Source organism: Leuciscus leuciscus (genome assembly GCF_965113295.1).
Source record: "Leuciscus leuciscus genome assembly, chromosome: 7".
Taxonomy (NCBI): domain Eukaryota; kingdom Metazoa; phylum Chordata; class Actinopteri; order Cypriniformes; family Leuciscidae; genus Leuciscus; species Leuciscus leuciscus.
In genome coordinates, this window is record NC_138731.1 from 9167732 (window position 1) to 9239820 (window position 72089).

Below are 72089 nucleotides of genomic sequence, written 5' to 3' on the forward strand. Positions count from 1 at the left end.
AGGGTAGGAAATGGTTATTTGGTTTTTTGAAAAGGACTGGAGTAGATAGGCGGATTTAGTATGAGTGAAAGTAAAGGGTAGACAAAGCCTGAAAATGGCAGTAATGCAACTCAATGGATGCCAGCTGCCGTAAAAATCAAAGAAGAAGAAGAAGAACAGTCTGTGTCGGATCGTTGTCTTGTATACGTCTCCTGTTTTCCCGTTACCCTTTGGTATGTTTGGTTTTTAAGTTTTTGTTTTGTTTTATATGATGTTTTTCCCCCTTGTGGGTTTTTGTTTTACTTTGTTTCTTTTATTAAATAAGTCCTCACACAGTTTTCTTTAGTTATCACGTGACACATGTCTTCCTTGTTCAATTTTCCTGCTCCTCGTTTGTGTTATTGGTTTCAGCTGTGTGTAATTATTTAGTCTGGTTTGTGTTTGCTATATAAGTTGAACCTTCACATTCATTCTCTGTTCGGTCACGTTCTGTGTGTTTCTCTGCTCTTATTGGATTGTCTTGGATTATATTCTTCTTCTAGTCTTCATCCGTCTGTCTGCCTGCTACACACACACACACCCTCAGCCACACAGCCTCATACGCAACAGAGTTTGATGCATTGTTTGTGACACACTCCTCCAACTGTTGGTAAATCCTCATGACTTGCTGACCGGGAGCATCTCACGTGCCTCGCTGTTTCAGAGATACTCTCTGACCCACTCGCCTTGTCACTCTTTATCAATAAATCAGTATTATCTGTATTCCTGCCCTTTTCTCCTGCCTCCAACACAGTGATTACGAGAACTGATTGTTTGCTCACCATCTAATCTACCCAGACCTTAATGTGTGGCTTTGTTACGAGATGATGCCAAAGAAGAACCATTTTTCATTCCGAAAGAACCTTTCCGTAAACCGTTCTAAAAAGCATATATTGTTTTTCAATATATGAAAAACATTTTATACCCAATGGAAAGTTTCCATTGACGTTGAAGGAACGTTATGAAACCATCAATGGTAATAGAGTTTTTCTGAATTGCTAAAACACTAAACCCAATTCATTGAACCAAATTCTCAATAGCCTAAACCAATTTGTTGAATAAATCACTCTTTCTGTAAAACATGAAACAAGTTCAGGTATTTAAAACACTGTTTGCAAATCCTCATGCACATAAAACTCTAAACACATTCTCACTCACTAAAACACATTTCGCACTGAGATGCACTTATGTTTCAAAATGCTAAACACAGGCAGGCGAAAGTTGAACCCAACTACAACACAGTTGTCATCGTTTACACACGACTCAAAATAGTTCACACTTCTAATGTTGTGACCAAACCAACTGTACATCATACAAGTCAGTTCAGAGTGCCTAAATTGACTCAAAATGTTGCACTGAATGTTGATACCAACAATGAATGGAACAATATAAGAGGGAGAGGAGGAAGTGTGTAAAAGAGGTGGTGAACAAGGAGGAAGATGTGTAGTGTGGTCAAGGCTGGATCTGCTTCAGGGTTTTTCTCTTCTCCTGCAGAGATGACAGTGTCTGTGATGTGGACAAACTCCTCAGACTGACTCAACATGAAGACGTGATGCTGAAGCAGAATCAATCTCTCACTGACCTTGATTCTGCAGTTGCACAACTCTTCTGAGTGTACAGTAACATGCTTTTCATTTAGAGAACCTTTTTGGCTTTTGCAGTTGGGTCACTGTATTTTCACAGTGTGCAAGAGCTGAGTATACAGACATTCGATAGGCCTACTATTCAATATTCAGTGCAATACTACACTTGCAGTGGACACAGTATACCATTTATTCACCTTACTACTGTAAGTTGTCATTACTATTCTTTTTTACGTAATTGCAAAATTAGTTTACTTTGTTACAATATACTTTTTTTTCTGTAACTGCATACTTTGGATTCTGTATTCTGTAGTGTCTAATGAATGATCTGTAGTGTTTATAATATTGACTCTCTGTGTGTATGATCTGAGAGCATTGTTTGATTCTGAGCAGATCAAATAGTTTTGAGGCAATTGTTTGATTTTGCCCGAAGAGTCAGAGGTTCTGTGAATGTGGTTTGAGAATTTTGTTTTGTGTTTAAGGTTTTGAGAAAGTGAGTGATGGTTTCAAGAAATGCGTTTTAGCAATTCAGAAAAACTGTAAAAGAACCTTTATTTTTGAGAGTGAACACTTCATCACCAGTAGAGCAACACACTCCTCCAGTGGATTGTGCAATTGACTGTGAATTTGAAAAAGCATTGTGATGGAATTTTTTACATAACTAATATTTATTTTTCTTGCAGGATTAATATTTGCCCCATTTGTGTAAGACTTGATTATAAGACAAAAGCTGAGGTCAAACCCCCTGCAATAAAGTAATAAAACACACCCTGGGGAGAAGATCTCAGAGAAAGAGTGTGCAACATCGCCTTGCCCAAACTTCTCTCTCTCTACTAATACCACATATGATGTATCTTGTGAATCTGTTGTTTTTTCCTTTTCATGTGTGGAATCATTTTAAAAGTCTCAGTGTGATTGGTATAACGGTATCAATTTCAGTGCAGTCATTGGTATTATGAGAAAGACTGAAAACTTAGGAGAATTCTGTTCTGTAACACACTCACACACCACTGTGTGCCTCTGTCGAGTGTAACACACTCACACACCACTGTGTGCCTCTGTTGAGTGTAACACACTCACACACCACTGTGTGTCTCTGTCGAGTGTAACACACTCACATACCACTGTGTGCCTCTGTTGAGTGTAACACACTCACACACCACTGTGTGTCTCTGTCGAGTGTAACACACTCACACACCACTGTGTGTCTCTGTCGAGTGTAACACACTCACACACCGCAGTGTGCCTCTGTCGAGTGTAACACACACACACCACTGTGCCTCTGTCGAGTGTAACACACTCACACACCACTGTGTGCCTCTGTCGAGTGAAACACACTCACACACCACTGTGCCTCTGTCGAGTGTAACACACACACACCACTGTGTGTCTCTGTCGAGTGTAACACACTCACACACCACTGTGCCTCTGTCGAGTGTAACACACTCACACACCACTGTGTGTCTCTGTCGAGTGTAACACACTCACACACCACTGTGCCTCTGTCGAATGTAACACACTCTCACACCACTGTGTCTCTGTCGAGTGTAACACACTCACACACCACTGTGCCTCTGTCGAATGTAACACACTCACACACCCCTGTGTGCCTCTGCCGAGTGTAACACACTCACACACCACTGTGTGTCTCTGTCGAGTGTAACACACTCACACACCACTGTGCCTCTGTCGAGTGTAACACACTCACACACCACTGTGTGACTCTGTCGAGTGTAACACACTCACACACCACTGTGTGCCTCTGTTGAGTGTAACACACTCACACACCACTGTGTGCCTCTGTTGAGTGTAACACACTCACACACCACTGTGTGCCTCTGTCGAGTGAAACACACTCACACACCACTGTGCCTCTGTCGAGTGTAACACACACACACCACTGTGTGTCTCTGTCGAGTGTAACACACTCACACACCACTGTGTGCCTCTGTCGAGTGTAACACACACACACCACTGTGCCTCTGTCGAGTGTAACACACTCACACACCACTGTGTGTCTCTGTCGAGTGTAACACACTCACACACCACTGTGTGCCTCTGTCGAGTGAAACACACTCACACACCACTGTGCCTCTGTCGAGTGTAACACACACACACCACTGTGTGTCTCTGTCGAGTGTAACACACTCACACACCACTGTGTGTCTCTGTCGAGTGTAACACACTCACACACCACTGTGCCTCTGTCGAGTGTAACACACTCACACACCACTGTGTGTCTCTGTCGAGTGTAACATTACACTCACACACCACTGTGTGTCTCTGTCGAGTGTAACATTACACTCACACACCACTGTGTGTCTCTGTCGAGTGTAACATTACACTCACACACCACTGTGTGTCTCTGTCGAGTGTAACATTACACTCACACACCACTGTGTGTCTCTGTCGAGTGTAACACACTCACACACCACTGTGTGTCTCTGTCGAGTGTAACACACTCACACACCACTGTGTGTCTCTGTCGAGTGTAACTGTTACGTCCCTCAGCCCTGGTGTTTGTTCCTACACATGTGTGAGTGCAATGTTTCTTCCCCTTGTCTTAATTACAGTTGACGAGCCACACCTGAGCGAAGCCTACCTGCGCTATAAAAGGCTTCTCACTACGCTCCTGAGCGCGCACACAGAGATTGAGAACCGAGTCGATGCACAGCCGTGCTTTCTGTCTTCTGAGTGATTGTTGTCTAGTCGTCCACCCGGCAGTAGAAAACGTTCCGCCTTTGTGGTTGTTTCTTTATTGTTAACCAACGTATTATTTGATACCCATTCTGTTAAATAAACATACCCCTAATTTTTGACGAGCTGATCTGTGTGCGTCTCTCCTTTATGTTAAGGGCGGTGTCCGACTGCCCGTAACATAGTGGAGGCTCGTCCGAGATTAATAGTTTGATTAAATCGGACTTTAGTGTTAATTGCGGAACTTCTGATCGCTACAACATTTTGGTGAGTATTCTGGTGAGCAATTATGATTGTCTGTTCCTTTGTTTAGTCGACGTTTATTTTATTTTGGTGGATATCTCAGGAGGGGGCACGTAGGAGATGCTTCGAGCTGAGTAAGCCACTGAAGATTGCGTAGGTATTTAGGATTTGGTTTTGGTTTTTGTGTGTAGTTAGTTAGAGAAGTTGGACAACATTTTTGCCTATCAGAATACCTTTGAGTTGAGTTGTATAGCTTGTGATATTTTGGCATATCGCCTATTTAGTGAGCGCTGCTACTCTGATTGTACTAGCGTATTGGTTAAATTTGTGGGTGGAGATTAAAATTCGTGGTCGTTTGTAGCCTATATTGTGCTTTTCGTTTGACCACTTTAGATATTCGCTACTTCGTAGCTTTGTCGTAGTTAAACTGCTTGGGTAAGTGTTTATTTGTATTTAATTTTGTGTGCGCTTTAACCGTCTTTTCCTTTAAAATTAAACGTTAACAAGCGCTTTAAAATTACACGTTAAAATGGCAACAGAGGAAGCATTCGTTAAAGAACCCTCTATCGAGTTATTTTTGAAATTTTCGAAAGAGCAGTTACTGAATTTGGCTGCAACTTACGAGGTTGAGCTCACTTCTGCTGAAAAGCGCACCAAAGATACAATCAAGACCGTCTTACAAGCTGCTTTGGTTAGTAAGGGCATTCTGCCTGTAGAGAAACAATCCTCCGTGTCTACAGAAGCATTACAGCTGCAGATTCGGTTGAGAGAGTTAGGTATCAGAGAGAAGGAAATTGAGTTTGACCGTGAGCGCATGCAAGCACAGGCCCGTGAGCATGAACTTGAAAACCGACTCGCGTTGAGAAAGTTAGAAATCGCGGCTCAGAGGGAAGGTGTCGCTCCTTCTGACCCTAATTCATTTGATGTCACTCGCCACATCCGACTTGTGCCCCCTTTTGTGGAAAGAGATGTGGAAAAATATTTTCCCCACTTTGAGCGTGTCGCGACTAATTTAAATTGGCCGAAAACTGCATGGGCATTCCTCCTGCAATGCGTTTTAGTGGGACGGGCGCAGGAGGTTTACTCGTCGCTAACAGTGGAGCAGAGCGGTGACTATGATGTTGTGAAAGCGTCAGTTCTGAGGTGCTATCAGCTGATCCCTGAAGCATACCGGTTTAGGAACTTTAAAAAAACGGAGCGTCAAACTTTTGTTGAATTTGGTCGAGATAAAGCAGCCCTGTTTGATCGTTGGTGCTCATCACAGCGTGTTGATACTCAGGAGAAATTGCGTGAACTAATTCTTTTAGAAGAATTTAAGAACTGCCTGCCAACCGCTGTGGCAACCTATTTAGCTGAGCAGAAGGCCGAGTCTCTTTCTGAAGCTGCTATACTTGCGGACGAATATGTCTTAAAGCATAACATCGCCAGGGAACGTTTTCGCTTAAAAGTTAACCCCTCTACGACCACTGATGTAGATACGAAAAAGAATGCAGTAAAGCAAGAAGACAGACACTGTTTTTATTGTAAAAAGCCCGGGCATGTTGTGGCAGACTGTTTAATATAAAAAAAAAAAAACAGTCTACGAAGCCAATGGGTCTCGTTAGTTCTTCGAAGAAAATGTCACCTGTCCTTCGTGCAGAGTTAAAAACAGAAAAAACCCAGTCCATGTACGAGCCCTTCCTGACGAATGGGACCGTATCTGTGCCTGGTGAGGAGGCTGTCGCTGTGCGCATCTTGCGTGATACGGGAGCTGCGCAGTCTTTCCTCCTTCGCGGCTTGGTGCCGTTGTCTGAAAAGACTGCAACTGGTAGTAGTGTCCTTGTTCGAGGAATCGAGATGGGTTTTCTTGATGTGCCGTTACATTGCGTGCGTCTTGATTCAGATTTGGTGTGTGGTGAGGTGGTTGTTGGTGTTCAAGACTCTTTGCCAATCCCCGGTGTCACGTTTCTCCTTGGCAATGACCTAGCCGGTGGAAACGTGTGGAACCGTGGCGATGTTCCACCCGAGGTTGTGTCTGTGCTGCTCATTCAAAAGAGCCCCGATGAGTGCGCACAAAAATTCCCAGAGGTTTTTCCCGCTAGTGTCGTCACTAGGTCGCAGACTCAAAGGTTGAAGGATGCAGCACCTCCCAGTGACGTCAACCTGAGTGACAGTTTCGTCGCTCACCCTGCAGAGTGTGAGAGGCTTTTCGAACCCGCTTTCACTCAGTGCCGTAGTAGACCTGTACCTGTGGTGACCGAGGAGAAAAGAGAGAAAAAACAATCAGATGTCTCGTTGTCGTTAGAGAAACTTGTTGATGCTCAACAAAAAGACCCCTCTCTTGTTTCATGTTTTAATGCAGTTCAATCTGTTTCAGACCGTGCAAGCGAGAGTCCGACCTATTTCATCAGAGACGGCTTACTTATGCGGAGGTGGAGACCTCAGAAAAGTAATGAGTGGAATGACATTGAGCAAATCGTTATGCCGTCTGGAAACAGACGCGCTATTCTGAGTGTCGCGCATGATGGTGTTTCTGGTCATTTAGGTGTGACTAAAACATTCGGCCGCGTTCTTCGTCACTTTTTCTGGCCAGGGCTGAAGCGTGATGTGCGGCGGTATTGTAAAACGTGTCATGTCTGCCAGGTGAGTGGTAAACCAAACCAGGTAATTCCACCTGCACCGTTGTACCCCATACCTGCCATGGGTGAGCCTTTTGAGAAAGTAATCATTGATTGCGTCGGTCCTCTTCCACGGTCAAAAAGTGGATATCAGTATTTATTAACAATTATGTGTACTGCTACTCGCTTCCCAGAGGCGGTGCCTCTGAGGAAGATCACTGCTAAAATCGTGTCCAGGGCTTTATTAAAATTCTTTTCTTTTGTAGGGCTACCGAAAATCGTTCAAAGTGACCAAGGGACAAATTTTACTTCACGTGTCTTTTCCCAAGTCCTAAAGTCGCTCCAAATTAAGCACCGCATTTCAAGCGCGTTTCATCCAGAGAGTCAAGGCGCCCTCGAACGTTACCATCAGACGCTAAAATCGATGCTGGGTGCATATTGTTTGGAGGTGGGTACAGACTGGGAAGATGCGATTCCTTGGATGCTAATGGCCTCTAGAGAAGTCGTACAAGAGTCAATTGGTTTCAGCCCTGCTGAGCTAGTGTTTGCTCACGACGTTCGCACGCCTTTGAGCGTCATTAAAGATCAGTGGTTAAGCAAACCTACTTCTCGTAGCGCGTTACAGTTCATAAGCGACGTTCACACCCGACTACACAGAGCTCGTGAACTCGCTAGAGCAAATTTAGAAAAGACCCAATCTAGCATGAAAACTTGGTATGACCGAAAAGCAAGAGCCCGTTCGTTTAAGCCTGGAGACCAAGTGTTGGTTCTCTTACCCGTGCCCGGTTCTGTATTTCAGGCACGATTCAGAGGGCCATATACTGTTGAAAAGAAAATATCTGACCTGGATTATGTAATTTTAACTCCAGATAAGCGACGGCATTCTCGCGTCTGTCATATAAACATGCTCAAACCATATTATACGCGTGAATATGTTAAAACTGACTTGTGTAATTATAACTTACCCGATCCAGTCGAGTCCTCCGTGTTGCTCTCTTCACTGATAGAAGATGATGACGCGGTGACTCCGCCGTCGCGATGCGTGATTGAAGGTCGACTCAACAACTCTGCTATGCTGGCGGTCATTGCAAATCGTTTGCCACATTTAACTCCCTCTCAAACAACTGACATATTGTCTGTGATAGGTGATTTCCCTGAGTTATTCGGAGATGTTCCGACTGTAACTACAGTCCTGGAACATGACATAGACGTGGGTGATAAAGGGCCGATTAAACCGCACCCATATAGGGTAAATCCAGAAAAGCAAGCTATCCTGCAACGGGAGGTTGAGTACATGATAAAGAATAATATTGCTGAGCCTAGTTCTAGCCCTTGGAGCTCCCCGTGCCTTTTAGTTGGCAAACCTGATGGCACTTACAGATTTTGTACGGATTACAGGCGTGTTAATGCCATCACTTTGCCAGACTGTTATCCATTGCCACGAATGGATGACTGTGTGGACCGTGTTGGCTCGGCCACGTTTGTCACTAAAATCGACCTCCTAAAAGGTTACTGGCAAGTGCCCCTTACTCCAAGAGCTAGACAAATATCAGCTTTTGTGACACCAGATGCATTCATGCATTATAAGGTTATGGCTTTCGGAATGCGTAACGCGCCTGCCTCATTCCAGCGTTTGGTAAATATTGTTTTAGCTGGAATGTCAAATTGCGAGGCGTATTTGGACGACATAGTCCTATATAGTACACACTGGTCCGAACACATAACACAACTTCGAGAGCTTTTCCGTAGACTATCCAATGCAAATCTCACAATTAATCTAGCAAAATGTGAGTTCGGAAAAGCCACTGTCACTTACTTGGGGCGGGTAGTTGGCAGAGGACATGTTTTACCAGTAATGGCTAAGGTGGCTGCTATTCAAGTTTGTCCCCTCACTAACCTTTTGAGCCCCAACACTAAATTTGACTGGACGGAGTCCTGTAATAGAGCGTTTGAAAACGTCAAAGCTCTCTTGCTGACTGCTCCCGTGCTGGCTGCGCCAGACTTTAACAAACCGTTTCAGCTTGCTGTAGACGCCAGCAACGTAGGCACCGGCAGGGCCGGCCCGAGGCATAAGCGAACTAAGCGGCTGCTTGGGGCCCCCCGTTTTTTTATTTTTTATTATAATTTTTTTTTATTAAATAACTTAAACAAGTGATATAAATGAATGAATATGAATGAATGAATAAATAATTCAAGACAATAAAATTCTGATTTGACGACAACTGCTGCTGTGTCTGCCAGCGTTTGAGTCATGCGCATACACTAGACACCTCGCGACGGCTGTCACGGCTCGCGTGCGTGCAATGACAATTCGCGCAGGCGCGCACGTCACGATAATAAATAAGCTACGCCATGTCACAAAAAAGGACGTATCCCTCTGGTGCCGAAAAAAAAAAAAAGAAAAGGACCGAAGAGGAGAAAAAAAGAGCGAGATAAAGGTATGTTTGCATGATTATACAGTATGTTTTGTGCAGCAGCACAAATTGTGCTCACGTCACTTGAGGTAGCAGCTAGCTAGTCATGACTCATGATATTTATAAGCCATCACCAGAGCTAAATTCCCGCCATCAACAGTGAAATGTCTCCCATTATTAATATACATTATCTAGGTAACGTTAGGTGTGTATTCCACGTATTGATAGATATCGGTTTAAGTTCGAGAAAACGGCGATGCCAGCTTAGCTAGCATTGCTGTTTGTGTTGAAGTGAATGTTTCCAGCTTCATAGGAAAAGCACGTGCGCTCTCTGCTCTAAGATCTTTGGTGAGAGATGGTGTTGATCTTTATGATAAAATATACCAAAACCATGTTGGGTGGGGAGACTTCTGTGATGAAAATAGACTTCAATTTTATTAATATGGTGGTGAGTGATGTAGCAGTGCTATCCTCATATTTATAGGCTGCAGCAGTAGATCACCATGTTAAGTTTTCACCATACTGCAATTATGCCTCATTAGCCAATAGAATATGAATTGTGTTAGGTGTGGTGTGGAATTTCTTGTTGTGTAAGTAATGATGGCAAAATAAACTCATTCTGCTCGATCAACTATGCACTTATGCAATGCTTTTTTTTTTTTTTTTTTTAGGAACACTGTTGAAGTACTTTGGAGCACAACCAACTCTACCTGCCCCTAATGTTTCATCAAGTGTCAGTGCCTCCACAGCTGATGATACAGCAGGTGAGGTTTTTCTTGATGGCAAATGGTTACATAGCCTGTTAATATGACATGACACATTTAGCTTTTTATTTATTTATTTGTTTGTTTGTTTATTTTATCATTGCAGGTTCATCCACTGCAGAGTTACAAGCGACTGAAAGCGAGGAGCAGTTACATGCGACTGAAAGCGAGGAGCAGTTACATGCGACTGAAAGCGAGGAGCAGTTACATGCGACTGAAAGCGAGGAGCAGTTACATGCGACTGAAAGCGAGGAGCAGTTACATGCGACTGAAAGCGAGGAGCAGTTACATGCGACTGAAAGCGAGGAGCAGTTACATGCGACTGAAAGCGAGGAGCAGTTACATGCGACTGAAAGAGGAGCAGTTACATGCGACTGAAAGAGGAGCAGTTACATGCGACTGAAAGAGGAGCAGTTACATGCGACTGAAAGCGAGGAGCAGTTACAAGCACTTACATTCACTGATACATCGGTTTCAACCTCCGCCGGCATGACAGGTCAGTTAATCTAAAAGTTTTTGTTTTGTGTTGGCTTTACTATAAAATATTCTGTGTTATGTTATTTTATAATTAAATTTTTTTTTATCTAATGTCCCTACAGGTCCTTCTACATCTGCACCCACTGCTATAGATTTCCCATCCACTCCCTCAACAAGCTCCAGCTATCAAGATAGATCAACAGCTCCTCCAATTGACCCAGTTGAATGGTCAGCATTCCTGTCAGACTCAGAAAGGACTGATCTGGTAAGAAGAGGGCCAGTGCCAATAAGTGACACCTTTACCTTCCCCAAGAAATCAGATGGACGAAGCTTTCACTACCACTATACATACAGACAGTTAGTTAATGGGGAAAAAATCAAGCGAAGCTGGCTAATTTATTCAAAGAAAAATGATGCGGTTTACTGCTTCTGTTGCAAATTATTCTCGAGAAAGTCCACAAAACTGTCAACAGAGGGACAGATTGATTGGGTAAATGTAGGTGCTTTGCTGAAACAGCATGAGAATAGTCAAGATCATTGTAATAATATGGTGAAGTGGAAAGACTTTGCCCTCCGTCTTTCTAAGCAGAAGACTATTGATGCAACAGAAATGGCCCTTTTGGAGGCAGAAAGAAATCGTTGGAGAGATGTTCTCATCCGTTTGATTAGTATCATTCAGTCTTTGGCAGAGAGGAATCTTGCACTCAGGGGGTCTGTCGATACTTTGCATCAGGCCAACAATGGGAACTTCCTTAAAGAGGTGGAACTGATGGCAAAATTTGACCCGGTGTTAAAAGACCACATCAGACGAATTGATAGTGGAATGCAGCACAACACATACCTGGGTAAGACTATCCAGAATGAGCTGATAGAGTGTGTCAGTGACAAAATAATTGAGGTAATGGTGGCAGAAATCAAGGACTGCAAATATTATTCAATAATTTTAGACTGTACACCTGATGTTAGTCACCATGAACAAATGTCTGTTGTGGTGCGCACAGTCACTCTGGGCAAAACACCAGAAATAAAAGAGCACTTTTTAGGATTTCTGATAGCTCCAGAATCCACTGGCCTGGGTTTGTCCAATCTAATCCTTAACAGGCTTGAGGAATTGAACATTCCTTTTCAGGATTGTCGGGGGCAGTCCTATGACAATGGGGCTAATATGAAGGGAAAAAACAAAGGTGTGCAGGCTAGGCTATTGGTTAAGAATCCAAGAGCTTTTTATGTGCCTTGCAGTTCTCATACACTAAATCTGACAGTCTCAGATGCGGCTAAAGCATCAACGGATGCTTCTTGTTTTTTGGGAAATGTGGAGAAGGTGTACAATTTGTTCGCTGGGTCCACTCAAAGGTGGGCCATCTTACGGAAGTTTGTTGACATCACCCTCAAGTCCTGGAGTGAGACACGCTGGGAAAGCCGGATAAAAAGTATTGAAGCTTTGCGCTACCAGTCAGAGAAGGTGAGGGAAGCCCTGCTAGAAGTGAAAAGTAAAGCGACTGACCCTGTAGTGGCTGTTGAAGCCAACTCCCTTGCGGAAGAGAGAGGTTCATTTAGGTTTCAGATTTGTTGTGTTGTCTGGTGTGACATTTTGTCTAAAATTAACATCACGAGCAAGCTTCTACAGTCAACCAACATGCAGCTTGATGTAGCGGTTAACCTTGTAAAAAAGAACAAAGGCGAACTCATCAGTTATCGAAAAAACAGGCTTCTGTGATGCACAGACATCTGCTAAAGAAATTTGTGAGCGGATGAACACGGAAGCAGTGCTGAAAGAGAAGCGATTGCGTTCTACAAAAAGGCACTTTGCCTATGAGGCTGCAGATGAGCCGATAGTGGATGCTATGAAGAGGCTAGAAGTGTCCTTTTTTAATGCTGTAGTGGACTGTAGCATTCAGTCATTGGAGGATAGATTTCAGTCTCTAAGTGAGGTTAAAGAGAACTTTGGTGTGCTGCTCAATTTTAGGGAGCTAGATCAAAAGGTCCGGAGGGAACAATGTGAGCTTCTTGGGGAGAGGAGGCTGATATTGATGGTAGCGCACTGGCATTAGAGATAGAGAGTCTTCCTGAACTTCCCCAAACTATGATGACTGCCTTTGAGCTTCTCACATACCTCTCACAAAATGAGATGTGTGAGCTTTACCCAAATCTTTGGGTAGCTCTCAGGATAGCCTGCACTCTGCCTGTGACAGTTGCCTCAGCAGAGAGGAGCTTTTCCAAGCTCAAATTGATAAAAACATACTTGAGATCATCAATGGCCCAGGAAAGACTAAGTGGACTTGCAGTCATTAGTATTAATAACAAAGTTGGCCAAGCAATACCATACAATGATGTCATCAGTGACTTTGCCTCCAGAAAAGCTAGGAAGGAACGATTTTGAGGTCATTGTTGTACAATTGTCATTGTTGAACCCTTGCTGTTCTTATGTTTGCTTTCATTATTTAAGTATCTTTTTTTGTAACATTCTATTTTTGATTATATTAATGTTTGTCTATTTTGGTTTTATTTAAAAGATTGCACATTTAATGCACATTTGCAAATAATTTATTTAATATGTTTTGTGACAGTTTGTATTCAGAAGTTTTAATAAAAGAGTGAAGTGTTTTAAGTATCGTTTTTTTTTTTTTTTTATTAATACATAACCTCACTGTATTAGTTTATAATATTCGCTATAACATTATAGCGTGACATTTGTGTCAATAATCTTCTAGCACAGGTGACAGCGTGGTGGGAGGGGGGCCCCCAAATCAAATTCTGCTTAGGGCCCCCAAGAGGCTCGGGCCGGCACTGGGCACCGGTGCCGTACTTTTGCAATCAGGCGCAGACAACGTAAACCATCCCGTGAGTTTTTTCTCTAAGAAATGTAATTCTGCCCAGCGAAAGTACTCCACTATCGAGCAAGAGACTTTGGCTTTAGTACTAGCTATCCAACACTTCGAAGTGTATCTAGGTTCTTCGGTACATCCAGTTAAGGTCTATACTGATCATGACCCGCTCAAATTCCTCAGTCGCATGTACAATTCAAATCGAAGATTAATGCGCTGGAGTCTATTGCTTCAACCATTTAACCTCCAAATTGTGCATGTCCGGGGAAAAGACAATATCATCGCAGATGCGTTGTCTAGGGTGGATGCTTAATACTATTACAGTATTAATAGTACTGAAAAAAAATTCATTTTCATTTTATTGAAAAAAACAAAACACGTTTTTGTTTATTATAAATGAACTTGCATGTGTCCTTAATGATTAAAATGGCCTATACATTTAGGTTATAGTTAATAATAATCATAATAATATAATAATAAAAAAAAAACCACTAGATTATTTGTCTTGAGATTTATTTTTGATTTATTGGGCTTGCTGATCAAATGTAATTTACATTTACATTTACATTTATTCATTTAGCTGACGCTTTTATACAAAGCGACTTACAATTGCTATATATGTCAGAGGTCGCACGCCTCTGGAGCGACTAGGGGTTAAGTGTCTTGCTCAGGGACACATTGGTGTCTCACAGTGGATTCGAACCCGGGTCTCTCACACCAAAGGCATGTGTCTTATCCATTGCGCCACCACCACCCCTGTAATTCTGTAGCAATACTAAGTATTGCGTCGTACATAGTTATAATTTACCTGCGATTTGGCCAAAATAATACATTCCTGTGTAGTTCTAGTTTCTTTTCACATGCAGATATGCCTTGAACGAGGTAATGATTAATTGTAGTTGGAACTCTATTGTCTGGGTTGGCTCGAACAGTGAGCTGAACACAGAATTCATAAGAGAGAGAAAAAAATAAAATGTGTTCAATGTATGGCGACAAGTCACCATTTTGGGGTGGGGGTGTTACGTCCCTCAGCCCTGGTGTTTGTTCCTACACATGTGTGAGTGCAATGTTTCTTCCCCTTGTCTTAATTACAGTTGACGAGCCACACCTGAGCGAAGCCTACCTGCGCTATAAAAGGCTTCTCACTACGCTCCTGAGCGCGCACACAGAGATTGAGAACCGAGTCGATGCACAGCCGTGCTTTCTGTCTTCTGAGTGATTGTTGTCTAGTCGTCCACCCGGCAGTAGAAAACGTTCCGCCTTTGTGGTTGTTTCTTTATTGTTAACCAACGTATTATTTGATACCCATTCTGTTAAATAAACATACCCCTAATTTTTGACGAGCTGATCTGTGTGCGTCTCTCCTTTATGTTAAGGGCGGTGTCCGACTGCCCGTAACAGTAACACACTCACACACCCCTGTGTGCATAGACATGTATAGAAAGGCTAGATGGCTCAAGGCGGAGTCAGCTGTGTCGTCACTTGGTGGCCATCTTAGGTCAGGAGACTGCGCTGCTGCTCCCTGCTGCTGTGGACGGAAGGTGAGTGACATACGCCAACTAAAATGCTCGTAACTTGCTGAATTCTTGACGGATTTACAAACGGTTTGGTTTATTACAAACCTTATTAACGTGGCTATGATTTGTGCTGATGCCGATGTTTAAATTGTAGCTTCACGTTTTGAGAAACGCTTAACATTGCAGCGTAGCTGTGTGTTTCATGGCTGCCCTCTACTCTAAAGTGATACCACAGTCGACATTTTCAATTATTAACAGGTTTCCTGAGACCAACAACGTTTCTTGACAACCTAATCTTTTGTCTAAATGTCATTTTGTGGATGTGGTTGTATTTATTTGCTGGCTAGCAGTGAAGAGGTCGTAAGTGAGTCAACCAAGCAATTGTAAATTGGTGGGAGAGGCAGGGTTAGTCTTTCGTTTCAACATAGCTTTGAGTTACACATGATTTCCAAGTGGTTTGGTTTCTTAAAAACATCTTTACATTTGGATTACTTTGTTGGCTTTTTGTTTACAGAACTTCTGATTACGCTTGTGGAAAATGCCTGATTTTTGTGCCGCCTACGGCTGCACCAACGCACGGAGCCTCCAAACCAGAACGCGTGGTTTGTGTCCAATTTTGTGTCCAATTGGACACAATTTTGTGTCCAATTGTGTCTTAATGTTTTTTTTTTTTGTATATTTTGTATATTTTTGTTTTTTTGTTTTTTCTAATTGTGTGCCTTTGGACCTAAGTAAAAAAACAAAAAACAAAGACCCATCTCTTTTCTCTTTATTTTACAGAATGGCAACTTGAGACAGATTTATATTCTACATAAATTTACACATGTATTTAATAATGTGAATATTAGTAATAAACTAAATTGCACTATTTCATGTTTCATGTACCTTATAAATATTGACATCATTACTGTGTGTGTGTGTATGGGTATACCTAGTACTTTACCTGTCTAGTCTACTTAATATACTATTTTCTTAATAAACTCCGTGGCTATAATTTTTCACAAGTATGCAGTTAAATAGCCGCATCCCTGACGTTTATGACACACCAAGCCGTTTGAAAATCGGTTGAAAATTGAGCAAAATATAGTTATTTCAGCACTACATGCACAATAGACTTTAATGTTATAAACTGGACGAGCGGTCCTGTCCTAAGATGGCCGCCGTGTGACGTCGTCGGGTCCCATTGGCTCTCAGCGCCGGTAAGCTATCTAGCCTTTCTATACATGTCTATGCCTGTGTGCCTCTGTCGAGTGTAACACACTCACACACCCCTGTGTGCCTCTGTCGAGTGTAACACACTCACACACCACTGTGTGCCTCTGTCGAGTGTAATACACTCACACACCCCTGTGTGTCTCTGTCGAGTGTAACACACTCACACACCACTGTGTGCTTCTGTCGAGTGTAACACACTCACACACCACTGTGTGCTCTGTCAAGTGTAACACACTCACACACCCCTGTGTGCTTCTGTCGAGTGTAACACACTCACACCACTTGTGTGCCTCTGTCGAGTGTAACACACTCACACACCACTGTGTGCTTCTGTCGAGTGTAACACACTCACACACCACTGTGTGCTTCTGTTGAGTGTAACACACTCACACACCTGGGGTACTGTCCAGTAATTTGGTCCAGTGCTACACAGGGACATCTGAAAAAATTACAAATCGTTCAGAACAGAGCTGCAAGAGTAGCCCTAGGTTGCTCTTTTCGCTCTAGTGTGGATAAAATGCATACCTGTTTGGGCTGGATAAAGGTGGAGGACAAACTCAATATAAGTCTTCTCTGTTATATGCACAATGCTCTATTTAAAAACAATCCAAAATCTTTTGTAGATAAATTGGTTTTTAGTGGGTATTGTCACGGACATGTTACGCGTCAGGTGAGCTCAGGTGTGTTAGTGGTTCCATCGGCAAGGTCCAATTGTATGACAAGAACAGTATTAGTTAGATCATCATCTGCTTGGAATAAATTGGACTTAAGAACAAGGCAAATATCCAACATATGTAATTTTAAGAAGACTCTAAAACAGATTACAATTAATAGTATTACATCAGTTAATTTGTGACTGTTATAGGTACTGACTTTTTCAAATGCTGTATGTGTGTGAATGTGTATATGTGTATAAATGTATACATGTGGTTATGTTATATGGATGTTATATTTATGTATGTTATATTTGTGTATTTTAATTGTACATACGTTTCAGCACTTTTATGGGCCCCAGGAAGACTAGCAACCACATTGTGGAAGCTAATGGGGATCCAAATAAATAAACAAATAAATAAACACACCACTGTGTGCCTCTATCGGGTGTAACACACTCACACACCCCTGTGCCTCTGCTGAGTGTAACACACTCACACACCACTGCGTGCCTCTGTCGAGTGTAACACACTCACACACCACTGTGTGCCTCTGTCGAGTGTAACACACTCACACACCACTGTGCCTCTGTCGAGTGTAACACACACACCACTGTGTGTCTCTGTCGAGTGTAACACACTCACACACCACTGTGCCTCTGTCGAGTGTAACACACTCAGACACCACTGTGTGCCTCTGCTGAGTGTAACACACTCACACACCCCTGTGTGCCTCTGCTGAGTGTAACACACTCACACACCACTGTGTGTCTCTGTCGAGTGTAACACACTCACACACCACTGTGCCTCTGTCGAGTGTAACACACTCACACACCACTGTGTGTCTCTGTCGAGTGTAACACACTCACACACCACTGTGCCTCTGTCGAGTGTAACACACTCAGACACCACTGTGTCTCTGTCGAATGTAACACACTCTCACACCACTGTGCCTCTGCTGAGTGTAACACACTCACACACCACTGTGTGTCTCTGTCGAGTGTAACACACTCACACACCACTGTGCCTCTGTCGAGTGTAACACACTCAGACACCACTGTGCCTCTGCTGAGTGTAACACACTCACACACCCCTGTGTGCCTCTGCTGAGTGTAACACACTCACACACCACTGTGCCTCTGTCGAGTGTAACACACTCACACACCCCTGTGTGCCTCTGTCGAGTGTAACACACTCACACACCACTGTGCCTCTGTCGAGTGTAACACACTCACACACCCCTGTGTGCCTCTGTCGAGTGTAACACACTCACACACCACTGTGTGCTTCTGTCGAGTGTAACACACTCACGCACCACTGTGTGCCTCTGTCGAGTGTAATACACTCACACACCACTGTGTGCCTCTATCGAGTGTAACACACTCACACACCACTGTGTGCCTCTGTCGAGTGAAACACACTCACACACCACTGTGTGCTTCTGGCGAGTGTAAAACACTCACACCACTGTGTGCCTCTGTCGAGTGTAATACACTCACACACCACTGTGTGCCTCTATCGAGTGTAACACACTCACACACCACTGTGTGCTTCTGTCGAGTGTAACACACTCACACACCCCTGTGTGCCTCTGCTGAGTGTAACACACTCACACACCACTGTGCCTCTGTCGAGTGTAACACACTCACACACCACTGTGCCTCTGTCGAGTGTAACACACTCACACACCCCTGTGTGCCTCTGTCGAGTGTAACACACTCACACACCACTGTGTGCTTCTGTCGAGTGTAACACACTCACACACCACTGTGTGCTCTGTCAAGTGTAACACACTCACACACCCCTGTGTGCCTCTGTCGAGTGTAACACACTCACACACCACTGTGTGCCTCTGCTGAGTGTAACACACTCACACACCACTGTGCCTCTGCTGAGTGTAACACACTCACACACCACTGTGCCTCTGTCGAGTGTAACACACTCACACACCACTGTGCCTCTGCTGAGTGTAACACACTCACACACCACTGAGTGTCTCTGTCGAGTGTAACACACTCACACACCACTGTGCCTCTGCTGAGTGTAACACACTCACACACCACTGTGTGTCTCTGTCGAGTGTAACACACTCACACACCACTGTGCCTCTGCCAAGTGTAACACACTCACACACCCCTGTGTGCCTCTGTCGAGTGCATTTCTTACTCATCATTGAGAAATTGATGTTATGTATTTATTATTTCTGAATTGGCTTCTAATTGGTGTAATTGGCATGATGAATTTTTACCTGACAAATAAAATTGTATATTTGTTATATATAATGTTATATATTCTGACATCATTATTTCTAGTATAGATTAATATGGAGTTTGGCTACATCAAATCTCTGTCCAGGATAGATCAAACCGAAGGCACTGATGAATGGAGCAGAGAGCACATCATTCGAGATCTTCTGATATCTGACTATCACTGATTTAGCAAGATGCAGCTCGCAAATATTAAAAAATGACACCTTTTGTTATGAATCAGCAGAGAGCGACCGCTTAAGGGTAAAATAGTTTGCACTGCACCCTCTGACTATTTCAGAACTGGCTAGTTTGTGTCCGTGAGCACACATTCATGACATGCAGTCTCAAAGCGACACCGGGTCCCTTAATGAACGAATAACTGCAGGTATGGGATACCCAGAATAATCAAAGATCTAAATTAAATCATAATCATTTTTCTAATAAGAAACATGATCTAAATTTTATAATCATTTGAAATTGGAGTCAGATTAAGAGTGGAGCTAAAGTAAAATTGAAACTAAATTCTAATAAATTAAGTGAACTTCACAGAACGCTGAAAAGACATACACGCATTATACCTTCACACACACCGTTGGAATGAGTTTGCACCAATGTAGAACCTAATTTTCTTCATATTAGAGAAAAATTATGTGATGATGAGTAATATGTCATGTTACCTTTTCTATGCTCCCATTCTATCAAAATTCTATCAAAACTGTTGTACTCTTTTTGTTGGTGGGATTCTCACTGAAATTGGTCTGAGGTCCTCAGGCCGTGATTGAAAGCATATTCCACTTACTTCCACTTATTCTTACTTCTATTCTCAAGTGAGAGTGTTTAGTGGAGCAATAGAGACCTTATTCCTGAGTGATCGTGTTCAAAAAGGTCGAGACGTCGGCCGACTCAAACAGGTATTGAAGTACGCTTAGTAGAGTATAAACTCATAGGTGTCTGGGACACCAAGTTTTAACTTCAGTCAGGTGCGTTGGGGAAAGTCTGCCACAGCATCTGAGAGACTTGAAAAATTTTTAAATAATAATTTTTATGCAGTCATTTTTATTCCTTATAAAGGAATGTTTTCACATCACCACCATCAGCAACTTCGCAACCCAAATGGCTAAGTACTCTCCACACTCATATCTGTTTCCTTTCCTAAGTCGTTAACCACGTTGTCCAACATTGAGTCATCTTCCCTCTCGCAGACTCTAGGGGATTTTCCTCTTAAATTGCTTTGGGCGGGTGTCTCCAGCATCCTGTAAACACAGAGCTAGACACTGCCGATAAGGGTAGCTAACCCTTACCAGCTCCAATGGGGTCTCTTTCCTTTTAATCTTTTACGATTATGATTTTAAATATTTTTTTGACTCTATCAAAGCATTTGCTGTGGAAAAGTTAACAGACTAAGACTGACTTCCATATGCTGTGGCACCCTGTGTGCTGACCTGGACTCCACCGTCCCCCACTGCTGTGACTGTCACACCATATGTGGTCACACCTCTGTCTCTGTCTCTGTCTCTCTAAAAGCACTCAAAAGATTTTATATTACAAATATTTTCGTAAGATGTTAATTTTTATATTGAGTGATATAATCATTTCATTTATATTATTTTAAAAGAACAGAATGTTTTTTTTTTTACTTTCTTCAACTTTGGTTAGCGTGTAATACTTAGAGAGAGAGAGAGAGAGAGAGAGAGAAAAATGACTCCAGCACAGGTCTCTGTCCTGTCAGTGGAGGAGCCGCAGGCGTCAGTGGATTGTCAGAGTGTGTGTGTGTGCGCGCGAGCATATTGTGATTCACCCTTATTATATGGTCTGTTATTTTATTTGAGAGTGACCCCATAAAATGCCCTTGAGCTGGAATGCAGAGGGAGTGAGGGGTGTGATGCTTGCATGTGGCTTTTTATAATCTGAGGTGCAAACCATCGATGTAAACTTAGGGAGCCGCCTTTGATTTGGTTTGAACCGCCTGACTGAGACAGAGAATATCACTCATATAGTCTGGCAGAAACAGACAAGAGGAAACCCTGAACAGCACAGCTTCTTTATCATCCACAAAGATGGGAAAACTGAACACAGAAATTATTTACAGGACAAGGTCAAATTGATTGGGAACTTTAAAGAGAAGAATGGATCGATTCAGCTGCTGGGAATGTCACTCCAGGATGATGGGATCTACACTTGCATCTTCAACACATTTCCTAGTGGAACAATTGTGACAAACATCAGAGTCACAGTACATGGTAAGACTGCGAATGTTATTCTCTCACTTTGGGTTTCAAGTTCAACCAAAAATGACAAATCTGTCATTTATTAACCCATGTAGTGTAACTGTAACTCTCTTTCTTTCACAAAATACACTATTTACATGCAATTACAATGATTGGGGACTGAAGCTTTCAAGCTTCAAAAACAGGACACAAAAGCATCATTGTCATAGTGATATATTCCAAATCCCGTACAGTTTTAGGAAAACATGAAGGGGGAGTAACATGACGACAGGATTTTCAGTTCTTGGATGAACTACTGACAGTCATTTAAATGATTCATGAAGATATTTCCCCTCACAAACATGGTGTAAATCAACATTTGGAAAGTGAAATTACATTAAAATAGATAATTCTGTGATCCTGTTACACACCCTTCATTTTTTTCATATCTATCTATCTATCTATCTATCTATCTATCTATCTATCTATCTATCTATCTATCTATCTATCTATCTGTCGTTCTGTGTATTATCTTTTCCCTACAATTACTACAAAGTTCCTCATGTAATTCTACCATATGGTTTTACAAGATTTGTAATATCGCAAATGAGTCATATAAATCATTGCTATTATATTTTAATGGTGTTTTTGTGTCCTTTTTTGAAGCTTGGAAGTACAGATATTTTTATTTTTGCAAAGGTCCCTTTAGGGGCTCCGTATGTAAGCTTCAGTCTGCAAAAAAATAAAATAAAGGATTTTCGGTAACACTTTACAATACGGGTGCACTAATATGCATTAATTCATGCTTAACTAATGCACAGATAATCATGTGTTAATGTATGACTCATGAATAACTAAACCATTAATTAATTATTACTGCATCAGCAACTAATAAAGATTCTAAATGATTAATAGATTAAGTAATACATGAATTGTTATTAATTAAATGTGTCATAATGTATTAATTCCTTAATAACTTATTTTATTAACTGAAAGTGTAAATTAATGTGTTAATTACCACAGTTGGTCAAAGCAATGTACTTCAACTTCCAGTTGTCTGCTTTAATTAATCATTATCTAATGATTTGCAAATGTGTCATTATGTTATGACTTTACTTGTTGAGGCACATGACTATTAATTAATTGTTAAGTAATATGCCATTTATGGGTTTACATGGCACCAAAATGGCATATTACTTAACAATTAGTTAATAGTCATGTGCCTCAACAAGTAAAGTCATAACATAATGATACATTTGCAAATCATTAGTTAACTAATGATTAGCGGTTATTATAAAGTGTTACCCAATTTCATTATATTTTATGTTTGTATCATATGACATTCATTGAAAACAGAATGCTTGTTTGGCAATGCTTGCTACAACATTTAAGGCACATTTTTAAAACATTTTATTCTCACATAACTTACAGTAAACATTCTTTATAACATTTTGTTATACAATAAGTTTAATGCCTATTTATAAATATATTTGCCTACTGATGCAAATTTCTATAGCCTATAGGCCTAAATTATCAACAGGATCAAAACTTTCTGAAAAACCTGTTGCACTCAATCTACTTCATGCAACTACAGGGATTTGAACATGGACATCAGGAAGACATGAACTGGAGTGATCTTATATTCCCATGTGCACAGAGAAGCCATCGCTACACTCAGAAACAAACGGTTCATAAGCTGTCACTGGGACGCTATACTTTCAAAAGCCTCTAATATGTACCATTTAGGTACTATGTACACTTTTGGATCCAAAATGTAAACCTTAGAGAGGTACTAATATGCACTCTTCAGCGGTGTGATCGTTTATCAACTGTTTCAATTACTGTCCTTATTATTTTGGAATAAATGTAAAAATACTTTTTTTTTTTTTTACTAACGAGATTTATGTTGGTTTTGATAAATAGAACATTCATTACATAATGTAAAAATACAAAATAGAATTGTATTTGGTTTCTCTTTTTTTGTGTAATGTTTTACCATTTAACCAGGAAAATGTGACATGCATTTGCATTTGATAAAAAAATTTAATAAAATAAAAACTCCTCATTTCAGAGCAGCAGTGTACAGACAAAAGACAGACAAAAGTGTACTTTTGAAGGGGTACTAACACCACAGTAACTGCTATCTTTTGTTAGTTTTGTTATTCATGGACTTTTGAATAAAGTTTGTAGTTTGTTTTCATTTGTCACATGTCTTCCTTTGTTTGTGTTTTTGGTTTCAGCTGTGTGTAATTATTTATGTGTTTGCTATGTAAGTTGAACCTTCACATTCATTACCATGAGATGACCTATGATGATGTCTAATTAATAGTGCTTACTTTAGTAAAATCTACTTTTACTTCAGTAGAACTTTTGAACTCGAGACACTGTGCAGAATGTGCAAAGTAAACCCAGGATGGCACAGCTGGAGATAAAACCCAACAGATCCCAACAGACATCAGTGGATCCTACAAAACATGGAATAAGGGGTCGAGAAAAAGAGAACTGTCAGGTTACATATTTAAGTTTTGTCTATGAATATTGTTGTCTCTGTGTTGATTTACTTCTGTTCCTAAATGCATACATGTATAGACTAGACTAGAATGACTCACCAGTGTTATCCACATAGAGCACACCTGACACACTTCCATACTCGGTTGATGCTGTACAGATGTACACACCATTCAAATCGGAGGATGATTTTGGGATGAAAAGTTTATTGCCTTCAGAATGCGGAGTACTTCCATTCACTCTGTTAATGAAGACACATCAGAGAAACTGACATTATACGAAAGTCTAAGGCCTGCCCAATCGGTCCAGCGACAGTTTCTCCAGGTGAAGGTTTACTGCATGTTACAGTCTTTTCAGCGTAGCAAAGTCATTTAATTCCAATTAAACTTTTATCACGACCTCGAATTTAGGTTAGAATGCCAATTGGTTATTGGTCATTTATATAATAGTTTAGAGACGCATTTGATTATTCTATTTAACTCTTTACTCTTATTATCCTCGTTCATTCGGGTGCCTCGCATCGGCCGTTCATATTATCCGGGCCCACGATCACAAACTCTCCAGTCTGATTGATAACCAGAGGTTATGGCTAAAGCAGTTCAACAACGTCGCAACACGCTTGCTTACCCATGTAGCCCTTCAGTCCCCTATTCGGTTGTTAAGTCGTGACGTAACCACTCTCCGATAATACTCTTTCCGGGTCCAAAGTCCAGGTCCTCTCTACCTACCTACCGCTTTCGCTAGTGTTTTGGTTATTATTGAGTCTTTTTACAATGCCGCAGTGCTGTGTCCCGTGTCCCGAGCTAACTCACTTCAACCTCGTAAATCTTCTTTTTCATTGATGCCTGGACTCTACCCTTAATTATGCCAGCTGAGTGATGAGCTACACTAACCACTCTGTTGGTGTTAAAGGAATTTAAACCCTTTTTGACCGCCAAGGGTGCCTCACTAAGAAGGACGTGATCGTAAATAAATGTACAGGTTCCACCGTTGTTATTTCTGGACGAGAGGAGCGCTTGGACCCAAAACGTCACGCGTGACGTCAGACTTAACAATCGGATAGGACAACTTAGTTAAAGCCCAAAACAATAACCAGAGGTTATGGCTAGTACATTAAGATAATGCCGCTCCAATGCTTGCTATCACCTCAATAGTATTCTTATCTAGCCCCCTATAGTAATGCGACTGCAGGTCAAGAAGTTAGTCAGGAATCTAGAATCCCACCAGATGTGCCTCATGCTCCATCTACACTGGGATCTAGTATGTACTTAAGCCTGGACGCAGATTTGCGGAAACGTAATCTACTAAAGTGAATCATTTCAAAGTCAGAATAAATCCAAATATAACAATTTAATAATGGTCAGGTTAATGTATCATGCCAATTACATAATCAGTTCAAAGATATTAAATACAAAACATCAAATGCTCTGGAATAAAGAGAAAAGATGCAAACCTGACATTAGAAAAATACATAATGCTGAATGTCTGAAGACGTCCAGCATTACTGGCTGATGTCAACTTCAAAATCTCACTGAGCCTCTTGTGGCATTTCTTTAAGTACTCAGACCGAGACAGAAACTTCTTTTCACATGTGCTAACGATGGGAATTTGCATGAATCACTGTTTAGAGTTTACACCTTTTGATGGCAGGATGCCATTTGCATGAAAGACACAACCTCCTCTGAAAGCAAGATATCTCTATACTCTTAAAAACTGTATTACCTCATGTTTGACTTATTTGGGGATGAGACCTTTGTACCAGTCGCACTGAGACATTTCAAATGACACCAGACATGTATAGTGTTGTATGATAATTGTTCACATTAAACCATATAGATTTTTGGGTGAATTCAGGTGATCTCAGCATGAGAGAGAGACTAGATGGGGAGTGTGATTTCGTCTTGGATGGGGATGCCAGTTTCTCAAGAGAGAGTTCAAATATTAATTACCAGAAACGTCCTTTGTCTTCTCATAGAATTGTTTATCAACCAGACTGCCCGTCATTTTCTAATGTCTCAAGACTTACAGTATACATGTGATGATGTAAAATGGTAAAAGGCAATTATCTGAAAACTTGAAAGAGGAAGGGAGGAGATGGATGGATGGCAGGATTTTCTTTGAATCCGAAATTAATGTATGAAATCCATTATATATAAGCGGTGACGTAGTTAATCTGGTTAATTTCTTTTTTTGGCTATAGTAGAAGTTCTGAATGGCCGGTAACTTAAAAAATGTAGTAGCCAAATTGGCCAGTGTCTGAGCACCACATATGGACTAATTTTAAGGAATGGTGGATTCCTAGCTGCTCTTCAATAAATAAATACATAAATAAATAAATACATTAAAATATAAAATAAATGTGGTAAAAATACAATTATACATAAATAAGGAAATAAAAATATAAATACTTTTTTACATTTCTTTGTATATTTATTTATGTTTTTATTTATGTATTTCAGTTTTTTTACATTTCTTTGTATATTTCTTTATTTATTATTACGTCAGCTTTTGTATTCCATACCAGTGTGCATGAATGACATGCGTTTTCGGTCATGTAGTGTGGATGGAGATTTTTTCTGAAACGCAGTGGAAACACCAGTATTGAACGAGGATTGTTTTCAGTTTAAAAACGCTGTGTTAAAACGAAAATGCACTAGTGTGGACAGAGCCTGAATGTGTCTGAAAAGTGTAGAAATCAAAGAACTAAGGACTTCATTACCTGATCCAGATGTAGCTAGTCGGTGTTGGGTTACAATCCACTAAACAGAGATATTCATCAGCCTCTGTTGGATCATCAGGGATTATCTTCACCACTTCTGGAGGATCTAAGAGAATTGAAAATAATAATAATATTGGCTTATCATAAACATTGTTCATGTGGCGTTGAAATTTAGGTATGCTTAGTTACAAGAAGGCAGCCTGACCTTGTACTGACCCAGTTACACTTCTGTCCAAGTATAATCATTAGTTAGGCCAAAAACTGTGATTAATGTTTTTATAGGAGTAAAAAATTCCCCTGCATTCCACCTCCACCAGCAAACAAATGTGATATACAGGAGCCCAGATCTCCTAGTGATGCCCCTGACTGTTATATTAATTTGTATGCTAGCTTATGACTTTTACTGTGTATACAGTGTTACTTACAGTGGACATTTATCACATAGTCGAGTTCAAGCTGCTTTGTCAGTGTGCTGTGTTTTATCACACACTGGATCTTCTTCTGGTTTAAATGTTTAGATGGTGCTCCCAGTATGTTGGTCACAACAGTGACGGTGCCGTCTGAGTGCTGTGTGCTGCTGGTTTCTGTTCTCAGAGAGTCATTCAGAGCTCCTAATCTCCACAACACTTCTGCTGCAGGACGGGCATTCGAGGCGACACATGATGCCAAAGTAACGTCGTAATGATCAGAAACGTGTGTGCTTCCCGTTACTTTCCCCGCAGGAGGAACTACATTTTAAAAGAAAAAGGAAATTAATTGTGAACCATGAGTCATCACTACAAACACTGCCATTTCACATTTACAAGTTTGGCTCTACACACACCTTGTTTGCGAGAGGAAATATACTCATGAAACATACTCATGAATTACATTCAGTAGTTCATTGAAAACTGAAAATCCTTTATTTTATTTTTTTGCAGACTGAAGCTTACATACGGAGCCCCTAAAGGGACCTTTGCAAAAATAAAAATATCCGTACTTCCAAGCTTCAAAAAAGGACACAAAAACACCATTAAATATAATAGCAGTGATTTATATGACTCATTTGCAATATTACAAATCTTGTAAAACCATATGGTAGATTTACATGAGGAACTTTGTAGTAATTGTAGGGAAAAGATAATACACAGGACGACAGATAGATAGATAGATAGATAGATAGATAGATATAGATAGATAGATAGATAGATAGATAGATAGATAGATAGATAGATAGATAGATAGATAGATAGATAGATAGATAGATGTGAAAAACATGAAGGGTGTGTAACAGGATCACAGAATTATCTATTTTAATGTAATTTGACTTTCCAAGTACACCATGTTTGTGAGGGGAAATATCTTCATGAATCATTTAAATGACAATGAACAGTTCATCCAAGAACTGAAAATCCTGTCGTCATGTTACTCCCCCTTCATGTTTTCCTAAAACTGACAATGGTGCTTTTGTGTCCTGTTTTTGAAGCTTGAAAGCTTCAGTCCCCAATCATTGTAATTGCATGTAAATAGTGTATTTTGTGAAAGAAAGAGAGTTACACAGTTACACTACATGGGTTAATAAATGACAGATTTGTCATTTTTGGTTGAACTTGAAACCCAAAGTGAGAGAATAACATTCGCAGTCTTACCATGTACTGTGACTCCGATGTTTGTCACAATTGTTCCACTAGGAAATGTGTTGAAGATGCAAGTGTAGATCCCATCATCCTGGAGTGACATTCCCAGCAGCTGAATCGATCCATTCTTCTCTTTAAAGTTCCCAATAAATTTGACCTTGTCCTGTAAATAATTTCTGTGTTCAGTTTTCCCATCTTTGTGGATGATAAAGAAGCTGTGCTGTTCAGGGTTTCCTCTTGTCTGTTTCTGCCAGACGATATGAGTTAAATTCTCCTCTGTCTCAGTCAGATGACAAAACAAAGTGGTATTCCCTCCTTTCATGACTGTTGTATCATGGGCTATAATCTTAACACCTGCACAATTAACAGAAAAAGAGTGTGTGAACGTATACATATCTGCTGGCATATCTAACATACACAAAAGTATAAATATTTCACTTGCCTGCTATGCCGGAGCATTCGAGATAAGTCAAAAACAGTCCACAGAGTGATAGATTGAAAGTGTTTCTTATCCCGTACATGTTGTCTTTAGCTGTTATAAATCCTTCCTCTCAGTGCTCAGTGAACCAACTGTCCCCGATTGCCTCACATCTGAAAACAAACCAAATCAAAGGCGGTTCCCTAAGTTTACATCGATGGTTTGCATCAAAGATTAGATAAAGGCTGATGGGAGAGCAGAGGGGAGAGAGAGCATGAGGATGCCAACAACTCGCTCACTAAAGAATGTGATGGGTTTGTGTGACGTTGTTCTGGGCGTGTGAAGCTTGTGGCCCAATGGAAATGCAGCGTGGTTTTGGGCTCGGTGCTATTAGCATATTAGTGAGTTTGGTTTTGTTTCTGTTCTTGGTCAGCCCGGTAAACTCTTCCATAACATCAAGACCTCTTGAGTAGTTTCTACCGCGATCACGTAACTTGGTCACAAGCCTCTTCCTCTATTTATATTAATCAGCTCCTGTAAAAGGTCTACCTTTATAGATTGAGGAGGAGTCGGGTAGGAGTATAATGTGCTTGTCTTTGATTACATTATCTCAGGGTCTACGCTGATCACTTCCGTACCCCCTAGCCCTACGGTTCAGATAACATCAAGCCTACTTCTGTTCAATACACCAGAACTGTCTCTCCGCCCTCAGAGGACAGTAATGCCTGCTCATGCACTCTCACAACCCACTATTTTGCGACTGGTTGGCAACCTTGACTGACTTTGTAAAGTCTGTCGGAATATCAAATACAAATCTATCTTTTTCAGACAGTTATCTCATGATACCCCAAAATGATTCTTACTCTCCAGCAATAAACAGACTGGGACAATACTATTCAGAGATTTGAGAGCAGTCCTCATTCTCAATTTATTATTTCTTGCAGAGGCAAATAAATACACTAAATACAAGCTAAATACACCACTCTATGCCAGCTAAGCTGGAAGTTTCATGGGCCAAATACACAATTACATTGGTAACACTTTACAATACGGGTGCACTAATATGCATTAATTCATGCTTAACTAATGCACAGATAATCATGTGTTAATGTATGACTCATGAAGAACTAAACCATTAATTAATGATTACTGCATCAGCAACTAATAAAGATTCTATATGATTAATAGATTAAGTAATATATGAATTGTTATTAATTAAATGTGTCATAATGTATTAATTCCTTAATAACATATTTTATTAACTAATAGTGTAAATTAACGCGTTAATTACCACAATGGTTTGAAGTCATGTACTTCAACTTCAAATTGTCTGCTTTAATTAATCATTAGCTAATGATTTGCAAATGTATCATTATGTTATGACTTTACTTGTTGAGGCACATGACTATTAACTAATAAAGTAATATGCCATTTTAGTTTTGACATCCACACTAAGCTATGGATTTCAATTTCCAACCATGTACAACCAAGATTTACATTTACATTTATGCATTTGGCGGACGCTTTTATCCAAAGCGACTTACATTGCATTATCCTATACATTTATACATAGATATGTGCAATCCCCTGGGATCGAACCCACAACCTTGCGTTATTAACGCAATGCTCTTACCACTGAGCTACAGGAAAGCTAGATTTCACTGAGTCCGATGAACTTCCGCATCCAGTTCCTTGTTGTTCACGCACAGGACTATGTCAGGTTCAGCTTGAGGTCGAGGTACACTGAGAACATGCGGTCGAGCGCTGCTGTTTCATAACACTGTGTCTAGACTGGACAAAGACAACAGAATGTCCAAAATCAGTGATGCTACACTGGATGCGGCGCGACGCTACACGACAAAACCCCGACCGTAAATTAATTTCACGCTCTATTCCTGACGTACTCCGAGCTCTTGTGCTAGTTCTGTCACGAAGGATAAATGGACTTGCGATGGTCTGTCATGTCCAGTGTAGACAGCTCTCGTCCAGATTAAACACAGTGTAACAGCTTCAGGAGTTCAGATTCTGGTGTGCTGATATTTGTGTGCAGCCCAACTCACCCATCCTTCACACACATTCACCGACATTACATTCACTGCATGTGCAAACTGTCAATACCCATAAAAGTCATAACATAATGATACATTTGCAAATCATTAGTTAATGATTAATTAAAGCAGACAACTGGAAGTTGAAGTACATTTCTTTGACCAATTGTGGTAATTAACGCATTAATTTACACTTTTAGTTAATCAAATGTGTTATTAAGAAATTAATACATTATGACACATTTAATTAATAACAATTCATATATTACTATTAACCATATCGAATCTTTATTAGTTGCTGATGCAGTAATCATTAATTAATGGTTTAGTTCTTCATGAGTCATACATTAACACATGATTATCTGTGCATTAGTTAAGCATGAATTAATGCATATTAGTGCACCCGTATTGTAAAGTGTTACCATTACATTTTAAGACATATCCTGTCTTTGTTCACTATGCGCTCTCTCAAGGTCATGGGTTCAGTTCCCAGGGAAAGCTAGAACTGATTAGAATGTAAAGTGTTGTTGTGGTTTCATTCTTTTCCTGGGAAATGACTTCAGAGATCTTTGATGCCAGAAATATTAGACTTTATTAACAAACAAAGCCGAACGCCTCCTCTGCAGAAAAGGCGCTCTCGAGCAGTGTCCAGCTTACGTATATACCTACATCCTTGTCCCAAAGATGGTAATGCATTCTATAGATATTTTGAGAAATAGTTTGTACCATTTGACATTACTGAAATAGAATTCTCTGTTTCATCAGCCTTCCTTTAAGCCCCCAAAAGTCAAACCATGCAGTAAGTCACAGAGGAAATAATAGTGTACAAATATATAGCTAAATTACTTATTTTCTAAATAATAAAATCTTCATCAATGTATACCTTGAAATGCAATGTAAGTCACTTTGGATAAAAGCGTCTGCCAAATGCATAAATATAAATCAATGTTTGGTTTTACATGCATCATTGCTTTTCCTGTTTGCATCAATGGCATTGCCAACACACACATTTTTTTAGTGTACATTTTATAAAATTTCCACCTTTCTAGATATTTAATTCCTAACTGTCTTCATTTTTAGCAGTACACACAACAATGCTCCTGTTCCCCAGAACCCGTTCACCTACACACACAAAAGAAAGGTCAAACTGAAACATATAGGCATAATCAGCACAATATAGCTTGCCCTTTAACATGTACAGATATACCAACTGAATTATATTTATCAAAATGAGAGACTATCACTTGCTCTTTTGTTATTTATCTCATCACATGTCCGTGCAGTCTACAATATATTGGTTAGAATTATTAATTAAAGATCTGCATCATGAGTTCTATAATAAGGATAAGGATTTGAAAACTAATTTGTTTTCTTTAGCTTTTAAATTATGTTGATGGTCTTATTTATTATGTGTTACTTAGTTTTATGTTGTGTTTATCTGACTTGTACAGCATTTTGGTCAGTCCTCAGACTGTTTTTAGATGTGCTTTATAAATAAAAGAACTAGAACTAGAACTAAGGATAGATATCCATTCTCCTGTGGCCAGACATTTTGCAGATGCTGGTCACGAGCTTACTGACATGAGATATTGTGGCATCCAGAGCCTGTCTAGCTCAAGAAGAGGTGGGGAATGTGAAGCTAAGTGGTAGTGATGTAGTACTCGAGTCCGGTCCCTCGAGACCGATTTCTGCTTTCTCGGACTCGTCTCGGACTTGTTCCTTCAAAGACTCGGTCTTGACTCGGACTCGACCCTTCAAAGACTCGGTCTTGACTCGGACTCAGCATAGGCGGTCTTGTCCCCATCACTAGTCCACTAGAATACATACCACTAGAACATTTTTATTTGCTCTGCATGTCCTAACTATGATTAAAAAAGTCAGGGTGGGCTTAACATGTTGATGACAGAGCAGCACTGTTGAAGCAGTTTAGAAAATTATAACAACCTGGAGCTGAACACGCTCAAAACAGTGGAGATGATCGTGGACTTCAGGAGAAACCCCCCTGCACTCCCTTCACTCACCATCATGGACAGCACTGTGACTGCAGTAGAGTCATTCAGGTTCCTGGGCACCACCATCTCTCAGGATCTGAAGTGGGACACTCACATAGACTCTATTGTGAAGAAAGCCCAACAGAGACTGTACTTCCTGCGTCAGCTGAGGAAATTCAACCTGCCACAGGAGCTGCTCGTACAGTTCTACTCAGCTGTCATCCAGTCCATCCTCTGCACTTCCATCACCGTCTGGTTCGGCTCTGCTACCAAAACCGACCTCCGTAGACTACAGCGGATAGTTCGGACTGCCAGTGTTGGGAAAGTTCACTTTCTACATGAACTAGTTCAAAGTTCAGTTCACAAATTTTAAAATGAACTAGTTCAGTTCATAGGTCAAACTTCAAAATTTTGAACTAAAGTTCACAGTTCCAAAAAATGAACTAGTTCAGTTCTTTTTTCCATAAGTTGCTGCGAGCTATTATTTTTCAAAATTATTGCCACAGCCCATATAAAACCACAGACAGAAATTATGTTATCAGTTTTAACACTGAAACTATGCGTCAGATTTCATCTTCATATCCAATTTTAAAATCCTTATCCAACCAGGGTTTACATAGCATTGAGGGTAGGGTTGCCAACTAAACAAATGCGGGACAATCGTGCATGGTTCTTTGCAGGAAAATGAGGGACACTCAAAATATTTGTAGGCTATAGGCTAGGGCTAGGCAAACATAACATAGGCCTATATGTCATTTCAGGTTCGTATGTGTTTAAAAGGTTTTCAGACAACACATTTGTTTTGATTAAAGTCATATTACACACAAACCATAGTTCAAAATAATAGCATTTATCTGAAATAGAAAGCTTTTGTAATTATACACTATTTTTAAAGAAATTAAAGAAATGAATAGCCTACTTTTATTCAGCAAGTACATTTATAAGGTTACGTTTTTTTTTTTTTTTGATAAATTTACTTTTATTCATCAAATAATCAAATTTTTTTTTTTTTACATTAATAATAATCAGAAATGTTTCTTGGGCAGCAAATCACATCAGTATATTATTCCCTCAGGACGATTTCATGCTTTCTTGCGTGGCTGGATGTATGTTGGACTCACAATAATCACGTTGTTTGAATTCGTTAAAACTGATTTGCCGAAATCAAAACCCAGTCGGACAGTGAAAGGGATTTGCCGTTAGCGCGAGTCCGGATCGAAGCGACCAGACAGCGGAGGATTCTGTGCGCAAATCAAACAATGATTTGTCCCAAAATAATCATTAATTCTCAATTTAGAGTTTGTTATTCGTATGGTCTGATGCGCGTGAGTGTGGACTGTGATTGGATGATGACCGGTGTCGTGATCAAGTGCCGTGTTGCTGTTGTATCAGATTCAGTCATACATCAGTGGTTAGATCAGCGCCAATAAACGGGACAACGGAGGTTCCGAACGGGACAAATACATTTCTATAGAAATCTTGCACCCTTTTGAACGAAGTTAAACTGAGAGAGCGTGCCGTTCACAGACACCAGAATGAACGAGTTCACAGTAACGTTCATCAGGCAGTAACAGAGTACGTTCAGTTCACGTTCCCCCAAAATATGAACGAGTTCATGAACTATCGTTCAATGAACGCGTTCAGGCACAACACTGCATGTTGCTCACATATTATGGTAGCCCTGTTTGTGCTAAATAGAGTGTAATTATACCTTTGCCATTACTATGTTTATAAGCAACTGAAAAAAGCACAAATGTCAGGGCATGTCAGAACATCTCAAGGACCCCAAAAACACCTCAGACCCCAGAGGGTTAAAACATTACTGGAGACTTGAAGGACGAAGGATCACGACAGAGAGTGGAGGGAAACGGCTTGACAGGGCATTGTTCATGCCACTGTTTTCTAAGGCCTGGAAGGAAGCTGCTACACCATCAAATGCCCAGGCTGGATTTCGTGGGTCAGGGATATTCCCATTCAACCCGGCCAAGATCAATACAAATCTTTACCTACCATCACAAACAACTGAGAGATCCTTTGGAGAGACTCCAATGGAACCAAATGAGGTGCCCCCTCCTGCATAGAGCCCGAAGCCATTTGTTTTGAGAATAATGGCTGGCTGATGAAGTTATTGGCTGGCTAGCCGGCTCAGCCAAAACCTAAATGGCTGCTGCAGCCGCCAAACTTTTCATAGCTGCAAATGGCTGAAGCTGCCACTTCATGTCTACATATGTCTATGTTATACTGATTTACTAGATCTCAATATTTCCAAGCAATGCATGGCTTACACTATATTTCTACAAATCCACCGCACACTACCTGGTGAAATGGAGAGGTAGCACCGGGCCATAGCGGACAGTGTGGGGAAAGTATTGCTATGGGTTCGCCAAAAGTCCAAAGCTCCTTGGTCTCTTGTTCTCACTGCCAGAAAAGCATCTATCTCTTGGTCAAGGATAGAACTTGAAGAATGAGCTTCTGCATCTTCTTGTGCCTCTGCTAATAATTCTAGTCGCAGGCGTTTCGCACTTCCTCCCACATCTCCATCGTAGTCACCATTCCCACCAGAAGGACCTCCTGAACCACCATCAGTAGTTGTCCTCTCATCTCCAACCCCAAACACTGTTGAACTGAATCTGAAAAGTGAAATATATGCATAAGGCAAATGGCTGTTAAAATCAAAACCATGAGAAAAGTAAGTGGTTAGCAAGTACACGGAAATATCAATGTCACCTGGAGGAGTTCAGTTTCTCATGGAGATTCTGCAGCAGCTCTCTGCTTTCATCTTTCGTCATAGTGATATCTCTGACAGCTGGATCAAACACTGCGGTGGCTCTAACCAGATCTGACATGGGGATTCGTTTGTCCATGTTTTTCACTATTCGTTCTTTGACTCTCTTCATTAGTAGTGGATCTCTGGGAGCCACTGCACAGATTTTCTTGATTCGAGCCCTGATTAGTGGTATGGCACTCAGGTTTGGACTGACTTCACTTATAATGAGAGTGAATTTCTCAAAGTCTTCCAAAAAGCTAACTAAGTTACAAAGTAGCTTGATGTCATCAGGTAGGAGGCATAACAAGGGCTTTCCTATCCTCTTCAGGATTTCAGTGACTTCTGTCTCCATACTGACTAAGCTTCTGATCATGTTGGGGACACTGTTCCAACGTGTTGGCACTGTGGTCTTCAGTGTTTTGTGTGTCTGTGAGCCCTGTTTTGATTTCTTAGTTCCCAGCTGCCAATCCTCTGCATCATCCATTTCATCAATAGGATCATTGGAATCTGCATCAATTTCATCCTGCAGGTCTTGAATCTTGGCAAATATGTCTGCCTCTTTCTGCTCCAACACAAATTCCTCTATTAGATGTGCCTTGAAGTGCAGTGCACTGACAATATCTTTGCATTGGGAAATTAAGACTTGTGCTTCAGGGATTTTGGTAAGAGTGTCTGTTATGAGTAAGTTGTGTAAACAGTGTGCTACGCATGTTACTCTCTCATGGCCCAGTAACCGGGACAACTTAATCATATTCGCTGCCCCATCTGTTGTGTCAAAGAGCAACACATTTTTATCTTTGGGAAGGAATTCTTCAAGTAATTCCCTTACAAACACTGTAAGGTTTTCTGATGTGTGATTTTCTACAGGTTTAACACAAAGTGTAAACAGAAGGAAATTCCAGTTCGCATCTACAGTGCAGATTCTCACACCAACATATGGGTATCGATGATAAGCATCAGTCCAGCCATCTAACATTATAGACCAGGTTGAAATCACAAAAATGTGCCTAAATAAAAATCCTCAGGCATTTTTGAGTAAAAGTTGGCAAATAGACTATTCTAGGGGTATTTTTTATGCTGAATCCATTTTTGCTGTTTGCCAAGCTGTATCTCTTACATTAAACTCAGTAGAGTGCAAAATCCAAGATGACCGCCTCATACGCCAAAATGAGCAAATTTCTCAGCACTGGCTCAAAGATAAACTGTTTTTATTGTGCTATAGCATTTATTGAGTAAAGGAAACAAACAGAATAGTCAGAACAAGTTAGTCATTCTGTCTTACAATATTTCTGGTAAACACTGACTTGTAATTTTGTGTATTTGAGTATGTCCATGTAAGAACATCAACATCATGCTGGTGGCAGCAAAAGGCCTATATCTTAAACCATCATCCTATTACATTATGTTAAGAGTGTTTATTACTTTTCAACATTTACATGTCCATGTAAACAAGTTTAAGGACTTAAATTTAACCAAACTAAATTCTACTATGGTTTATTTATGAAAAAGATATTCTCAGAAAGATTGGTTGTAAATATTAAGAATTGAGACAAATTAACAAATTACCAAAACATATCACGGTAATCTGTCACACCACTAACATTAGCTTTGAACAGATAAAGGAAATAAACAGTAAACTTGGCCTAAAATTACCTTATAAAGTTGGACATAACATTAGCTGAATAATAACTAAAACATGAACTGCATGGCATATAAAATGTAATGTTATTTAAACAATGGTACAACAAGATTCTCCAATATGATCACAACAACACAGGGCAGTGCTCTTATTCAGTTCAGCAATTGCTACATTCTGCATCACTTGTCTTGCACTTGCATGCAGCAGAGCAACGCAGACGAGACTTTTTACATTTACATCGTGCACTCATACATCTTAAGGCGCAGTTGCAGCTGATCAATTCCAAACAGTAGTCTGACTAACCGAGGTTACGTTAGGTTACCAAGTACGTTCTCTTACGAGAGGTTCTCTCGTATTGCGTAAGTTGCTTACGCTACGGGAACCCCTTGTCAACGCAGTGCGCGCCGAGCATCCACTGCATGAGTCCCAGGGAAGCCCGGGGAACACAAAACATGTGGGAAACAGGCGGCCAGCAACGCAGGCCAGCACATGTACATAAGCACTTCATAGGGAAATACAGAGCGGCTCCGCCGGTCTATGTATAGAGAATATCGCCCTTAGTACAGCTCAACCAGAAGAGCTAATAGTCACGTGAGAGTAGCCTGCACACGAACAAACTGGGCAGAACATACACACCACTTAGACTCATAAAAGTCTAGCCTGCAAGGCGGGAACTTCCAGGTTATAAAACTTAACAAATGTAAAGGGGGAGGCCCAGCCTGCCGCCATACAAATGTCATGAATAGAAATCCCGCTGGACCAAGCTCACGACGAGGCCATGCCTCTAGTGGAATGGGCCCTGACGCCCAGAGGGCACTGCAGGTGTTTAGACGCATAAGCTGCTGTGATAGCGTCCACTATCCATCTGAACAGGCTATGTTTCGAGGCGGCGAGACCCTTGGTGCGCCCACCAAACGAAACAAAGAGCTGCTCAGAATGCCTGAAGGCGGCAGAGAGTGTGATGTTTTCACCACCCTCGCTATCGGATGCTGGCAGAGCCGATAGGGAGATGATCTGCGCTCTGAAGGGAGTGCCAATCGCTTTGGGGACATAGCCATGTCTCGGTTTGAGGATGACTTTAGAGTCATTTGGTCCAAACTCGAGACACGTGGGGCTAACGGATAGCGTGTGTAGATCCCCCACGCGTTTTAATGATGACAGAGCTATCAGAAAAACGGTCTTGAGCGAAAGGTATTTTAGGTCCACGGATTCTAACGGTTCAAAGGGAAACGCTTTCAGGGCCTCTGGGACCAAAGAAAGATCCCAAATAGGAACCGAAGGGGGTCGCGGGGGGGTTCATCCTCCTGGCTCCTCTAAGGAAGCGGATGATCTCTGCGAACGCTGCAATAGCCGCAACGCAAACTTTGAGCGTGGAAGGGGACCTGCCCTTGTCCAACAGCTCTAGAAAGAAGGAGAGCACCCACGCAACCCCACATGTGCGCGGGTCCAGGCTCTTTGTAGCGCACCATTTGGAGAACACTGACCATTTAGACGCGTAGAGTCTTCTCGTAGAAGGAGCTCTAGACTGCGTGATCGTGTTCACGATCCCTTCTGGCAAAGCAACGGTTATTCGTTGATTATCCACGCATGCAGAGACCAGCACTCTGGATGGGGATACCGCGAACGCATAGCACAAGCGGTGCCAGACCACGTGCTGTTCTGCGTTCTGGACAAGAAGCACTCTGTCAATTGCTTCTCTGTGTTGAGGATCGTGAAGCTTGCCTCTACTTTGTGCAGCTGATTTTAGTGTCAAAAGGCCCTGTTCTGTCGCATTGTATAGCTTATCTTTCTTGGATTCTTGGCATATAATGCAAGTATCCAATGGCATTGACCGGTCAGGCTTCAAACTACACACAGCTTCCATAATTGGTGATCTTATAATCTGACCAACTTCATGGGTACAATTCCACAACTGGAAATATTTTGTGTTGGTTCATGTCGCTCTTTGGATATAAAAAATAATTCTGATGAAAAATACGATGTGTGGAAATAACTGCAGAAAGTAATAGAAAGTAGAAAGTAGAATAAAAAACCTCTTGGATAACTCTGAACTCAATTCACACACTTTGATCCAAAGACAATAGTATGCATGTGACTCCAAACAAATGACTCTCGCATTTTAGATATTCTGTTTGTCCATTTGAAATACGGAGAAAAACTGATATTTTCTTGACTACAATGAGAAATAATGCAATTATCATTGTCACATACAAGTATCTTAATTCCCACCTAAATAACCTTTCTCGTTAATTGATGTCGTGCATGATGTAAAGTTTATAAATATAGAATTTCCTGACATTTTAGAGGTCATCTTGAAGTTTGCGCTCTACTGAGTTTCACATAAGAGATACAGCTTGGCAAACAGCAAAAATGGATTCAGCAGAAAAAATACCCTTAGAAAAGTCTGTTTGCCAACTTTTACAAAAAAATGCCCAAGGGTGTCACATTATCTGAAAATCGACCTAGTCTATTATAGTACCACTGACAATGTCTGCCAGTTGTTCTTTGACTTTGGACTTCAAACCCATGTAGACATCTGCCAGGGCTGTTGTTGCAAGGGCTCTGCTGGTTGGCAAATTGAGATGAATATTTTTCTTGTTGAATGCTTGAAAACCTTCCTTTTCTATTAATTCAAAAGGTAGCAGGTCCTGGCACAGCCACAACATGATGTCGCGATTAACATCAAACTGTGAAGTAGCTGGGCTTCCTTTCGGCACAGTTTGGATCCAGTTAGTCAGTTTACTTGATTGTTCTTTGAGAAATATTGTACTCTCTTTGTGTGCAGCTTTGGCATGAGCAAGGAAGTTTCCACTTGATGTTTTTTCTCCCAAGCTGTACACTTTTGACAGCATTCCATGTTCTTTTGTCATTTCTGCTTCAAAGCAGAGTTTGCAGTAGAGTTTGTCATCAATGCGATTGTTGTTCACATACAGATCGCCCATATATGTCCAAAAATGTGAACGAAGGCTACGAGCAGAATCAACACTGTGAGGCCTCCATGTCACACCAGAATCCTTAAGCAGATGTGTTCGTGATGTGCTGATATATTTGTTAATTCCGCGTCCTAAAAGAGAACAAAAATATCCATAAAACACTAGTCCTGACACAATGACAAAATGGCATTATAGTCCTGACAAAAAGGCATTCTTACTTACAAGAACGGTTGCACAAAACACCTAAAGTGAAGATTTAGAACTAGAACTAGCCTACTTGAGCTATTTGGTAATATTAGCTATACTAGTGCTAGGCGCATTCAATAGCCACTGTAACGTTAGTGAATAATGTCCCTGCTGCTGTGTAAGAATGCACACTTGTCAAACTTCACTGAGTAACGTTATGCATATATTTATGACATGTACAGTAATTCGCTGTTCAACTTTATAGTTAAGGCGAGACACTACGGGTGAATAGGGTAACATTTTTAACTAGCAGATATCACCATGAAACTTTCCCAGTTGATTACTTACATTAAGATGAGAAAAAAATGTATTACAAGTTTTCTTTAATTTAATGTTTAAATATGCAAATTAGGCAATATCTAATTAAATATGTGCTAATTTGCATATATTTTAAAAAACGAAATCTGAGTATTGGATAAAGCCAGGTTAAAAATATTTTTTTTCATTGTGTTCACATATTAGATGGGAAAAAAATGACAGAGGGATTTATGGATATCTACTTTTGTTATCCTGTAAATCAGAATATACTGTGTCAATAGCCATAAAAAATGATTTTTATGAATCCCTCTGTAAATGTCTTCATAATATAACTAGGTACAAGACTGGAAGGTTTGGTGTGCTACTGAAGTGGAGATTTCGGACTTGGAGCATGACGGAAAGGTCATTTTGAGAAAACGGGCTTTAAAGATTTATCATCAGCCAATGAGATTGCGCAATTCAGTCTTTTTACTTTCACGATTGGTTGCTGATAAAAGGAAATGACCATATTTGGATCCAACAGGATTGTACAGAAGAGAGAGAGCTAACGGTGCATGTGATCGCGGAGAAGTATGTTGATTAAGAACGCAAACTTTTGTTGAATTTATGAGAAATCTACAGACGCAAACAGACGAAGTGTAGTAAAATAAAGACCTAAATGTGTATTTCGGACTTTTTTTCACCTCAGTCTGAAAGAAGACATGTTATTGAAGACAAATCTCAAAATTGACCAGAAAAAAAAAACGATGTTTTTGCCTGCCGTGTCTCATAAACACACACTGTTATCAGTATTATTTTGGACAAAGTTTTGCACATTTCACTTCAATGTACACTGAAGCATATGCGTCGTGAATTAGCAATGTGGAAACGGTGGTTTGTTACTGCAGTAATATCACGTTCAGTGCTATAAATCTCTCCGTTCCAGAATATTTGGTTCATAACATCAATCTTTGATTCAGGTGTTTGTGCAACCGTGCCCTGAAGATTTAACAAAAGTCTGGGTAGGCCTAAGTTAAAAAAAAAAGTAAGTAGGAATTAGAAAAGTATGTGAGAAGTGAGATCAAAATTACCTTGCTTGCTTCTTTCCGCCATTTGACCTCAGTGCGAGAAAAAAAATGCATCGCTTCTTCTGTACGGAAAACGATTCACTGTGAGTCTGTGTATCGCAGCAACGAGCACAAGACTGTGCTGTTATGAATCCAGTGGGAAAATAGATCTCGTGTATTGTTTATATATTTTGTGTGTGTATGTCTCTATGTGATAGAATTATTATTTGATGCAAATAATTCTAGCCAGCTCAGCCAAACTTTATCAGATGGCGGCTCAATTTGGCTTACGAAATTATTGGCTGGCGGCGGCTGAAATTCTAAATGGCGCAAATGGCGGCGCCTGGCGGCGGCTTCGGGGTCTACTCCTGCACCAGAACCATGTTGTCCTCAACGTGATGATGATGATGATGATGATGATGATGGGGATAATGATGAATTCTGCCATCCACAAATTGGGGATCTTCCAGAACACACCCCTTGCCACCCTCTGCATGATGCTGTTCAGCCAGAAATCTCCCCTGCTCCAAAGACTCCACAACACCTTCTACTGTCCGCCATTGTAACCCCACCACCTCTGGCAGAGGAAGTTGAAGTGGTGACACAGCCAGATGTCTCCTTTAAGTCACTGATCACCATTCCTGTCAGAGAACGCCCAACTACCAGCCGCCAGAGGGCAAAGCCTCCTTCCTATGATTTGACTAGCGATGCCCATTTTTCTTTCATCAAAGAGAGAGGGGTTAAGAACAAAGGGAACAAGGGGAAAAAGCAAAAAACTACAAACACCAGACAGGTGAACCAGGATGCTTGTGCTATCTGCCAGCATTTGTATGGTAACATAAAGGACCCCAAGGTCACAGAGGACTGGCTTTCTTGTCCAGTCTGTTCAAAATGGTTTCACGAAAGCTGTGCAGAGAACAATGGGGTTATAGACGATAAAGGTGTCTTGACATGCAAGGACTGCTTGTTTCCAGAATTGTAGGAGTCCAAAGTTAACCTCTGCAGTTTGTTTTTATTAAGGCAGTTCAGGTTGGAGAAAAAGACTGTTACGATTAAATGTTTTCAACTGCAGTTAACAGCAAGTTTATGAATTAAAGTTTGTCCAAGCTGTGTTTGTTGTTAAGTAAACTGAACTAGATAATATTGTATTATCAGTCTGATGATGTCCAGTTATCCATGTTTCATCCATAACCAAGAGAATTACTAACTAAGATTTAAGAGAGAATCTACAATAAATTTGTGATTTTTGGTCTTTTATCATAGATTTTTCAGTGTCCCACATTAGGGACACAACTGTCCCACATTAGGAAGCTGCAGATTGTCTCAGACGACTTGCAATAAGAGCACTAATATGTCTATAATTTCTCTTATTAATGGGTTATCTTAATTTTCTCTTTTGATTTGGTTAGGACAAATCCTGGTTTTTTTTAAATGGTATTGGGTGTGGATTTAATGTTTTGGTTACACATCGCAATATGTCACAGAAGTCTGAAGTGCAAAAAATGTCCCACATTAGGGCAATTCACCCTATGTTTGAGGTTGTGTGTGTTTCTGTGTAAGCAGTTCTAATCTGTTTTATTGTTCATTAAACAAGGGTTTTTCCTAGAACAATCAATTTCAACAATATTTCTCATAAATGAGGTGAACTTTTGTACTTTTATTCATTTGTTATCCTAATCTAGGTCGGGATGGGGATGTTGATATGGCTGAGAATGTGGGTATGGATGCTGGGACTGTGTGTATGGATGTTGTGTGTGTGGGTGATAAGGGTGCCAATGTGGAGCTGCCTGTGAAAAATCATGGAGGATACCTCTCAACCCATCAAAAAGCTGGCCAATTAGACGTTCTGTAGTGCGTGTATTTTCCTCAAAAAAAAAAAAAAAAAAAAAAAAAAAACTCTCTTCATGCTCTCTGTTCTGTTCTTGTTGTTGCTCTACCCATCTGCTCTGGGATGACTGCAAATCTTGTAGGAAGGTCTGCTGATCAACCGACCAAGTCCTCAGTGCTCTCTCATACCCGGAAGCAGATTTTGATTTGCTTCCTGTTAAAAACAGAGTAAACTTTTCAGTTGGCCTTAACACAGTCTCTGCATTGCTAACACCATATTTTTGACATACTATGTACATACATGTTTATTCTTTATGTGGTATATTTCAAAGGTAGTGTGGGGATTGTAAAGGGATCATGTATTATTGTTTACATAAAATTAAGCAATAAAGAATTTCTGTCGGCTAATGTGAATGCAACTTACTTTTTTTGGCAGTGCTCTGCACGGTCGAATCGCTGGCATGTGAACTCCCTTCACATGCATCCTGTATGCTCTGTGTGGGATCATTCTCTCTTGCCTCTATGATGCTGTCCTCATCATCTACATGTGATGGGGATTAAAAGAAAACACATTAAATAACAGTAGCTGTCTGGACAATTGTAGCATTACAAACAAAATAGGCTTCAATTCTTCACACTTTGCTGAAATTAACCATGGGTTTACTTTTAAATAAAACAAAAAACATGTAAAACCATGGTATCAACAAATTAACAATGGTTTTGCTACAAGAACCATAGTTTAACCATGGTTTTTGCGTGGTTATACAAATGATAATCAATTTGCCAAAATAACATGGTTTAATGTAATAAAACGTACTCGGTTACTAACGTAACCTCGGTTCTCTCTAGAAGAGGGAACGAGTACTGCGTAAGATATCTTACGCTAGGGGAAAATCCTTTTTCCGCGAGATATTGAAGCCAAAAATTATCCTTAATTTTGTAATAATGCAAAACGCGTTGCGGCAGCATGCAGACATAGGCGAGGCAGCTCGCGCGCCTATTGGCTGCTCTGCGGCAACTGCAGCAGCCTATCGAGCGAGGCCTGGCGTGACGCCAGACCCAATGAGGGTGCTTCGCGCCCGCTGCGTCACGTCCCGCCGAAACGGGCGTGGTCTAGGCCTATAAATACCGCTCGCAGGCAGCTATTACCTGGTTTTTCATCATCGAAGCAACCAGAGCGTGTGCATGCACGGCAAGATACGCAGTACTCGTTCCCTCTTCTAGAGAGAACCGAGGTTACGTTAGTAACCGAGTACGTTCTCTTACGAGAGGTCTCTCGTACTGCGTAAGATATCTTACGCTAGGGGACCCAATGCAAAACACCGTGCATTCTGAGATCCGAGAGCTGAAAACAGACGAGCGAGACACATAAGCTCGTAATGCCCTGACTGGGCAAAGGAGGCCCGCGTCTCTTTCCTCATCAGGGATCGGTAGGGCTGACAGGGAGATAACCTGCGCCCTAAACGGTGTGTTGAGGGATTTTGGAACATAACCGTGCTTAGGTTTGAGTATAACTTTAGAGTCATTAGGCCCAAACTTCCGGACAGTGAGCGTTTTCTTGAGACGCGAACAGGTCTACTTCCGCTCTGCCGAATTTCTTCCACAGCAGTTGGACTGTCTGTGGGTGTAGAGACCATTCGCCTGCTGGAACATTGTTCCTGGACAGTCTGTCTGGTCCTATATTTAGGAGCCCTGGCACGTGCGCTGCTCTGAGCGAGCGCAGGTTGCGCTGAGCCCATACCAGGAGGCGTTCTGCTAGCCTGTACAGGCTCCTGGACCTGAGGCCGCCCTGGCGATTTATGTAGGACACCACAGACATGTTGTCCGAGCGGACCAGGACGTGGTGTCCTTTTATTTGGGGACAAAAACGCGTCAGCGCGTTGTCTACTGCCAGCATTTCGAGGCAGTTTATGTGCAGGAGCTTCTCCCGTTCTGACCACTGGCCGAAGAACGGTCTGCCCTCGAGCAGCGCTCCCCATCCCGAGGTGGATGCGTCCGTGGACACCACTCTCACCCTCGAGGAAGTCCCCAGGCTTACACCTGATTGGTACCAGTCGTCCGCTCTCCAAGGTTTCAGAGCTGTGACGCACTTCTGATTGACCTTGAGGCGAAGCAGACCGGATGCCCACGCATGGCGTGGGACTCACGCTTTCAGCCAAAACTGCAGCAGGCGCATGCGGAGCAGGCCCAGCTGGAGCACTGATGATGCTGAGGCCATGAGACCCAGCATCTTCTGAAATTTCTTGAGCGGGACAGACGCGCCGCAGCGGAACGAGCTCGCTGTGCGCCAAATGTCTACAGCGCGCTGTGGTGATAGTCGCGCTATCATGGACAGCGAGTCCAACTCTGTGCCCAGGAAAGATATCGTCTGACTGGGGGACAGAGAGCTCTTCGCCCAATTGACTCTGAGACCCAAATTCTCGAGGTGCGCTAGAAACAGCCAATCGTCCAAATAGTTCAGTACTTGCACGCCCCTCATTCTGAGGGGTGCGAGCGCCGCATCCATGCACTTCGTAAATGTACGGGGTGCCAGGGATAAACCGAACGGCAGGACTGTGTACTGATATGCCTGGCCCTTGAAGGCGAATCTCAAAAATCGCCTGTGACGTGACGCTATCTGTATTTGAAAATACGCGTCTTTCAGATCTATCGACACGAACCAGTCTCCTCGGCGAATCTGCGCGAGGATTTTTCTGGTCGTGAGCATCCTGAACTGTCGCTTCACAAGCACTCTGTTCAGTTGCCTTAGATCTAGTATGGGTCTGAGACCCCGTCTTTTTTCGGTACCAGGAAGTATCTGCTGTATAGCCCTCCTTCGCTCTGAACTTGAGAGAGAGGCTCTATGGCCCCTTTGCTCAATAGTTTCACCACTTCGGCTCGAAGTAAATGTGCTACTTCTGTTTTACCGTGGTCTCGACGCGCGCCGTATAGAGGCGAGGGCGTCGGCGAAACTGCAGCGAATAGCACCCACTTGTTTAGCACCCACTTCGAAACCCCAGGCAGCTTTGCCCATGCATCTGCATGAATAGCTAGGGGTCGAATACAAAGCGTGCTCCGTTCGCTCAGCGATGGAGAGGCTTCGGTGTGCTGTAACACAAGCGTCGCGCTCGTGACATTTGAGGCAGGGGCGCGCTGATAACAGCGGGCAGATTACCCGCGCTCGACTCCTCTGCGGCGGTCAACCGAGAGGGGGAGGGCTGGGTGAGTCCCGTAGGAACTGTCATGTCTGTGCGTGGATGTGGGCGCGGGATAGCGGGCACATTTACCACACCAAAAACATTGATCGCTTGAGTGAAGCGAATGCACGTTGGTTTCGTTTTTACAAAAAACGTGAGACATGCATAACGTAGTGTTTGTGGGCACTGGGTAGTGGGCACATTTACCACGTTTGATGCGCAATCGATCTGAGTCGATTTATGTGCACGAGCCCTGTGTGACGGGCTGTGCTTGTGTGTAGAGATGGGCACTGGGCAGTGGGCATTCTTTCTACACATAAAACACCATCAGCCGTGGCCGGGACACCAGAAAATTCACTCTTATGGGATTTATCTGGGTAGCCGTAAAAGCGGCGTTTGTGTGCAGGCAAGCGTGCTGCGTCGCCGACTTGTTTACTGCAGAATACACTGGAACAGTCACATTTACTGGAACTGAACGAGCGAGAAGTTACCATAGAAACAGAGAGCGTCAACATGCTGGCGTTTGTTTGCAGGCATGCGTGTATTACAACAGGCTTGCTCACTGCAATACTGACATTTCCAGTCGCCCGAACTTCAGAGGGGAATGAGAAATGTACGAGAAAATGGAGGTCGGTCCGTCCGCAGCGGGACCAGAAACACTCTCTTTTCTCCTTACGCCAGTGACGCACGGAAACCATAGAAACGGTGTTTGGGTGCAGGCGAGCGGGTTGTACAACGCGCTCGTTGGCTGCAAAATGCACATCTGCAGTCGCCTTTCAGGGAACTGACAGAGCGAAGCATTGGCGGCATAATTTATCTGCCGCTAGACCGGGATTCGAACACCGGTCTCTCGTGCGGAAAACCCAAGATTCCGCCACTGAGCCACAGGGGGGGAACACAAAGGCTTTCAGATGCACGAGCATATAAGAGAGCGTCAACATGTTTTCTTCGGCGTTTGCTTGCAGGCGCGCTTGTATTAAAACAAGCTCGTTTGCTGCAGTATTGATATTTCCAGTCGCCTGATCAGGGAACTGAGAAATGTATGAGAAATTGAAGGTCAGTCCAACCTCGGCGGGACTAAAAACACTCCTTTCGCTGGTGAGTGACGCATGAATGGGGCGCAGAAGCAGAGTAGCTTTCTTATAACGTAAAGAAAAACTAACCCCGACCGTCCGCTTCCAACCTCCCCTGTGAACGGCGCAGTTTGCGCGGCTCGAACAGAGGGAGAGAGAAAGCTGATCAGGTGATCAGGAAAAGGGGCGTCTTGAAAAAGACGCCCAGCTCTTTTAGTGCAATGAGAGTGTGTTTTGCGGCGGCGAACACACACACATACATAAACACAGTAGCAGAGAAAGGATATAACGCCGGATAGCGCAGCAGGAAGGCAAGGAAGGCGGCGCGGCCAGCGACTTCAGTTACTCGTCCCGCTGAAGGTGCTCTCTCTCAGACGGCGCGGCTTCTTCTCCACCTCCAGCGATGCGTGTGCTTCGCTTGAAGGATGAAAAATCAGATAATAGCTGCCTGCGAGCGGTATTTATAGGCCTAGACCACGCCCGTTTCGGCGGGACGTGACGCAGCGGGCGCGAAGCACCCTCATTGGGTCTGGCGTCACGCCAGGCCTCGCTCGATAGGCTGCTGCAGTTGCCGCAGAGCAGCCAATAGGCGCGCGAGCTGCCTCGCCTATGTCTGCATGCTGCCGCAACGCGTTTTGCATTATTATAAAATTAAGGATAATTTTTGGCTTCAATATCTCGCGGAAAAAGGATTTTCCCCTAGCGTAAGATATCTTACGCAGTACGAGAGACCTCTCGTAAGAGAACCATGGTTAATTTTTGTGAAGGGTAGCTTTTAAGCAAGCAAGTTAGTCCGATCAAACTACTTTTAGTACTTTTATCATTGTGAACTTTTAGTAAAGTAGCATTTCCTGGAATACTTTCACTTGTAATGCAAAACTTGTACATCGCTGTATTGATAATTTTGGTTTACTGACTTAATTATTTTCCTGACTAGTAAAGGGGCCATGTGGTGACGTTAAGGGAAACTTACCAGAAACGCTAACATTAGCCTCATCTGAGGTCTCCACATCAGGGGCTTCTTGAAAGCCAACATCCACTCGTTGGATAGTGGACGTTGGATAGTGGACGCCCACCCATGACTTCGTCCATTTGGTCATAGAAGGGGGAAGTTCGTAGGATCCACTCCACTCCTATTGTTGTGCAGTTTAGCTTTGTAATATGCCGACTTTAACGTTTTCCACCTATTTCTAATTTGTTCAGCCGTACGGTCCACGCCAACTTCTTTCAGTTTGTCGTGCACGGTTTTGAAGAGGTCAGAATTTCTAAACTTTCTACCATCCAGTCATTCAATTATGTTCTGTTCTTTTAAAATACTAATCAATACGTTTGTCTCCGTCGCACTCCCGTTTGATTTCGCCGACGCCGCCATTTTGTATTCTGACGACACAAACCAGGCATGCACAGAAAGACACACACTCAAAGTAATCGGATCAGCTCGTTTACATGGTGTAATTTTTCGTTTGATCAGTTCACGAAAAGGTTTACTCCACCCCCTTCAATCCGACTGAAATTTCAATCGTTTTGAGCATTTTTATTCCGATTGAGGTGTTGACATGGAGCATTTTTATTCTGACTGGACTTTTAAACTGGTTATAATCGGAATACAATGCTACATGTAAACGGGGCTATTGACAGCTTGGGCGATTGTAAAGGGATTGTTCTTTGATCACTTTCTGTATATATATATTAATCACAGTTTAAGTAAGATTATTTTCATCCTACTAAGAGAAATGACGTGAAGTTGATCGTTTAGTCACTGGCTTGATTTACTGATGCATAAACAGTATTGAACGACTTTGAGAGAAAGATTATCTGTCTGAACTTGAACAATTACACATCAGAAATTCACATAACCCACTGGTTCTTCAGAGGCTCGGATGAAGGAACTAAAAAAATACTTTTGTGTTCATTTGTACATCCAAGCACTGAGCAACTGCCATGATGTCTCTCGAGGAAAAAACAATATCGCGCTCGCGCAGCTCATTTTCTCATGGGCAGCCAAATTCTTTTTTTGCGGGCAAAGAAGAGAAAGGGGAGGTAACCTTTCCCCTTTTGATGACATAAGGGGAAGATTTCTAGATTCGCCCGTCTGAGCTTTCATTTTCTCAAAAATACCCAGGGCTTGGTTTACACCTATCAAAATATCTAGCCACTGGGGGACCATAGGCAGGCTAGGGGAACTCATATTAAGGTTAAAAAACCTTATAAAGTGACATTTTCATGCTATGGGACCTTTAAAGGGTCATTAAACCCCCCTCTTTCAGCTCAAGTCTAGCCAGAGACAATTTATATAAGAGACATGCCACTTCCTCAATCCTCAATACAACTATATAAGGAAAACCCGTAACGGCAAAGATGGCGGTTGTATGCACATGTCCCGCCCCTCCCGCTGAAAAGCCAATCATCTGCTTTTAACAGTCAAGCCGGGAAACATTTAAGCCTATCGTCTGGTTCCACTGACGCATGCGCACAGATGAGGTTTTGCGACAGCGGAGACGATTTGGCGACAGCGAGTTGTGGTGTGTACAAGATCAGATGGAATCCACATGGAAGAGAGTGATAACAACGCGAAAATAAAGCATTTTATATCGACCACAAATATGTTACCTTACATTCTAAGTAAAAGACACAAAATATGTCTTATTTGATCAGTGAGTAATGTAGATGAACTGCTGTGACACTGACAGGGCGCATATTTAACTGAAAGAACAAGCAGAGAGAGAGAGCCCCGGTCGCGTCTTGCGCTGTCTTGCTCTCTCTCCCTCGCAAATATTAATCAAAATAAAACAACATGATGGTAAAAGGTCGGAAGACCAAAGTTTTATGTGGAGCATTCGGAGATATTTTTTCCTGAATTACCGCTGGGTGTGAATTGTGCTAAAATACGTTGCCTTATCTTCTCTGAAATGCGTTCCGCACATTCAGCTGACATAAAATTACTCTCTAAATAAACGAAAAAACCTATCCAGTGATGTAATGTTTTCTGTGTTGACACTAACCTTGTGGGATGTCCATGTCCTAACTGCTGGGATAATCACACAACCATATGACACGTCCAATTCGCGAACTAATGACTCCTTTGAACCGATTCATTTTAATGAATAGTTAAAACAACTGATCTATACAATACATTTTTATTACTGATAAAGTGCAAACCTGCTTATATTTAAATAATGGAGAACAATATTGACATTGATTATTGCACAACACCGGCATTCTGGATAGAGACGTAAATGAAGTTGGTGTCGTGAACCCTTGCGCATGCGTAGTAAAGTATAACCTGCGGGGGAAAAGGCGTTTTAAACCTTATTTTGGGGCAAAGTCATCAAACTTTTTCAGCGATTTTTATCATATTTTACTGCTGTTTCTATACATGCAGTTTTTATGTCCCGGTGACCAGGGCTGGACTGGGACAAAAAATCGGCACGGGCATTTTGGCCCAGACTGGCCCACTATATGATCATAAACACCACCCATCTTTGCACGCCCTTAATTATATGCATACCAACTCCTATTCCTTAAAACCACTAATGCCATGTAATAAGTTAGTATAGGAACGAGTGAAAATTTGACATTTATTAATTAATACAGTTGAACTATACTCCACAGTGATGAATCCTAAAACAAGCTATAAGCTGCAATGGCATAGCAATACCAGTGTTTCTCACAGGATTGTTGGTAAAACTGTGGTGGGTGGACCTTGGTTCTTCTAGGGGGGTCCGGGGGCATGCCCCCCCCCCCCCCCCCCCCCCCCCCCCCCCCCCCATTAGAAAATGTTGTGCATTTTAATGTTAAATTCATCAATCTGGTGCACTTTGAGAGTTCAAAATTAAAAGCTCCAACCCCTATTCAGTGTGCAAATTAAACGAAAAATTCAAACCTCTTTTAGTTACAGTGTCTATTACATTACACCTACTACATAATAATAGTTATAATATTAATCCAATGACAGTAATAGCCATATTTTGTAAAACAAATGCACAAAAAATAAGAAAGAGATAAGCACATGATCTTTTATTTTGACGCAAACTGCATCAAGCTTTTATTTTGGCGGAAAACATGGTTTACAAACGCCTCTCATTAAATTTCTAGTGAATTGCGGTAATCGTCTTTATATACTGTCTATGTAATCGTCAACTATGCAATGTGGAAATAATCTGTAACTGGGTTATGGGTTCCTACACTCGATCATGACATAGCTTAAGTGTTTTGAAAGTAGTTCTGCTTACCGCGGACTCTACACTTTCTCATCTCTCTCCTGATCCTCCTCACTATCATCATCATCACTGGAGCTGATGAAGGGCAGAAAACATATATTTTGACACATTTTACAGCGTCTGCTTTAAGGGCCTGGTTCTATTTTTTCACGCTATTTCTCTGCACAATCCTTGCGTTTCTTCTCCATCTCGCTGACTATTTTGACAGATACAACTGACACTGCTGCACGCTCGCTCACTCGTTTAAAGTTGTGATTGGGCCAGCCCAGTGTCAATCAAGAAAAGAACCAATGGGCCGCTGATCTACGTGTTTCATGGGCTGGTCTGTCAGAAAAAAAACACTAACACTGACTTTTTTTGACCACTGCATTACACCGGCACAAACCCAGCGCCGCCAATTAAGCAAAACAAAACAAAACGAATGGGCCGCCGATGTACACATTTTATGGGCCGTTAAAAAAATAAAATAAAAATAATAATAATAAAAATGATGTATGAGATGTATCGGCCCAAAAAGCACGTCGGCCCACCGGGGAAATGCCCGGTATGCCCGATGACCAGTCCAGCCCTGCCGGTGACCAGTGAAAGTGCAGTTCTGACTCTCTGCCCATTCATTTAGATAGGAGCCTGGTCTTGTTAGTCCGAAATAGCTGCCCGGAGGCGTTGCCAAGATGGCGGCCGAGTGGCACGACTTGCCTAAAAGGACTTTGGTCTAGCTCACAATCTTTTTGAAAAATGCAACTTAAATGGGCGTGAATGGCAGTGAGAAGAAGGGAGGAGAGTGGGTGTGGTGTGACACGGCAGGGGAGAGGGGGTACTGTCATCGCCAGTGGCCCATGCATATCGACTGTCACTAAAAATCAGTGGTAAAATGTGAGGAAATGCTAGATTTTTTTTATAGCTGGCAAAGTTAAAGTCTAATGAAATACACTGACACCTTATTTTTGTCCTTTCAAAATTAACTGAATGCCCTGCTACATATATTGGCCTATTACAGTAATCATAATTGTATTTGAAACATATAAATGTACATGTATAATTATGTCATTATAAAATATATATTTGTTTATATACACACTATATTTAAACCCCCCCAAAAAAAACGTTCCGTACATAGCCTAGATCTACACCCCCTAAACCCACATAATAAAGATGGACAGTGACATAGAAATTTGCAAAAATAAAGCATACGTTCCATACAATTGAAATATTATCGAAATGTCTAAACTTTAATAACGAGCAGAGGTGGGTAGAGTACCCAAAAACTGTACTCAAGTAAAAGTACAAGTACTTATAGAAATATTTACTCAAAGTAAAAGTAAAAGTAATAATCTTAATAGTTACTTGAGTAAGAGTAAAAAAGTATCCAATGAAAAAACTACTCAAGTAGCGAGTAACTTACTTCGGATCATATAGGCCTCTATTTTATATATATTAATTTATATTTCATTTATATATATATATATATATATATATATATATATATATATATATATATATACAGTATATGAAGACTTCAGATGCAAAAGCCTCTGAGTGCCATCTGAAACTTTCTTCTAAAACAAGTATTTTTATCAAGCTTGTATATTTAAGTTCAGTAATTTCACTTTAATGACAATTAATAGGTACTTTTCATTGCCATTTAAGTGAAATAACTGAACATAAACATACAAACTTGATAAAAATGCTCTTTTAGAAGAAAATTTCAGATGGTACTTAGAGGCTTTTGCATCTGAAGTCGTCATATATATATAAAATAATATCATTTAGATTTTTTTTATTTAAATGACTATTATTTTCATAAGTAGATTGGCTCTCTTTGCAACAAAAAACATTATTTCTGCCATCTGTAGCCCGAAAATCATTGCCTGTCCTTTGGTTTGTATAATAGTAACTTATACAACTACATTTGGATTATTAGACAATGTCGAAATAAAGTGAATCTGCAGAGTGTTGCATTCAAAGGCATGTAATTGACACAGAGAAGAAAGAGTTAAAACTCTTCACATGTGCTCGCGCTCATGACTGATACTGAACATCTGAACACACAAAAACAAACACAAGTACATCGACGGATCTTTTTCTGTCTGTTCTCCAAAATATAATCAAATGTATATTTCTGCAAGCATGTTTAAACTGGTTAACTGTGTGTACGGCAGGCAAAGGCATTCGTTTTCAAGTCGAGTTCGCGCGCCACTGCGCAACAGTACACACAAACTACCGCAGGATGGCGGGTGTTCATAAACTGTGAACAATGGTAGCTTATTTAATGTAGAAATTAATGTATTATGTCCAAAAAACGGGTAATGTCATCCTTTCTAGTAGTGCTATCATGGCATAATAATCTGTTTGGTTGTAAAATGTATTACCTGAGTGAAATGAAATCGAATGTATCGTCTGTCTGTGGAATCATTCATTCACAGACAGCTTACGAAGATGTTCAACTAATAAAGATCTTCATCGCTGGCAAATATATGATGCATTTGAAGATTTGCTCTCACTTGACTGTAGGCCTACTGTAGGTCCACTACCACTTCATCTAACGCTCTTGATGTTCTTAAATCTTCCTGTTACGACTCCGAGTCCAGTGTGAATTGCAATCGCTTCAGATGATTCAGTGCGTGCAGGAAACTGAACAGAATCAGGAACTGAATCATTCAAACTGATTCGCGAACCGATTTAGACAGATCTGCCAACTTGTTTGATGAAGTCTTTGAACAGAATCGACTCAAAAGAATGATTCATTTGTGAATTGAGCATCGCTCAAGCCCAGAAAAAAAGATACATCGCGCTTGGAATAAACTACGCATTTAACAACACATTGCATCAAAACAAAGTAACGAGAAGGACGTCGCACAACATAACGAAGTAAAAGTACAGTTTTTTCATTAGAAATGTACTCGAGTAAAAGTAATAAGTAGCCTACTCACATTCAAATCTACTCTTAAAAGTACAATTTTTCCAAAAAAATACTCAAGTAAATGTAACGAAGTAAATGTACTTCGTTACTACCCACCTCTGATAACGAGTGTTTATTTAACAAAAGGCAAGTAAAACGGTCAGGGTTACATTTTAAACACACACACACACACACACACACACACACACACACACCTCTGAAGCGATAGAAAAGTCTTCGGGACCGCATCACTCGCATGACGCAACCTGCATTGGTGTACAAGGCCGAAGTCCACCATTCTCCAGTTGAGTGGTTGCTACACACACATAGTTTAGATGTGTCCGTGGTTGATGGCCAACCAACAGCCCACAGCAGCCCTGGCAGCATCGCAGGGAAAGATGCACTGGAACTTTTGCAGCACGCGCGTCCCATGATTGCCTCTCTCATCTTCTACTACGCGATATCACAGTTTGACATGTCTGTCATTGGAAAGATCCGAGTGGTGTCATAAATAATTAAGAGAAAGTGTCTTCTCATTGGATTAGAAAACTCATTTACATGAATAATTATGAGACACCGATGAGTCATCAAAGTAGGGGAGACCGGGGACAGTTGCAACAGGGGATGGTTGCAACCAGAGCCATAGAGAGAGAGAGTTGCGACACTCTTTGATGTCGCCGCTATGGCTGTCACGTGGTTCATGTAAGCCCCAATAGTTCCAAAACGTACGCTGGCTGTCATGTTCTTCTATGGGACAGACAGCAGCGATTGCATTATTGAACGGTAAATATAAAATAAAACACACACCCAAGTACTTTTTCAGCTGTTATTGCATTTTGTTAATGTCAGTTTTGCATTTGGAGATAAGTTTTAGGCTATATTTTTGGAGGGAAAAGCTTAGTGTTCATGTTCGCATGGGTAGTAGCACTGGCTTTAGCGGCTCTAACTTAACTTTTCCATATCATTCATCTGATGATGGACGTCTCATGATATTTATTTTAGCACAACTGGGCTGTATTAGGCTATTGATTCCCGTGATTTTGCTTATAAATTTTGATTCAGCCATTAGCCTACCTTCGTGATCACGCAAAGAGGTCTGCCGTGGCGGTCCGTTCAGAATTCGCTTAGAAGCTAGCTCACTTCATCTGATGAAAGTGGCCACCCCCAGGACCACAACGTGAAACATGATCATGTTAAGACTAAGAATATTATTTTAAGATTAAGGCCATACACATTATCAAAACTATAACAGATTAAAAACGAATTTAAGCATGGCTGATACAAATGGGTTTTCAAATAAAATATTTTTTATTAAACAATGACAGACAACAAAAATGTGTGCTTGTGTGTGTGAACAAGAAAAACAAAAACCAGGGGCAGGTGATCCATGAAACAGACAGGACTGGTGATGGCCATAACAATCCTAAAGGTCCAGCATTGTTCTCACAAGCCGCTTCACTCATGACAATAATAACATAATGAAAAGTTAGTATATCCCAAAAAATTAAATTAAATAAAAGTTGCTATAAAGGTGGTAGCGATTCATTACCGAACTCTTAGCTGACGAAGTCGCGCTAGCTAACTAACGTTAGCTAGCAGGCAGTGCTTGAAAATTGGTTGAAACAACCAACATAAAATATAAATAATTACGCTGTGCATGTACAAATGAAGACCAGTATAAGCATCGCAAAGGGCCTCTGATACAATATAGACAGTTGACAATTCAAAAGAGGTCGATATTTCGGCAACTTAACTCTGGAACAACTCAACGCGCAGCAATGTAAGTGAATGGTGTCCAACGCCCAAATGACAGTGTTTGGAACTATTCCGATCTCCATATCCCGGAAGTAGGCGGTTAAAAGCGCCGCCATTATTTACAACGGAGGTCTATGGGAGTGTCGCAACTCTCTCTCTCTATGGCTCTGGTTGCAACATGTCATTTTTCTCCAATCAGATTCAAGCTAGAGTGATGACACTCATACTGCACATGCACAGTTAGACCCTCCACCCAACCAAGACAGTAGACATATTGAACATCTGCTGCTGCATTTATTGAACAAAATGTGTTTTGGAGGTATGAAAGTAAATTTTTTCATGAGATATATTTTTGTCATACTGTCCTGACATTTTGTATGAATTAATAAAAAATTACTTCGTTTGAATTATTGTTTTGTTGACTTCTAAGTGACATGGTTAGCATGTGTCAAAGTCAGTGTGTCTAGCAGGCGTATGATGTTCTGTCATGGCTGATAGGGTCGGGGACGGTTGCAACATGTTATAAATTGCATGTTTAATAAAAGTTTGTTACATTGCAAATTGCTCAATTCTTCCTGTCTGACACTGAAATATGGAGAGATTGAATAGCATCTGTAACACCTGCACACTGAATCTATGTAGGCCTATGTTCTACACATGAACAAACAAAACTCAACTGTTATTTGATAAATATGACTAAATAAATAAATAATAGGCTACAATAATATTATTGAAATAAATAATACTATAATATTATAGTAGGCCTAAAACAGTTAATATTTTCAGAATTCTTTGCTCATTGAGACAAAAAGCTTAAGTTAATTAAGGTATTTTTAACATGTTGCAACCGTCCCTGGGTCGGGGTCAGTTGCAACATCTGACTTCTTCCATTCAAATAAATACTGTGAATGATATGTCATATATAATCATCTTTAAATGGTATGGGTAATTAGCAGACAGATGCAAGTTTAATATATACAAATTTGGTTGGTCTAGTCCAAATAGTCTCTGAGTAATTGAGAGAAATGCAAAAAGTGTTGCAACTGTCCCCGGTCTCCCTACTATAGTGCGACACAATGAAGATTTTAAACCCGGAAGACAAAAATAGCGGAAAAAACTCAAATTTAACAATTTTTATATGTTGTATTATATTCACATGGAAGGTTTAAATAGAGACTACAGAAGAGCAGGAGGAGATTATGCAGACTGGAGCATTAGCCCTGATCTCTCTGAACTGTCCTGTATCCCACGGGTGGCAGCAGCCACCCTTTGCCACCCCGTAGATCCGCCACTGCCGACTGGAAATGGTTTGTGTGCAGATTCCAGAAAGATCTGGCCAGTTGCATAAACATAGCCATTATGTTAAGACTGTGTCTTAAGAACTAGTGTGATCAACTAGAAGTTGGTTAGGGGTAATCAGTCTTACTGTTCGGTGTCAAATTAGACCAATCTACGTTTTTATGTTACTGACTTTAAAAAGTTATTAACAGTCTTAAAGAATAAAATTGGATGACTAACTTGTAAAACGTACTCGGTTACTAACGTAACCTCGGTTCTCTCTAGAAGAGGGAACGAGTACTTGCGTAAGATATCTTACGCTAGGGGAAAACCTCTTTTCCTCGAGATATTGAAGCCAAAAATTATCCTTAATTTTGCAATAATGTAAAACGCATTGCAGCAGCATGCAGACATGGGCGAGACAGCTCGCGCGCCCATTGGCTGCTCTGCGGCAACTGCACCAGCCTATCGATAGAGGCTCCTCATGACGTCAGAACCAATGAGGGCGCTTCGCGCCCATTACGTCATGTCCCGCCGAAATCGGGTGGGGCCAGGGCTATAAATACGGCCCAGAGAGGCTGGTTTGGTCAGTTTTTCATCGCTGAAGCGAATCAGAACATGACGCATGCACGGCAAGATACGCAAGTACTCGTTCCCTCTTCTAGAGAGAACCGAGGTTACGTTAGTAACCGAGTACGTTCTCTTACGAGAGGTCTCTCGTACTTGCGTAAGATATCTTACGCTAGGGGAACACAATGTAAAACGCTGTGCGTGCTTGAGACATAACACTAAAGTCCCAAGGGCAGGTGCCCGGGGCTCATACAGTGCCTAATCACAAGGGACTCACAAAGAATCCGGGAAGAGGGGCTAGAATAGCATCATTCCTGTAATATGGAGCTCTGATAAGAGCATGTTATATCAAGTGTTCCACACAGCCAGGGCGAACTCGGCCTGGACTGGTAAATATGGGGGACTTACGCACTGCCCACAGAAGTATACAGACGATCCGTGATCGACGCTCTAGCAGTTTCAGCATCCCGAGCCAATAGCATCGGGCGGGCAATACTGAAAAATTAAACCGAGAGCAACCTAGCTTGCAAAGCGGGAACCTCGAGGTTATAAAACCTTATAAATGTAGACGGGGAGGCCCAGCCTGCCGCCATACAGATATCTTGCAAGGCAATCCCACTGGACCAAGCCCACGACGAGGCCATGCCTCTTGTGGAGTGCGCTTTGACACCTATCGGGCATTGCAGGCCCCTGGATGTGTAAGCTAGCGCTATAGCATCAACTATCCATCTGGATAGACTCTGTTTTGACGCAGCTAGTCCCTTAGAACGTCCGCTGAACAAAACAAAGAGCTGCTCTGTCTGTCTGAAAACAGATGAGCGAGACACATAGGCCCTTAACGCCCTGACCGGGCAAAGGAAGCCTGCGTCCCCTTCCTCTTCAGATACCGGCAGGGCCGACAGGGAGATCACCTGTGCCCTAGACGGTGTATTGAGGGATTTAGGAACATATCCGTGCTTTGGTTTGAGTATGACTCTCGAGTCATTCGGCCCAAACTCCATACACGTCGCGCTCACTGAGAGCGCTTGCAAATCCCCTATGCGCTTCACTGAAGCGAGAGCCAGAAGAAACACTGTTTTGAAAGACAAGAGTTTCAGGTCTATTGACTGTATTGGCTCGAATGGGGCACCCTTCATGGCTTCCAGAACCGTGGAAAGGTCCCAAACGGGAACTGAGGGAGGTCTGGGAGGCTTCAGCCTCTTAGCTCCTCTAAGGAAGCGAATGACCAGATCGTTCCTTCCTAATGACTGGCCAAGCGGTGGTTCAGCGAACGCTGCTATGGCCGCCACATAAACTTTGAGCGTGGATGGGGTTCTGCCCTTATCCAGAAGCTTTTGTAAAAAGGAGAGAACCTCCGGCACCCCACAGCGTGAGGGTGAAGTGCCACTCGCTGTACACCAGCTAGTGAACACAGACCATTTTGAGGAATAGAGCCACCTCGTAGATGGAGCTCTAGCCTGCTCTAGCCGCTGGGAGGTTAACGGGTACCCGTTGATGGCCCACACATGTAGGGACCAAAGCTCCGGGCGAGGATGCCAGATCGAGCCGTTCGCCTGCGAGAGGAGATCCCTCCTCACCGGTATCGGCCACGGGGCGGTACTCGTCAGCTGCATCAGGACTGGAAACCAGACTTGGTTTGTCCAAAATGGGGCGACGAGTAGCACTGGGCATCCGCTCTCCCTGATTCGCTCTAACACCTGGGGTAGGAGCGTGACAGGGGGAAACGCATAGAGCGGGCAGCGGGGCCAGACGTGAGCCAGCGCATCCCTGCTCTTGGAGAAGAATTCCTGACAATGAGCGTTCTCTTGAGACGCAAATAGGTCTATTTCCGCTCTGCCAAATGTCCTCCATAGCATTTTGACTGTCTGTGGATGTAAAGACCATTCTCCTGTCGGCAGGTTGCTACTGGACAGTCTGTCTGGTCCCACATTCAGATGGCCGGGCACATGCGCTGCCCTGAGCGAGCGCAGATTGTGCTGAGCCCAGACCAGGAGGCGTTCCGTCAGCCTGTGAAGGATTCTGGATCTGATACCTCCTTGGTGATTTATATAAGCCACCACTGACATGTTGTCCGAACGGACCAAGACGTGGTGTCTTTTTATCTGGGGACAAAAGCGCCTCAGCGCGTTGTCGACTGCCATCATTTCCAGGCAGTTTATATGCAGAAGCTTTTCCCGTTCCGACCACTGGCCGAATAACGGTCTGCCCTCGAGCAGCGCTCCCCATCCCGAGGTTGAGGCGTCCGTAGACACCACCTTCACACTCGAGGAAGTCCCCAGGCTTACACCTGACCGGTACCAGTCGGTCACTGTCCAAGGTTTCAGAGCTGCGACGCATTTCTGATCGACCTTGAGGCGCGCGAGACCGGAGATCCAAGCCCTGCGTGGCGCGCGCTTTCAACCAATACTGCAGCGGGCGCATGCGAAGCAGACCCAGCTGAAGCACTGAGGATGCTGAAGCCATGAGACCCAGCATCCTTTGAAACTTTTTGAGCGGGACTAAAGCGCCGTGGCGAAAAATCTCTGTCATGCGCTGAATACTTAGTCTGCGCTGCGGCGACAGCTGTGCTGTCATAGACAGCGAGTCCAGATCTGTGCCCAGAAAAGATATTTTCTGACTGGGAGACAGTGAACTCTTTGCCCAATTGACTGTGAGACCTAAATTCTCGAGGTGATCGAGTAATATGGTCCTGTGTTCTATGAGCTCCGACTGTGATCGAGCTAGAACCAGCCAATCGTCCAAATAATTCAGCACTCGTATGCCTCGGAGCCTGAGGGGTGCGAGCGCTGCATCCATGCACATCGTGAATACGCGAGGTGCCAGGGATAGGCCGAATGGCAGGACTGTGTACTGATATGCCTGGCCCTCGAAGGCGAATCTCAAAAATCGCCTGTGACGTGACGCTATTTGTATTTGAAAATAAGCGTCTTTCAGATCTATCGACATGAACCAGTCCCCTTGGCAAATTTGCGAGAGGATTTTCTTGGTCGTGAGCATTCTGAACCGTCGTTTCAGAAGTGCTTTGTTTAGTCGTCTTAGATCTAAAATGGGTCTGAGACCCCCGTCTCTTTTTTTTTTTTTTTTTTTGGGTACCAGAAAATATCTGCTGTACATGCCCCCTTCGCTCTGAGCTTGTGATAGGGGTTCTATAGCCCCTTTGCTCAGTAACTTCGCTATTTCGGCCCGAAGTAGGTGTGCTACTTCCTTTTTCACCGTAGTATCGATTCGCGCCGCTTTGCGTTGCGGGCGTCGACCGAACTGTAGCGAATAGCCTCTTTCTATAATGTCTAGCACCCACTTCGAAACCCCGGGTAGCCTTGCCCATGCGTTTGCACGAATGGCTAGGGGTTGAATGCGAAGCGCGCTCTGGTCGCTCAGCGACAGAGGGGCTTCAGTGTGCTGCAACATAAGCGTCGCGCTTATGACATTTGAGGCAGGGGGGGCGCTGATAACAGCGGGCAGATTGCCCGCGCTCGACTCCTCTGCGGTGGTCAACCGAAAGGGGGAGGGCTGGGCGAGTCCCGTAAGACCTGTCATGTCTATGTGTGAATGTGGGCGTGGGATAGCGGGCACATTTACAACACTGAGAGCATTGTCTGCCTGAGCAGAGCGAATGCATGTTGGTTTCGTTTTACAGAAACCTTGAGACATGCAGAACGTAGTGTTTGTGGGCACTGGGCAGTGGGCACATTTACCACATTTAATGCGCAATCGATCTGGGTCGATTTCATGTGCGCGAGCCCTGTGCGACGGGCTGTGTTTCTGTGTAGGAATGAGCACTGGGCAGTGGGCATTTTGTTTATACTCATAACACCATCGGCCGTGGCCGGAACACCAGAAAATACACTCTATGGGATTTATCTGGGTAGCCGTAAAGCGGCGTTTGTGTGCAGGCAAGCGGGCTGTGTCGCCGACTTGTTTACTGCAGAATACACTGGAACAGTCGCATTTACTGGAACTGAACGAGCGAGAAGTTGCCATAGAAACAGAGAGCGTCAACATGCTGGCGTTTGTTTGCAGGCGCGTGCATTACAACAGGCTCGCTCACTGCAGTATGACATTTCCAGTCGCCCGAACTTCAGAGGGGAATGAGAAATAGAATTCGGCCCGGCCGCAGCGGGACATTAACACTCTTTTCTCCTTTCGCCAGTGACGCACGGGAACCATAGAAACGGTGTTTGGGTGCAGGCGAGCGGGTTGTACAACGCGCTCGCTGGCTGCAAAATGCACATCTGCAGTCGCCTTTCAGGGAACTGACAGAGCGAAGCATTGGAGGCATAATTAATCAGCCGTTAGACCGAGATTCGAACCCCGGTCTCTCGTGTGAAAAACCCAAGATTCCGCCACTGAGCCACAAGGGGGAACACAAAGGCTTTCAGATGCACGAGCATATAAGAGCGTCAACACGTTTTCTTCGGCGTTTGCTTGCCGGCGCTGCAATATTTATATTTCCAGTCGCCTGATCAGGGAACTGAGAAATGTGTGAGAAAAATTCAGGTCTGTTCAGCCTCGGCGGGACTAAAACGCTATTTTCTCCTTTCGCTGGTGATTGACGCGTGAATGGGGCGCAGAGGCAGGGTAGCTTTCTTGTACGTAAAGAAAAAACTAACCCCGACCGTCCGCTTCCAGCCTCCCCTGTGAACGGCGCATTTTGCGCGGCTCGAACAGAGGGAGAGAGAAGGTATCATCCTCCAAGCAGGCAAGGCAAGCGGGCGCACCGGCGAGCTTTGCGGGTTGGGGGGGGAAAGGGGCGTCTTGAAAAAGACGCCCGGCTCTTTTAGTGCAATGAGAGTGTGTGTCGCGGCGGCGAACACACACACATACACAAAACACAGTAGCAGAGAAAAGGATATGTACGCCGGAAAGCGTCAGCAGAAACGGCGACTGAAGGCGGCGAGATGTCGACCAGCAGCTTCAGATGCACTAATCCCGCTGGGTGCTTGACTCAGACGGCGCGGCTTCCTCTCAGGATCCAGCGATGCGAAGGCCCGCTGAAGAGATGAAAAAACTGACCAAACCAGCCTCTCTGGGCCGTATTTATAGCCCTGGCCCCACCCGATTTCGGCGGGACATGACGTAATGGGCGCGAAGCGCCCTCATTGGTTCTGACGTCATGAGGAGCCTCTATCGATAGGCTGGTGCAGTTGCCGCAGAGCAGCCAATGGGCGCGCGAGCTGTCTCGCCCATGTCTGCATGCTGCTGCAATGCGTTTTACATTATTGCAAAATTAAGGATAATTTTTGGCTTCAATATCTCGAGGAAAAGAGGTTTTCCCCTAGCGTAAGATATCTTACGCAAGTACGAGAGACCTCTCGTAAGAGAACTAGTCTTAACAGTTTATGCAACTGGCCACAGGAAAAACACTACAGTAAAACATTTGAGGGGAGTGGTAAGATTCCACATGAATGGAGAAAATACTCAAAACAGGAAGCTATTGAGAGTTTAGATATGTGTAATGAAGCAGATAAAGAAAGAGACTCTTGTGTCTCTTCTTAGATTTAGTAAGAAATGAGTTTATTTGACATTCATCAGTGAGAATCTGAGCTCATCTACACCTCAGAAGATCAGAGCTTCATCAAATACACCAGACGGTGTGATTATAGTTCATTTTAAATTATTAATTAAATTAGGCAAGGCAAGGCAAGGCAAGTTTATTTATATAGCACATTTCATACACAATGGCAATTCAAAGTGCTTTACATAGAAGAAATTAAAATAATAAAAAGAAATAAGAATAATTAAAACAGTTTAGAAAAATAAAAAATAAAATACAGTACAAGCAGTCGGACGAACATTGGCACAGTGCTCATTCAGTAAATGCATAGTTAAACAGATGTGTTTTGAGTCTGGATTTGAATGTGACTACAGTAGGAGCACATCTGATCTCCTCTGGAAGCTGGTTCCAGCTGCGGCTGGCATAATAGCTAAAAGCAGACTCGCCATGCTTAGAGTGAACCCTTGGTATTTCAAGCTGATATGATCCTAATGATCTGAGTGATCTGTTGGGTTTATATTCAGTGAGCATATCTGCAATGTATTGAGGTCCTAGGCCATTGAATGATTTATATACCAGTAATAATACTTTAAAATCAATCCTAAGTTTAACTGGGAGCCAGTGTAAAGACCTGAGGACTGGTGTGATATGTTCATATTTTCTGGTTCTGCTCAGAATCCTGGCGGCAGCGTTCTGTATGAGCTGCAACTGTCTTATGGTCTTTTTGGGAAGGCCAGTGAGGAGTCCATTACAATAATCCACCCTGCTGGTGATGAAAGCATGCACAAGTTTCTCTAAGTCTTGTCTGGAAACAAAGCATCTAATTCTTGCAATATTTTTCAGATGATAGTATGCTGATTTAGTTATTGCTTTGACATGACTACTGAAACTAAGCTCTGACTCTAGTGTCACACCAAGATTCCTGACTTGATTTTTGGTTGTTTGACCCCTAGAGTGAAGGTATGCGTTCACCTTGAGAACTTCATCTTTGTTTCCAAACGCAATGACTTCAGTTTTGTCTTTGTTTAACTGAAGAAAGTTTTGACACATCCAACTGTTGACTTCATCAATGCATTGGCACAGGGAGTCAATGGGGCTATAATCGTTGGGCGATAGGGCTAAGTAGAGCTGTGTGTCGTCTGCATAGCTGTGGTAAGAGATTTGGTTCTTTCTCATTATTTGGCTCATTGGGAGCATATACAGGTTGAACAGGAGTGGCGCAAGAATTGAGCCTTGAGGGACTCCGCATGTCATGGATGTCCACTCAGACTTATGGTCTCCTATACTCACATAATAACCTCTCCCATCTAAGTATGACCTGAACCATTTTAGGACTATCCCAGAAAGCCCCACCCAGTTTTCCAGCCTGTCCAGAAGTATGTTGTGATCGACAGTGTCAAATGCAGCACTGAGGTCGAGTAGTACCAGCACTGATAATTTGCCTGAGTCAGTATTTAAGCGAATATCGTTTATTATCTTTATGAGCGCTGTCTCTGTGCTGTGGTGCGGTCGGAAACCAGATTGAAAATTGTCAAAGTATCCATTCGAGCATAAGAATTTGTTCAGCTGATTGAAGACAACTTTTTCAATGATCTTACCTATGAAAGGAAGATTTGAGATTGGTCTATAGTTGCTTAATATGGTCTTATCCAGATTGCTCTTTTTCAGGAGGGGCTTGACAACTGCAGTTTTTAGGGAGTTTGGAAAACTCCCAGAGAGAAGTGAAGCATTTACCACTTCTAGAAGATCTGCTTCTAAACTGTTTAACACACTTTTGAAAAACGATGTGGGAAGTGTGTCAAGAGCGCAGGTTGATGTTTTAAGGTGCTGTACGGTTTCTTCCAAAATTTTGCCATCAATTTCTTTGAAATCAGACATAGTAACTACTTTCTCAGGTGGTTTGATCTGTCTGACCCCAGCGCAAGTCAAGGATGTGCTGATCACCTTTCTGATATTATTGATTTTCTCAGAGAAGAAAGAAGCAAACTCACAGCACTTGCTGTCTGAGAGCATTTCACTGGGAATCTGGCTTGGGGGGTTTGTCAGTCTCTCTACAGTAGCAAAAAGAGTGCGTGTGTTGTTTAAATTACTGTTTATAATATTTGAGAAGAAAGTCTGTCTAGCTTTGCCTAGTTCCATATTGAAAGCATGAAGGCTGTCTTTGTAGATGTTATAATGGACTACAAGTTTTGTCTTCCGCCATGCGCTCTGCTTTTCTTAATTATATAAGTTATATAATTAATATATATATATATATATATATATAATATATATATATATATATATATTATTAATGTATTAAATATATTAAATATATATATATATATATTTAATACATTAATTGTACATAATATAAAGATAATATATTGCAAAAGTTAAATATACTGGGAAATAGGTCTAGACAGCATCTACAGTTGATGCTCGCGCACGCATCTCTCTCTCTCTCTCTCTCTCTTCTCTTTCAGTCCTCTGTCTCTCTCTTTTAATAATGAATTTAAATAAATGTGATGATTCATTCAAATAAAAGCAATCCGATGGCTCTACTTTATTTAAAGTGGACGGAGTGCTAGAACTAACGAGCCGTAACTTAAGAAAATGACCGTCATTTTTACACGTCTGTTAAAAAATTACACTGTGAACATCAGTTACAGCTTTAACTTGTTTTTAACTTGGCAAATAACCAAGGTATAAGCGGGATAATCCACAGCTAGTCATGCATTAAAGGATTTTAATGCACGACGTAGAGGCGAAGAACCACCCGACGCGAAGCGGAGGGTGGTTGCCTCTACTACGAAGTGCATTAAAATTCTTTAATACATTCCTTACATAATGCATTTAACGTTAAATAATCTAAATGTTGACTTTCAAAAGTAGGCGCGCCAAGAAGGCTATTCTCTGTATTTTGGTTCATTTTTGGTGAGCGCCAGAAAGATCTAAAGAGACCGAGACGCGCTAAAGCAGCGCATCATGTTGTTTTATTTATTTTTCAATGGCATGATATTTTGTAGTCATTTTTAATGTACACAAATAAAAATATACATTTTACTGTTTCGGATGATGTCATATCATCTGTATGACTAAGTTATTTCCCAGCAGTGGAACAAATCCAAGTGATGGCGCTCGCGCATCGCGCTCTCACACAACATAGTAGGTTATCAGTTCTAGCGTTGCTTCATATCGCAGACTGTTCATTATCAAAATGAAACACAGTCAACCAAACATATAAAAAGTTATTCTGCATAATTTAATTGGTCTGTTGTACAATATGAAGGGCAAGCTGTGCCACACACAGTCCTACTTGTTATTCCAAACATTTCCCTTGCTGTAAAGACGCTGATTTAGCCTATACGTGTATTTTGGGACTCGACTGAAGTATGACGCCTTTTTATTTGTATTATAATATAATATATTAAAATACATAATCTTCTGAGTTTTATGATGTAGGCCTTGTGTGTTTTATTAAAATGTATTATAATTTACATCTCAAAAGGATGCGCTTTGTGCATTCTCTGACATTATATTTATTTATTTAATTAATATTGAGTATCAATTGATGTTAAACAAAACGGTGTGTTATTTTCTCTGGCAACTAAACTTTCAAAAAAAAAAAAAAAAAAAAAAAACTTCCAAAGCAAAGCCATTGTGCGTTCTCTCCTCGCTCCGCAGCTTTTCCACACAGATTTTGAGAACTGGCCAGCTAAAAAAAATAGGCAAGAAGTAGACTAACGGCTAGTGTCCGGGAAATGCGAGGTACGTTCATATTTATAAATAAACATAACTGATTTTGTCTACACCTAAATACATTTCCTAATAATAACAGTGATTAAGCCCAAATGTGGGTGGGTTTTTTGCCCAAATGGTCTCCACTCTATGCATTTTGTAATAATACAGCAACATTTTTTAACTGACCGTATTTGCCAGAAAATAAGTCGCATGCACATGAGTGCAAGTCACACCGGATCATGTTGAGAGAGAAAGGCGTCATAATTTATTTTTATATTTTTTATATTAGCCTATTCAGCAATAGTGTAAAAGACCTGTAAATAAAAACAACATTTACATGATAAACACTATTAACATGTAGGCTATGTGTTGCCTATTTTACTTTCCCTTATGACAAATTAATGCACAAAACAACAAGAATGAAAAATAAGTATGTAGGCTAGGCTATAATAAAATAATATATAGGCTACAGACTATAAAAATAGCCTATTTTGTGCCCTTTATAAACGCCAAGCCTAAACAAATTTATTTAAATCGAAACGGTCGCGCATCTCTCATTCAGTCAAAAGTTTTCATTGCAATGTAACATGTGGATGCTAACTATTAATATAAAGAAGGCTTCATACTTCAGTCGAGTCCCAAAATACACGTAGGCTATAGGCTAAATCAGCGTCTTCACAGCAAGGGAAATGTTTGGAGTAGGACTGTGTGCGGCACAGCTTGCCCTTTATATTGTACAACAGACCAATTAAATTATGCAGAATAACTTTTTATATGTTTGGTTGACTGTGTTTCATTTTGATAATGAACAGTCTGCGATATGAAGCAACGCCAGAACTGATATCCTACTATGTTGTGTGAGAGCGCGATGCGCGAGCGCCATCACTTGGATTTGTTCCACTGCTGGGAAATAACTTAATACTCTGTTATTTAGTCATACAGATGATATGACATCATCTGAAACAGTAAAATGTATATTTTTATTTGTGTACATTAAAAATGACTACAAAATATCATGCCATTGAAAAATAAATAAAACAACATGATGCGCTGCTTTAGCGCGTCTCGGTCTCTTTAGATCTTTCTGGCGCTCACCAAAAATGAACCAAAATACAGAGAATAGCCTTCTTGGCGCGCCTACTTTTGAAAGTCAACATTTAGATTATTTAACGTTAAATGCATTATATATGCATGAGTCACTTTGGAATAAATCACAGCGTGTTTCATGATACAACGTGACTTAGCCTATACAGTCGAGAAAATAGGCTATAGGTTATAGCAAATTCAGACCAACTGCTGGTCTACACAGAGAGAAAGCCCTGTCTAGGCTCTTCTGTTGTGCCGAGCCATTCGTTAGTCTAGTTGTTTGATGAGAAAATTAAATGTAGCCTAGTTGCATTACACGCGTTTTGTAAGCTCCGTGCAACTGCTGCAGGACTATTATTACTAGAATATTAGAAGAAATCTAATACTCAAGCTGTTTTCTCATTTTTCTACTCTTAATATTAAATAAAAAAACGACTGAACGAAAGATACACGGATTCTCGTGAACCACCACCGCGTTTGCGGCAGAAAACTACTGCAGTGCAGCCAAAATGCTCTGTTCGACTTATCTGAGATCCTTTACTCTTCCCTGTGGATGACCTGTGACCTACTTTCTGTAAGATCTGAATTTTTGAACTTGAATTTTTGAACTTGAATTTTAGAAAACTGAATTTGAAGTTCCGAATTTCTTCATCTTGAAAACTTGAATCTGTATTTTTTTAAACTGAATATTTGCACTATACGAATTCAGAACAAAAAAACTAGCTGTTTGAAAATACATGTCTATAAAATTCAGCCATAAAAACATTTCAATTTGTTAAATTTCAAACGTTCAATATTCGTTTAAAAAAAAATCAAATTCAGAACTATTTAAACTACCACCTAAAATTCAATTTTGTTAGATTACACTTGCAAATAATTCAAATTTACACAATTCAAATTCAAATCATTTTGTCATATTATAAGCTCCATAACATTTAGAGAGAGAAAAGCTGAATACAAAAAGATTGATAAAAGTAAAACATAGTGCTAGGTTTGCGGTGTGTAATGATGCGATGCGATGTCTCATAAAATTTGAACTCGACGTTAACCATAGTATGTAAAGTCTGAAACATTAACCCAATAGAGTTTACAAGAATACAAAAGCCAAACCACATAAAAGGAAAATCATGAGATGGGAAAATGAGATACATGTTTATACATTTCTCAAGTGGTTATATATAGAATATATTAACAGGGTTTATTTCTCCTTCTCAGCAAGAATTAAGTGAGAGTCACAACTCTCTGGAAATTCCTTTTGGGGTTGTAAAACTTCTTATCAGTCTTAATGTGTCCTGTAACAGGACACCGAGTTCTGCCAGTGTGTTAGCTTCATTTGTGATGTTAGTTTTGGGGGAAGTTTCATAGACCTTTGTTGGGTGAGTGAGTTTGCTGGATTATTCATTAAATATAAAAAATAATTTGTGTGTGTCTGATTGGTCCAGATGCTACATGATTAAGCATTTATTATTTAAAAAATGTTTCGTCTTTTCCTTGTTAATTCATAGTAAATATGACTTTTAATCAAACTCGACGTGTTAAACCTACTGGTTCTGTGAGACAGTGCTCCGTCCTCAGTACTATGTACTTCTCATACGTTCTTATGGTTAAGATACTTGCAATACTCGTTCCCTTTCGAAAGGGAACTCTACACTACGTCAGAATGACGCTATGGGGAACGCCTCAGGCGTGACAGGTGTCTGAAATCAAATATCAACTCACGTCAATCATGTTGACCGGCGACAGCCCGTGAATCATCAGCTTGAATGATTAACGCGCGACCTGGATGTATAAAGGGGAGCCTTGCACACATGACAACATCTTTTCGTCTTCAGGGACTGTTTGTCTGTTTTGAGAATATCGCTGAAGCGCGCGGGAGGCTCTCGAGCCTCTTGTGCAAACTGTGAGCGTTTTTCATTTAAAAATGCTCCGCTCTCGTCGGACCCTTTTCTCGAGGGAAGAGGGTTCAGCATCTGAGCTGTGGTGCGTGCGATCTGTGAAACAATACTGTTTGGGTACGAGGCGTTCACAGTCAGTTCCTGAGGGTGCTGGCAGTGTTCATTAAGAAATATCTCGGCGCGCGTGAGAAAGAAAAAATCCGTGCGCTGTCGGATGTTTCAACCTCGCACCTGGTGACTTTCTTCTCAAGGGATGAAAGCCAAATATATTTTAAGGGCTCGTTTCTCGAGCTTGCCGAGGCAGTGTGTAGATTACGAGAACGTATAAATGTTAAAACAGTATTGTCTGGTGATTATGGCGGAATTTAATTCTATGAATTAAAATGATGGAATATTATCTGACTTTTTAAGAAGTTAGATATTTAGTAATTCAGCCTATCATCCAGATCGCGTTATCCAGTGTTTTTGGCTGCATTTTAATTGAGGAATTAAAATGATGAGCAGTGAACAAAAAGAGCAGGTGTAATTCTGGTCTTTTTGTAAAATGTGAAATTAACATATTTCTGTTTCTTTTCAGACCACGTCTCCTGTTTTAGAGTCTGGGGCAAAATGTTGTGGGTAAGAAAGTAAATCTAAAGATTTTTTCTTGGTCAGGTAGTAGGTCCTATCAGGCCTCCTTGACCAGACAGTCCCCATTTTGCAACCGGACAGCGCTTGGGCCTCCCTGAGGTGAGCTCCCAGGAATTGACTGTGGTTATCAGGTCAGAGGCCTCACCAGGCCTTCCTGAATATGAGCTCCCACATACTGTGGTTATCAGGTCAGAGGCCTCACCAGGCCTTCCTGAGGATGAGCTCCCACATACTGTGGTTGAATATGAGCTCCCACATACTGTGGTTATCAAGTTATAGGCCTCACCAGGCCTTTCTGAATATGAGCTCCCATACACGGTGGTCGCCAGGTTACAGGCCTCGCCAGGCCTTCCTGGTTATGAGCTCCCACATACTGTGGCGCCAGGTTACAGGCCTCACCGGCCTTCCTGGTGATGGGTTTCTACATGTCAGGTTGCAGGCCTCACCCGGCCTTCCTGAATGTGAGCTCCCACATACTGTGGTCATCAGGTTACAGGCCTCATCCGGCCTTCCTGGTTATGAGCTCCCACATACTGTGGTCGCCAGGTTACAGGCCTTACTAGGCCTTCCTGAATATGAGCTCCCACACATGGTGGTCGCAGGTCTTCCTAGTTATGAGTTTCCTCATGTCAGGTTACAGGTCTCATCCAGCCTTCCTGAATGTGAGTTCCCACATACTGTGGTCACCAGGTTTCAGGCCTCTCCGCCTTCCTGAGTATTAAGCTCCCACATTCAGTGGTCACCAGGCTTCAGGCCTCCTAGGCCTTCCTGGTTATGAGTTTTCACATGTCAGGTTACAGGCCTCTCCAGGCCTT

General features: G+C 41.8%; 2 protein-coding genes and 4 long non-coding RNA genes across 6 annotated transcripts in view; 5 read left to right on the top strand and 1 right to left on the bottom strand.

The window, feature by feature from the left end:
• Nucleotides 1-9968: 9968 nt before the first annotated feature.
• LOC309503359 (zinc finger MYM-type protein 1-like) lies at nt 9969-13401 on the top strand. The gene is made up of 3 exons (XM_082176159.1): nt 9969-10316; nt 10423-10812; nt 10916-13401. The coding sequence occupies exons 2-3, from the start codon at nt 10710-10712 to the stop codon at nt 12508-12510; spliced, it is 1698 nt and encodes a 565-aa protein (XP_082032285.1). The 5' UTR covers nt 9969-10316; nt 10423-10709; the 3' UTR covers nt 12511-13401.
• Nucleotides 13402-15073: 1672 nt separating this feature from the next.
• Nucleotides 15074-15951, top strand: LOC309503534. Its single transcript, XR_014207701.1, has 3 exons — nt 15074-15159; nt 15650-15737; nt 15916-15951. It is a non-coding gene; the product is annotated as an uncharacterized lncRNA (long non-coding RNA).
• A 5072-nt stretch (nt 15952-21023) lies between these two features.
• Nucleotides 21024-23659, top strand: LOC309503514. The gene is made up of 2 exons (XR_014207679.1): nt 21024-21492; nt 22976-23659. It is a non-coding gene; the product is annotated as an uncharacterized lncRNA (long non-coding RNA).
• LOC309503422 (nectin-3) lies at nt 22853-29030 on the bottom strand. The gene is made up of 6 exons (XM_082176243.1): nt 28745-29030; nt 28315-28656; nt 27112-27414; nt 26687-26792; nt 24069-24208; nt 22853-23924 (listed from the first exon to the last, which is right to left on the bottom strand). The coding sequence occupies exons 1-6, from the start codon at nt 28821-28823 to the stop codon at nt 23818-23820; spliced, it is 1077 nt and encodes a 358-aa protein (XP_082032369.1). The 5' UTR covers nt 28824-29030; the 3' UTR covers nt 22853-23817.
• LOC309503568 lies at nt 24112-26784 on the top strand. Its single transcript, XR_014207738.1, has 2 exons — nt 24112-24250; nt 25996-26784. It is a non-coding gene; the product is annotated as an uncharacterized lncRNA (long non-coding RNA).
• A 41917-nt stretch (nt 29031-70947) lies between the features above and the next one.
• LOC309503555 overlaps nt 70948-72089 on the top strand; it is a 1261-nt gene continuing 119 nt past the window's right edge. The window contains exons 1-2 of the long non-coding RNA XR_014207724.1: nt 70948-71262; nt 71991-72089. The exon at nt 71991-72089 is cut by the window's right edge and continues 119 nt beyond it. This is a non-coding gene — a long non-coding RNA (uncharacterized lncRNA). The remainder of the gene's footprint in view (nt 71263-71990) is intronic.

Bases quoted from the DNA above. Each gene is read 5' to 3' on its own strand.
- LOC309503359 (XM_082176159.1), top strand. From the start codon at position 10,710: ATGCGACTGAAAGAGGAGCAGTTACATGCGACTGAAAGCGAGGAGCAG. The intron at 10,813-10,915 runs GTCAGTTAATCT...ATGTCCCTACAG, and splicing joins AACCTCCGCCGGCATGACAG to GTCCTTCTACATCTGCACCC.
- LOC309503422 (XM_082176243.1), bottom strand. From the start codon at position 28,823: ATGTACGGGATAAGAAACACTTTCAATCTATCACTCTGTGGACTGTTT. The intron at 28,657-28,744 runs GCAAGTGAAATA...TTAATTGTGCAG, and splicing joins CGAATGCTCCGGCATAGCAG to GTGTTAAGATTATAGCCCAT. The intron at 24,209-26,686 runs GTAATGAAGTCC...CTTCATTAACAG, and splicing joins ACTAGCTACATCTGGATCAG to AGTGAATGGAAGTACTCCGC.